The sequence below is a fragment of the Oncorhynchus masou genome, chromosome 12, assembly GCF_036934945.1.
Source record: "Oncorhynchus masou masou isolate Uvic2021 chromosome 12, UVic_Omas_1.1, whole genome shotgun sequence".
In the NCBI taxonomy this organism is placed as follows: domain Eukaryota; kingdom Metazoa; phylum Chordata; class Actinopteri; order Salmoniformes; family Salmonidae; genus Oncorhynchus; species Oncorhynchus masou.
The window spans coordinates 69,891,835-69,952,782 of NC_088223.1; the positions used below are offsets into that span (position 1 = coordinate 69,891,835).

Here is a 60,948-nt window from a genome sequence, read left to right on the forward strand (position 1 = left end):
AGCAACAGCATAAAAATGGGTAGTTGGGTGGGGACAATGCAAATGATAGTTTGTTGGTGATGTGGATACCAAGGAACTTGACGTCCTCAACCTGCATCCACTACAGCCTCATCAATGATAATTGGTGCGTGCTTGGTCCTCTTTTTCCTTTAGTCCACAATCATCTCCTTTGTCTTGATCACGTTGAGGGAGAGGTTGTTATCCTAGCACCACATTGCCAGGTCCCTGACCGCCTCCCAAAAGGCTGTCTCATCATTTTCAGTGACCAGGCCTACCACTGTTGTCGTCGGCAAACTTAATGATGGTGTTGGAGTCGTGCTTGTTGGCCATGCAGTCATGAGTGAACAGGGAGTACAGGAGGGGACTGAGCACGCACCCCTGAGGAGCCCCTGTGTTGAGGATCAGAGTGGCAGATGTGTCATGTACCCTTACCACCTGGGGGCGGCCCGTCAGAATCCAGTTGCAGAGGGAGGTGTTTAGTCCCAGGGTCCTTAGCTTAGTGTGTTGAATGCTGGGCTGTAGTCATTGAATAGCAATCTCACGTAGGTGTTCCTTTTGCTCCATTCTTGGGTATTTTATTTTATTCCATGTGTTACTATTAAACTGCATGGTTTCTCGAGTCGTAGTGGGAGGACCACACACCATGTCCTTGCGTGACTACAAGTTTACTTCGATATGATGGTTTTTACAATGCCTTCAGAAAGTATTCAGACCCCTTGACATAATACCCCATAATGACAAAGCAAAAACTTTTTTTTTAATGTTTGTTAGTTTATACAAAATTTTCAACTGAAATATCAGAAGTATTCAGCCCCTATACTCAGTGCTTTGTTTAAGCACCTTTGGTAGCGATTACAGCATCAATTCTTCTTGGGTATGACGCTACAAGCTTAACTAACAGTGTTGCTTCCGTCCCTCTCCTCGCCCCAACCTGGGCTTGAAACAGGGACCCTCTGAACACATCAACAGCTGCATTCAATGAAGAAAATGAAGAATCATTACCTATTGCTCCACAAACGCTGCGGCCCTTGCAGAGCAAGGGAAACAACTACTTCAAGGTCTCAGAGCGAGTGACGTCACCGATTGAAATGCTATTAGCGTGCACCGCTAACTAGCTAGACATTTCACACCGGTTACACTTGGCACACCTGTCTTTGGGGAGTTTCTCCCGTTCTTCTCTGCAGATCCTCTCAAACTCTTGTCAGGTTGGATGGGTAGTGTTGCTGCACAGCTATTTTCAGGTCTCTCAAGAGATGTTCGATCGGGCTCTGGCTGGGCCACTCAAGGACATTCAGAGACTCGTCCCAAAGCCACTCCTACATTGTCTTGGCTGTGTGCTTAGGGTCATTGTCGTTTTGGAAGGTGAACCTTTGCCCCAGTCTGAGGTCCTGAGCGCTCTGGAGCAGGTTTTCATCAAGGATCTCTCTGTACTTTGCTCCATTCATCTTTGCCTCGATCCTGACTAGTCTTCCAGTCCCTGCTGCTGAAACATCCCACAGCAAGATGCTGTCACCACTATGTTTCACCGTAGGGATGGTGCCAGGTTTTCTCCAGACGTGACACTTGGCATTCAGGCCAAAGAGTTCAATCTTGGTTTCATCAGACCAGAGAATCTTGTTTCTCATGGTCTGGGAGTCTTTAGGTGCCTTTTGGCAAACTCCAAGTGGGCTGTCATGTGCCTTTTACTGAGGAGTGGCTTCCGTCTGGCCACTACCATAAATGCCTGATTGGTGGTGCTGCAGAGATGGTTGTCCTTCTGGAAGGTTCTCCCATCTCCACAGAGGAACTCTAGAGCTCTGTCAGAGTGGCCATCAGGTTCTTGGTCACCTGCCTGACCAAGGCCCTTCTCCCCCGTTTGCTCAGTTTGGCTGGGCGTCCAGCTCTAGGAAGAGTATTGGTGGTTCCAAACATCTTCCATTTAAGAATGATGGAGGCCACTGTGTCTTGGGCCTTCAATGCTGCAGAAATGTTTTGGTAACCTTCCCCAGATCTGTGCCTAGACACAATCCTGTCTCTGAGTTCTACAGGCAATTCCTTCATCCTCATGGCTTGGTTTTTGCTCTGACATGCACTGTCAACGGTGGGAGCTTATATAGACAGCCGTGTGCCTTTCCAAATCATGTCCAATCAATTTAATTTATCATGTGACAGTGCATGTCAGAGCCAAGTTGTATGGAAACAAGTTCAATGAAAACAGGATGCACCTGTGCTCAATTTCAAGTAGCATAGCAAAGGGGCTGAATACTTATGTAAATAAGGTATTTCTGTTTTCACTTTGTCATTATGGGGTATTGTATGTACATTGCTGAGGATTTTTATTTATTTCATACATTTTAGAATAAGGCTGCAACATAACAAAATGTGAAAAAGTCAAGGAGTTTGAATACTTTTTGAAGGCACTATATATCAATATTTGTGCATATAGTCTGTTCCCACCGCCATTTCTCGCATAATTCATTTTACATACATAAAAAGATCTCACCATGTCGAACAAACAAATTATCGGATTGGATTTTTGTCCATCCATCCATATATAATTTTCATAGTCATAGCACGCTTTGTGTAAGCGCTATTGAAGATTGACAGGGGGTATAGAGGTGTAGGGTTAGTTGGTGGTGCATTTTTATCCTATCCCTCCTTCCTTTTCTATTTTTGTATCACAAAATGTAAAGTAATTGACCACACAGTACCGCACAGTAGGTGGCGGCATGCACAAACAAATTGTGCGAACGCCATGATACCAAAGAAGACAGTCCTGCTATCAAATATTATATATGAACACTGACGGAAGATGGCGGAAACAGAGGTTTTGTTTGAAACTGCTAGTGAGTCGAGTGAAGCTAATAGTACAGACAGTGAGAATGAGTGTGTTACAGTGGCGAAGACGAGGGGAAACAAGAGAAGTAACGCTATGTTGGAAAAGAGGAAACCACGAGACCCGTTTTCGGTCGGAGTCAGAGTTTTGGATGAATGCTACTTGGGAAATCCGCTTAACTTCTCCAGGAAAATCTGGAATGTGTTGGAAGAAAGTGTGGAGTCGGTGAGTCACAAGAAGTGGTCTTATTGAGATTTCTCGTGTGTCTGCAGAGCAGAATATGCGTGTGATAAGACTCAAAAAGATATCTGAGTGTAATGTTTACTGCATGGATTTCTGTAGCAAGGCACCTATCTAGGGGGGTATTTCTGGGGTGGTGCAAGAAATAAAGGCAGAGGATATAACTGAAGTCTGATGGAGTGGTTGGTGCACGTTGATTCACCTGTATGGTGGATGGAGAACGGAAGTTAACTTCATCCATGCTACTGTTCTTTGGTGAAGAGTATCTTCCTTGTCATAAAGTTAGGATTCATGAGATACCCTGTAAGAGCGTTTGTGCACAAGTCCCTGTCATAAATGTAAAATATTTGGTAATGTTTCAAGTGTGTGCAGAAGGATAGAATATCGTATGCCAGATGAAGGGAAATGCTGCAACTGTTGAGGTGAACATCTCCAGGAATTCTTGGAGTGCCCTGTTAAGGTGAAGGAGAATGAGGTGGCAAGGGTAAGGAGTGTTCAGCGTGCCTCCTATTTGGAGGCGTTGAAAAAATCGGAAGGAACGAGTAGTAAGGGTAAAAGCAATGGTAGTAGAGCCACCAAAACCAGTGAATGTGTCCCATCAACTGAGAGAGTGAAATGCTACATGTTAAAAAGGTGGACTCTGTATTATTTATTGCAATGGTCATAAACTGTACAGCACAAGCGGAGAAAAAGTGTAAGAAAATTGGAATCGTGAATGCCGCTAAATGTTTTTTAGGTCTGTGATTTCACAGCCGAGGCAGTGCAAGAAATCCTGTCGGTGAATGTAGCCCCATCACAGGATATATTTTAGAGTGGACTGTGATTGAACAAGTATGATTTAATTTTAAAAAACATACAAAAATAGTTGACGTGTTTTGTTTTGTATGATGTCGTTTCCCGATGTTTTTTTAGTTCCTATTCAATACCCCGTCCCGCTGGTGGCGGTAGTGTACCATAAACATTGGATGCCAATCGCGTTAACCCTATCAAAGAAGACCCATACAGCGATAAACATGGCTGATACAAAGGGAGCAGATGAAACTACTCCAGGAGTTTTGCAGGAAATGTTCACGTCTCCGTTGAATTTGAGTCTACTTGGCCTCTGCATATTTCTTTTGTACAAAATCTTCCGCGGAGACACGCCTGCAGATATGGGCGAGGTTGAGGAACCTCTGCCTAAATTCAAGAAAAGAGATTTCACGTTAGCGGAGCTACAACCGTACGATGGCCTGCAAAATCCAAGAATTCTTATGTCTGTCAATTCGAAGGTGTTCGATGTTACCAGAGGAAAGACATTCTACGGGCCAGGTAAAATAAGTTGCAGGCTATTTGTGCTCATGTGGCGCAACACCAGCTATTTCTACTCAAATGAATGGTTGGTGCAACCGTAGCTAACTGTCTTGCTGGTCGGTCAGTTTTATTCTTAGACTTGTTACTTTGTCTATTGAATTATGTGTATTTTTATGTGTATCTCGAAATTGTTGCATTGGAACTACGACATTCTAAAACGCCACATCCCCTTCTTTATGAATCACCCGCAATCGAATTTCACAACACGCTAAGTAGCGTGTTCATCCGAGTTGGCACAATGGCATGTAACGTTAACCTCTCACCAAGTTGATTGATCCTGCACTGTCACACAACCCCCGAAGAACACCCTTCCTTAAAATGTATAGAAATAGCATATCTGCTCAGTCTGTATTGAGGTGTGTGCTTGTTGCCTTCATGCTATTTCAAAATAAAGGTTGACACAGGTGAATGCCTTGCACAAAGGTTGAATGTTCAATTTAGCAAGACCATATGGTTGCACAAAAAAAATGTATTGTTGAGGAATATTGTAAAGCAGTACTAGCGCTCATTTAAAGGATTCAGTCTGTACCTTCTGTCAGTCTCAACATTAGAATAGAGGACTTGTTAGGGGGGCTTATCTTTGAAGCCATCAGACTACAGTAAGCTGCTGTATGTATGTTGGAGAGCATGTGGAATTTCATTAGCAGATAAATAAAATTGCTATTTTCTGTCTTCACAATCACATTTTAGTTTATAAAATATTTGGCTGAATTTCAAATCAATCTGTGTGATGTTTTCCAGAGGGTCCTTATGGAGTGTTTGCTGGCAAAGATGCCTCCAGGGGCCTGGCCACCTTCTGTCTGGAGAAAGAGGCCCTGAAAGAGACCTACGACGACCTCTCTGACCTCAACGCCATGCAACAGGAAAGCCTCAATGAATGGGAGACCCAGTTCACTCGTGAGTTGATGCAGGAGTTGGTGGTAGTTGCTACAAAACACCCACCCACTATCCACTCAACAGTGCAAGTTGTTGATGCACCAAACAGCTTTGATTACCTGTAGAACTATTGGTGTTTAAAATGTATGTCTATGTGCTTCAGGGAATAACTTGTCATGTGGTGGTCCAGTCTTTTTGTGCTTAAGTCAACTACTCTGTTCCTCTTGTATGACTTGGCAACGACAGAAGAGTTGGCTACATCGCATACAAAAATATGGTACCATGCCAGGGGATAACATAATGCTACTTTGCATCAAAATTCATCTGTTAGATACACTTTCATCTACATTACATTGAATACTGCTTTAAATTTAAACCCACACATGGGAGTCTTTTATTTAAAAAAAATTTGGACAAGGCTGTTCTCCACCCAGTGATTATCATGTTCTTGAGATGGTCTCTGTTGTCTGAAGGTCCCTGAGGGACTCAGTCATTTTCATCTTTCCTTTCACAGAAAAGTATGACTACGTTGGGAAACTTCTGAAACCTGGAGAAGAACCCACAGAGTACACGGATGACGAGGAGGTCAAGGACAAAAAAATGGACTAGAACTCACGAGTGCACAAGGGAAAATACAGATGCCTTAATTTTTCAGGATAATGTTATGCATATTGCCTTGTGTGGCAGCCATTGAGCGAAATGCTTTCTCCTGTATGGTTTTTGTATTATGTCATTGTCATGGACCACCTCTTATGCTAATTTCATATGCCATTGACCTTCATTAACCTAAAATACACTTGATTTTGGTAAAGGTTAGAATAATTATTGAATAAGGTACTGTCTTTGAAGTTATACAGGTAGTATTAGTTGTAATGTAGAGGCTGTTGGAGGCTCTATTACTGTAGCTCAGTGTTCATTCTGGCTCTCTTCTAGATGGTAATTTTGACTAAAACATTGTCTTAGTCTCGTTTTTGTCATTTGTATAATCATTAAGTCTTGTTATTGTCAATTATAGAAACAGTGTGCCATTTTAGTCAACTAAATGCTCTTTCATTTTAGTCACATCACATTTGTATTGCCTCAACCTATAGTAAACATAAATAACTGACTTCCATGTGTACAAATCTATTTAGCCTTGTCCTACCAACGTAGTTTTCTGCATAACATATTCCCAACAGCAAAAATATGACTAATATATGTAACAGTTATCTGGGTGTGTAAATTCCAAATTGAGCCTACATGATATTGAGCATTGCATGCAAAACAGACACACACAAGCGCAGAGAGAGTGTGTAACACAATCACCAGATGATGCCGCAAAGTAATATGGGTTGGTTGCTCCTCCGTCACTCGGTCGTGTCATTTCCGTTATCGACATTCCACTGCCATATTGATGTCCAAAAGTAGAACGGGCTAATGACTATTTCACCCAGTGATATAGTCAAGTCACTCAACCTCAAGTTGGTATCGAGTCCGAATCACCAGTGGTCGAGTCCTGGTTCAAGTTTGAGTTACTGGGTCCACATTAACTCAAAGTTATTAACCCAGTCAGATATATAGTGTAGTGGCAAGATGGATTTAGTCAACTTGTTTGCTACTCATTTACCATTATTTTTGTGCCATCGAATGTTTGGTAGTGTTACCAGGGCCACTTTCATTTTCAAAACATTCTTGAATGTTACAAATAGAAATTCCATTTGAGTCAACGTTATTTCTTATTCAACATGTCAGGTATTTTTGTTCTACATAGCCTATTTTTATCTGAATGTTACTGAATGTTGACCTGCTGGACACGCCCTAGTTTGTTGGCTATAACTAGGTATTGAAGTAACATCACTGAAGGTGTAGCCTTAACAAATGGTTAAAGGTCTGGTCTGCAAGTAGCCTAGTTTAAGAACGGCCGCTTTGGTTTAATGAATGTAAAATGCCAATAAACAATAGAAAAACGTTGCGCCGGTATTAAGGGTCATATCTTTTGAACAGTAATGGCTAGAATCAAGTAGTTTTCTCTGAGGAAAAGAGATTTGGCTAGTACGTTGGCTTCAGCACCTGGCTATAAAATGCAGTGGGAGAAGTGGGAGGGTTGAGCGAGACCACAAATTCTAAAATGTTTCTATACTCAAGGGAGAGAAACATCGCTCGACAGTTTTACTATTAAACTTAATGCTGCTATTTTATTTTTGTAAACCATCTTGTGTTTGTTAACCAGGCAAAGGGTATCTTACTAGAAGGCTGGTGGGTACTTGTTAGCTATGGGGAAGCAAGAGAGTCGTCTGCATTGTTAGCTATGGGGAAGCAAGAGAGTCGTCTGCACAATCTGTATAATCAGAGGCGGAGCCAAAGGAGCACATGTCTACCCACACTCATTGCTTGTTCCCAAGCAGCTCACCAGCTGATGTAGGCTAGGCTGTGTTTGGTGGATGTGGAGCATCCTTCCCAGTGCAGTATAAAACTGCCATGAGCATCTGTGCTGCAAATATTAATTGTGCTTATCACTGAAAAGCTCTCAATCTTTCCAGAAACTCTTGTCCAATCCATGTAGTAGTCAGATTATAGTCTCACTTTAGTCAACTAAAAATGAAAAATCATATTTGTTTAGTTATAGTTTTTTTCAGTTAAAGTATTGTCAATTGCCACTGACAAATAGGTGTTTGATGAATATTTGAATCACTATTTTTGTTGATGAAATTAACAGCTGTAGCTTGATATGAATTTATTTCCTTTTTTTGTAATCTTGATGACCACAGATTTTCAATTACACAGAAGTGGATAGAACATTAACACAATTTTTTATTTTATTTTTTTGAGTATTCATTAAAGTATCCATAAAAAATGTCTGACTTGGCCACTCTGAGTGTAGCTAAACATCACATACTCTGACTGTACTGCAGCTAGTGTTTCTCATATGCGTTAGAGAAGATAATGCTTGATATACTTAGTCTAGCATTCACTTTCAACATGACTTTGTAATAACACAATTGGTTGGATATTTTCACATACTACTAGTGTATGGCTTGCACTGGATGAAGTAGGTTTTTGGATGTTCATACTGTAGTTCACATTTTTTCAAAATGTCAAGTGAACTAAGGCTGCTGCCTGTATCCATTATGTATGGCATGGCAAATACTCTCAGGAATGGGCCAGAACATGGACTCGAATACAAGTAGACACAGGAAGGGAACACTACAAAATCCATTACCAAGGAATGTCTTTATCTGTGTGATCATGAGACTGATATTTTGATATGATAAATAAATCTCCCCAAATGGATAATCAAACTGTAAGACATTTTTTCAGTTTTTTATTGTGTGTGTGAATGCTGGTCATGGGCAAGATATATTCAGTAAACAAATGACAAATATTTGAATACGATGCTAGTGAGGTATTGCTTGATGATGTGCATGATAGCCTCGAGGCCCATAGAGGCGTAGTTTTTCCTGACGTATATGATTCTGTGCATGACACTCGGCTGAAATAATAAAAGGGGTTTAGGGTACAATTCCGTTACATTATTATCACAATGTCAAAGAAGAGAACCTGATTATTACACTATTGCACTTCAAACAAGAAACACAAACTAAATTGCACAACTGCCATCTAAACTGGGACCTTTCTTGCCTTCCTTAATGCAAAGTCATCAATAACATCCTCATAAGAAATCTTCCCAGCAATTGCATGTTTAATACTGATGACGGCAATTCCACTAAGGTGTTCCTGTAACATGGTGGACCTCAGGTAGGATTTGATGAGCTTAAGCTTTGAAAAGCTCCTCTCTGCTTCAGCTATGGTCACTGGAAGAGTAAGACATTCTGAGAGCAGTCCACAAATTTGGATACATTTCTGGAGCTCTCTTTCGTGTATAAATATCAGCAGCTCAAGCAGGGTCATGGTCTTCGATGGAAAGTCAGGCAAGTTCTTCAGTTCCTGTGCAAGCTCTCTGCTGTCCAAGTCTGAGTGTTCTTTATAGTGCAGTGTAATACTAGGGGCCTCACATTGTTCTGTCAGCTCCTCATTTGAGAGACTTTGGAAGGTTGACAGCACTCCAAACTTCTCTCCCACATTTACCAATCTGGAAAATCTTTCCTGAAGGGCTGAGGTTGCTGCATCCACAACAACATTGAAAAATGTCACCTCCAGCTTCTTCAGGGCATCACTCTTAACCCTCCCACCTTGTCTTAGTCCACATCTTCAAAGTGATGTCCACGTTTTTTTTGTATTGCCCATCGCTGTATGGAGGCTGAGAACAAGGTGTACAGTTTGTGCAAGATACCAAAGTAACCTGTGGCATCGACAACACTTTTAACAGCATCAGCCACAACCAGGTTCAATGTGTGAGCCCCACATGGCACAAATAGAGCTATTGGATTCATTTCCAGGAGTCTGGCTTGGACACCTTTGTTTTTGCCTCTCATGTTGGCCTCATTCTCATAAGACTATCCTCTGCAGTCCTCAAAAGTAATTTTTAGCTCCTCTAATCTTTTGAGAATCACGGATGCCAAATGTTGGAACGTGGACTCTTCTGCCTCTAAAAAACCCATAAAATGTCCCTATACTTGGGCTCCTCCTTCAGTGACACGATTCTAATCACAACTGACAACTGTTCAGTGTGGCTGACATCTGAGGTGCAATCTAAAATGATAGAGAATAATTTTCCAACTTGATGTCACTCACCATTATTGATTTCACAGGTCATTTGACCTTGCTGCTCAACAAATCAATGAGTTCATTCTGTATTTGGTGGCCAAGGTAGCAGGTGCTGTGACTCCAGGTCCCTTTTTGGACACGGTTAAGGTTAAGGTGCTCTTTCATGACTGGATCAAATTGTGCCGTCAGTTCAACCTCTTAGAGGAAATGTCCATTTGATGGAGAGTACAGCGTTTCTATGTGTCCCCTTAGTGCCAGAATTCTAATAGCCAGAGACTGCACAATAGCAGTCAGACGTGTCAACATCTCTCTCCATCTTATCCTCTCAGCCTCCATAAGTGCCATCTCATGCTTGTCAATTGTTTCCCCTTTTTTGATTCTCATTGCCAGTTCTTTCCATGTTTTTATGCAGTTTTGGTGTTTTTGACTGCTGTCGTGTGAAGTCAAATCAAATCAAATGTATTTATATAGCCCTTCGTACATTAGCTGATATCTCAAAGTGCTGTACAGAAACCCAGCCTAAAACCCCACAGCAAGCAATGCAGGTTTAGAAGCACGGTGGCTAGGAAAAACTCCCTAGAAAGGCCAAAACCTAGAGAGGAACCAGGCTATTTATTTTTTATTTTATTTTACCTTTATTTAACCAGGCAAGTCAGTTAAGAACAAATTCTTATTTTCAATGACGGCCTAGGAACAGTGGGTTAACTGCCTGTTCAAGGGCAGAACGACAGATCTGTATCTTGTCAGCTCGGGGATTTGAACTTGCAACCTTTCGGTTACGAGTCCAACGCTCTAACCACTAGGCTACCCTGCCGCCCCAAAGGCGTGGCTAGTCCTCTTCTGGGTGGAGATTATAACAGAACATGGCCAAGATGTTCAAATGTTCATAAATGACCAGCATGGTCAAATAATAATAATCACAGTAGTTGTCGAGGGTGCAGAAAGTCAGCACCTCAGGAGTAAATGTCAGTTGGCTTTTCATAGCTGATCATTAAGAGTATCTCTACCACTCCTGCTGTCTCTATAGAGTTGAAAACAGCAGGTCTGGGACAGGTAGCACGTCCGGTGAACAGGTCAGGATTCCATAGCTGCAGGCAGAACAGTTGAAACTGGAGCAGCAGCACGGCCAGGTGGACTGGGGACAGCAAGGAGTCATCATACCAGGTAGTCCTGAGGCATGGTCCTTAAGGCTCAGGCCCGAGAGAGAGAAAGAAAGAGAGAAAGAGAGAATTAGAGACAGCATACTTAAATTCATACAGGACACCGGATAATACAGGAGAAGTACCCCAGATATAACAAACTGACCCTAGCCCCCCAACTCATAAACTACTGCAGCATAAATACTGGAGGCTGAGACAGGAGGGGTCAGGAGACACTGTGGCCCCATCCGATGATACCTCTGGACAGGGCCAAACAGGAAGGATATAACCCCAGCCACTTTGCCAAAGCACAGCCCCCACACCACTAGAGGGATATCTTCAACCACCAACTTACCATCCTGAGACAAGGCCGAGTATAGCCCACAAAGATCTCCACCACGGCACAACCCAAGGGGGGGCGCCAACCCAGACAGGAAGATCACATCAGTGACTCAACCCACTCAAGTGACGCTCCCCTCCTAGGGACGGCATGAAAGAGCACAATTAAGCCAGTGACTCAGCCCATGTAATAGGGTTAGAGGCAGAGAATCCGAATGGAAAGAGGGGAACTGGCCAGGCAGAGACAGCAAGGCCCGTTCGTTGCTCCAGAGCCTTTCCGTTCACCTTCACACTACTGGGCCAGACTACATTCATTCATATGACCCACTGAAGAGATGAGTCTTCAGTAAAGACTTAAAGGTTGAGACCGAGTTTGCGTCTCTCACATGGGTAGGCAGACCATTCCATAAAAATGGAGCTCTATAGGAGAAAGCCCTGCCTCCAGTTGTTTGCTTAGAAATTCTAGGGACAATTAGGAGGCCTGCGTCTTGTGACCGTAGCGTACGTGTAGGTATGTACGGCAGGACCAAATCAGAAAGATAGGTAGGAACAAGCCCATGTAATGCTTTGTAGGTTATCAGTAAAACCTTGAAATCAGCCCTTGCCTTGAGAGGAAGCCAGTGTAGGGAGGCTAGCACTGGAGTAATATGATAAATTTCTTTGGTTGTAGTCAGGATTCTAGCAGCCGTATTTAGCACTAACTGAAGTTTATTTAGTGCTTTATCCGGGTAGCCAGAAAGTAGAGCATTGCAGTAGTCTAACCTAGAAGTAACAAAAGCATGGATACATTTTTCTGCATCATTTTTGGACAGAAAGTTTCTATTTTTGCAATGTTACGTAGATGGAAAAAAGCTGCCTTTGAAACAGTCTTGATATGTTCGTCAAAGGAGAGATCAAGGTCCAGAGTAACGCCGAGGTCCTTCACAGTTTTATTTGAGATGACTGTACATCCATTAAGATTAATTGTCAGATTCAACAGAATATATCTTTGTTTCTTGGGACCTAGAACAAGCATCTCTGTTTTGTCCGAGTTTAAAAGTAGAACGCTTGCAACCATCCACTTCCTTATGACTGAAACACAGGCTTCGAGCGAGGGCAATTTTGGGGCTTCACCATGTTTCATTGAAATGTACAGCTGTGTGTCATCCGCATAGCAGTGAAAGTCCCTAGTGAAGTCAGCAAAGTGAAGTCAGCAAAGAGCTTGCATGTTTCCAGTCTGTCAGTCCTGAGTTTGCTAAATTAATTTTCTTCTTAGAAAATAGTTTACAGCAGAAGCAGAAGAGGCTGTTGTTTCTTTCAGAATACACCAACCAACTTCTAGTGGATTTTTTCATCACTCTCATTCCTTGGGAAAACAAAGTTAGGTGGTACCTCACTTGGTCCTCCCCAAACTAGTTGTGTCCGAATTCTGTCAGTTAGAACTGAAGGCCAGTCAGAAGTGTCTGTAGACAGTGGTTCATCCTCAGCAGCAGGATTTGGTGGGGATGCTGCTACAGGCATTTCTAAAGGAGAGCACATCGGCATTACTTTACACACTTTATTCACAGCATTTATAGTGGTGGAACATCCCACATACAAACCCAGTAATAATAAAACCATCATTGTTACCTACAATATGGAAACTTAAAACGTTGCAAAAGGGAAATTATTTATTTAGTTTATGTTATGCAGGGATGCACACATAAACACATGTCTGTGTACCCATACACACACATGTGCGTGTGAACACAAACACACCTGAAGAATCCTGCTGGGGAGAAGTGGAAGCAAATGGGTCTTCATCCTCATCCTCAGACAACATTTGTGAAAACACCTGAGTGGCTGAGGAGGTTGATGGCTCCTCATCCTGGCCAGTGCCAGAGGGTGTTCCAAAATATTTTAGAAGTGCCCCTGAATTTGCAGTTAAATACAGTATATGAGTCTGACACCCTAAATACATTTTTGCACAATTAAATATACACGTCATTATGCACAATTTATCAAACTTTCAGAATAGAAACCAAATGAACCATACAACCTCCTTGGCTAATTCTAGGCATAAGACACCCCAAAAGACTCAATATATCACAAAAGATACAAAATATCAGCATAATATAGATGTCTTTTAAGTTAGCCTACAGCATTGTAAATTCCCCTCACTGAGCTCAGGACCTAGTCAATACAATCACAGAAAACCTTTATGATGTCACCTAACCAAATCAATAATGTGCTAGTTAGGTTGTAATCGTTTTTCTGCAGGCTACACACATTATCATGATGAAACTGTTTGAAATATATTGTCGCCCTATGTGTAATATCATAGCAAGCAACATAGCAACATAGGCTAAAAAAAAGTGTTATACTAGCCTATTTTATTTTCATGCATAATATTATACTCATGAAGAGATGCCATGGCTGCATACCTTTATCTTTTGGACGTTTCTCCTCTTCTTCTTTCCCCTTTTTTCTTAACTGGGCACCTGATGGCTTAGACCTTTTCTTATCCATTTGTGTTGATTTGGCACTTGAGCATCAATACATTACCCATCCCCCAACACTGTCGACCAAGAGTCAAGACTAAACCAATTCACCTCGGTGGTGTGCAGACTGGTTTTATATTATTCTTAATGATTTCACACAAACCAGAAAAAAATGCAACAATATGTCTGTGAAACTATTTATTCACAGTATTATGAAGGAATTGTGGTTTATTTGGTAGCATTTTGTAGTGTGACGGATTTGAATAATTACATTTGTACTGTACGAAGTTAGAGGTGCGCTATTTGATAGATTCCCCCGCTCCCCCTACCTCGGGCTTCCAGTGAGGAGACCTGAGGTCAACCTGCCCCCGCCCCCCTCCCCATCTCATACTTATCGATGAGTGGGAGACCTTCCCAGACAGTAGCCTGCCTAGCTCACAAACTAGAATCAGGGCACCCCCTCTGACAAGATTAATTGACCCACAGTCCCAGATGCTGACATGAGATCATTGACGTGACATGCAAATGAGCGATAGAAAACCGATTGCACAAATGTCATCATTCCCAAAAAATTGGTGCGGGGCGCCCCGTGCTGCCCCTGGCAAGATGACGACCTGGGCGGCTGCCCATGTCACCCATACCTAAATCCGCCACTGCTAGGAATACAGATATGCATCTCTTGGTCACTGACTGATACCTTAAAAAAAGGTAGGGGCGTGGATCAGAAAACCAGTCAGCATCTGGTGTGACCACCATTTGCCTCATGCAGCGTGACACATATTATTCACATAGAGTTGATCAGGCTGTTGATTGTGACATGTTTAATGTTGTCCCACACTTTAATGGCTGTGCGAAGTTGCTGGATTTTGACGGGAACTGGAACACGCTGTTGTACATGTCGATTGGCCATGGAACATGTCGGCCATGGAAGAACTGAGACATTTTCAGGATCCAGGAGTTGTGTACACATCCGTGCAACACTATCATGCTGAAACATGAGGTAATGGCGGAGGATGAATGGCATGACAATGGGCCTCAGGATCTCATTACGTTATCTCTGTGCATTCAAATTGCCATCGATAAAATGCAATTGTGTTTGCTGTTCGTGGCTTATGCCTGCCAGTACCATAACCCCACCGCCACCAAGGGGCACTCTGTTCACAATGTTGACAACAGCAAACTGCTCGCCCACACGGTACATTTAAAACTAGGATTCATCCGTGAAGGGCACACTTCTCCAGAGTGCCAGTGGCCATCGAAGTTGAGCATTTGCGATTACGAGCCAAACTGCAGTCAGATCAAGACCCTGGAGAGGACGACGAACATGCAGATGAGCTTCCCTGAGAAGGTTTCTGATAGTTTGTGCAGAAATTCTTCCGTTGTGCAAACCCACATTTTCTTCAGCTGTCCAGGTGGGTGGTCTCAGACAATTCTGCAGGTGAAAAAGCCAAATGTTGGCTGGCGTGGTTAAACGTGGTCTGTGGTTGTGTGGCCGACTGGACATACTGCCACATTCTCTTAAACGACGTCGGAGGCAGCTTATTGTAGAGAAATTAACATTATATTTTCTGGCAACAGCTCTGTTGAACTGTTTATGCCAATTGCTCGCTCCCTCAAAACTTGAGACATCGGTGGCATTGTGTTGTGTGAAAAAACTGCACATGCCAGAGTGGCCTTTTATTGTCCCCAGCACAAGGTGAATCTGTATAATGATCATGCTGTTTAATCAGCTTCTTGATATGCCACACCTGTTAGGTGGATGGATTATCTTGTCAATGGAGAAATGCTCACTAACAGAGATGTAAACAAATTTGTGTACATTTTAGAGAAATTAGCTTATCGTGTATGGAACATTTCTGGGATCTTTTATTTCAACTCATGAAACATGGGGCCAACACCTATTATAAAAAACCTAGATTGCTGATGATGTTTATTGGCCAATGAGAGGCTTTGAAGCCACCGGTCGGCCATATTGGCACTCTTTAGAAAATCTGTCCTCCATGGAATTCTACAGAAAAAAATTACTTATTTTTTGTTGTTATAGTGGGGACAGTAACATTTGTACTCACACAATATAATTTTGAAGTACGCGTTAAGGTGTCTGTAATAGAATAAACGTGGCAAAAACAAATGTAGACGTTAGTAAATGCGTTTCTATAGCATCCAAATTATTTTTTACAATGGTGGGGGCATGCCAAGATGGAAGCACGGTGGCTGCAAAACAGCATCCCCTGGATTCAGTTTATATATAAAATATTAGTATAAACCCTTGATGACTGACAGGGGGCGCTGGCTGGCCAGTTCCCCTCTTTCCATTTGGATTCTCTGCCTCTAACCCTATTACATGGGCTGAGTCACTGGCTTAATGGTGCTCTTTCATGCCGTCCCTAGGAGGGGAGCATCACTTGAGTGGGTTGAGTCACTGATGTGATCTTCCTGTCTGGGTTGGCGCCCCCCCTTGGGTTGTGCCGTGGCGGAGATCTTTGTGGGCTATACTCGGCCTTGTCTCAGGATGGTAAGTTGGTGGTTGAAGATATCCCTCTAGCGGTGTGGGGGCTGTGCTTTGGCAAAGTGGCTGGGGTTATATCCTTCCTGTTTGGCCCTGTCCAGAGGTATCATCGGATGGGGCCACAGTGTCTCCTGACCCCTCCTGTCTCAGCCTCCAGTATTTATGCTGCAGTAGTTTATGAGATGGGGGGCTAGGGTCAGTTTGTTATATCTGGGGTACTTCTCCTGTCTTATCCGGTGTCCTGTATGAATTTAAGTTGTTAATTTTCTCAAAATCTAAAGCCAAAACCTAGATTCTACCATGGCTGCATTCCAAACACGTAAAATACACACTTTCTGCCCTCAGCCCTCAAATTAAGTGTACACTTCTGATGACGTATCATGATGTATGATGAGTTGATTCTTGCAGGGCAAAGGGTGAGGGAAGAATCAATTAATTTTAAATGGATCGCCGTTATCCGGAAATGTGTCACTCGTTCATCCCACGGTTGTGTTTACAGTCATCGTGAAAGCGCCGGTAGCTGTTGTGTGTGCTTTATATGTACTACAGTCAATTATAATTGCATTTCATATTTTGTCTAGAAGACAACACATTCACAGACATAGAATGCTAGCCATCCGACAATATCAGGTAAATTGAAAATTACAATGTATAAGTGTGATGTCATGGAAATTTGTATGTGCTAGCTAATGTCATTACATCATTACTTTTGCGTTACGTGTTTGTGCCAACATGTGCATTAGTGTAACTGCTTACTGACTGTACACTGTAACGGTACTGCACGATTGTAGGGTTTACCTCCCTCATCTTAAACGGCACTGAGCGCCACTGTACTGTACCAAAGATTTTTATAACTAAACCAAGATAGACCACAGCCCATCGTTTCAAACTCGAACAAATGAGTCATAGTGGGCAGAACAAGCAATGAGGTGGGCAGTGCCAAACACGAACTAGCAAGATCCTATTGGTGCATTGTAGCATATATTTGCATATTTCCATTATGGAACGCCTACTCTGTGAAGTACATGTGTGCAATAACTAAATTCGCCTTTCCACTCCTTCTAAACAATGCAATTTTTTTAAACTTGCAAAGGGTAAAGTTTAGAAGCGGATGCTTCACATTTATACATCCGGTGAAATATCTGTCTAATTTGTCTATCTGTGACTGTACTGTCTTCGCTGTTGCTGTACAAAAGCGGAAGTCGCGTCACAGGCTCTCTCTCTCACCTGTTGTTGGGGACTCGGCAGAGGCTAGGTCAGAAATATTAGAGAAAGGTATCTCTGGTGTGCTTGTAGCCCAAAGGCTACAATAAGAATGTGCACTGTTGGGGGACCGGAGTTGGGAACCACTGTGATAATGGGATTTATTTGATCATGTGAATGATTAGAATATTCCACCCTGAAACCATATAAATGTATGAAATTGATTAGAATCATGATGAAATTGATTAGAATCATGTGATTATTCTAACGGTGTGTGTGGTTTTAGTCAGTAGAATTATATATCCGTGTGTGTAGGTTATGTCTATTATAGTATCTTAAAAACAGACTGTCTGAGCAAGATTCCGTGCCGACCTTGGCTGGGGCCACTGAGTGTACTTCCCAGGGTCTCCCTATCTTGAGGGAAGATGGGGAGTAAGTCACAGAATCCCCTAATCTTTGTTGGCTGGGTAGCAGGACATTGTGTGCTAATGTTAGTGTGAATGTGTGTGCGTGAGAAGTCAGTATAAAATGAATTGTTTTGTACAACAGACTAGCGCTCTCGTAAATAAACTTTCTGACTATCGTAGCTGGGCCTCCGTCTGATTCATTTCAACCAGTTTCTTACAAATTCTGGGCTTCAGGCTGAGTAGTTAATTGAATTGGGTTTATGAACATTGAGAGCATAATTCTCGTGACACACTGGCCTACAGTGATGGCATTGCAACGCACCACTTGACATTGTGAATCTGAAGCAAAGAATAGCTGAACTCTCACATTGTTTACATATTGTTAAGCTAAATGTTCTCAATTTATAAAGGAGACTAATCATTAAATCAGATTTGGTAAATTGTCTTGTGCTGACATGAAATTGTTTAGTGCAAATCCAACAATTTGAAAATTTGGAAAAAGAATTAAATGTTAATTATATAAAGTAGCCCATGTAATCATCTACCAATCGGCCCGAGCATCAAGTAATATATTTGGGCCAGATAATTCTCACCGGAATCGGCCCGAACTCAATCCCTGCATCCTAGCCATAAGTAATGGCCCAGACTTGGGCCACATGACGTCGGGCGAGTCTGACTCTCAGCCGGAATGGCCCGGATCCACTGTGCTAGCTGGGCAATTATGACTTTGTGGCTGTGGTAACTAGTGGACACCGACCAAAATCAACGATGAAGAATAACTAGAAAAGGACATTTACTGAAGTAAATGGGGTGTGCTTGATAGTCTTGAAGTGGTTATGGTTGTGAAATAGTACTAGTAGTAGTGGTAGTGACGGCAGAAATAATGGTCCTGCAATGTCCTGTGTAATTGCTTGCTATTCTATGGGTGATGTAATCCGTGGTTTCTTCTTCTTCTTTTTCTTTATTAAAGTTTTAGGGCAGACTACACCTATTGGTGTATTGCCACTACCTACTGTACGGGATCTTCTTTGATATTACTGCGGTCCAAATGCTATAAGTGCATGCAGCCACCTACTGTTTTGGCTGTATATCAGTCCAAATAATTAACAAAATAAAAATAAACAAAATAAATAAAACAAAGTTTTAGTTAATTTTTTTTATGTGACATTGGATCTCCAGTCCGCCCACACTAGTCGCCGCACAATTCCATCGTAAATTGTGGAGTTGAGTTTAAATCGGCAAATAATGGTAGTAGTAGAAATATCAAGTACAAGGAAGGAACGAAAACCCGCAGACACTCGGCCCTCCGTGGAATGAGTTTGAGAAGTATATTAGGGAGTGAACGTTAATTATAATACTGGTTACATGGAGAAAATTGGACCTCTCTGAAATTAAATTGGATGGTCCTACCTTCAGCAAAATATATTTTATGTAAACCCTCCCTGAACGGTTGAAAAAAAACAAGTGACCCTCCCCTATACCCAAAATAATAATTAAAACAAAGTGGATAGCAGAGAACATGTCTACTGTTTATCCTCACTTCTTGGTCAGACCAGAACCTTAGATATGCAGTTTTAGAAACTTTTCTTCATCCTGTAACCTTTACATGGCAACGCTGGAATTTTCATAGAAGGTTGTGGGTTCGCAGACCACCGTGGACAAGAGTAGGGGTGGAAAGATCTCCTTTATAGTGAAAGCATTGCATGAATCTATCATCATATTTGCAGGTCTGAGAAAAATGGCCTTTTATAAACATTTCAAACATTGAAAGTTTTGTGGCGGTCATTTCAGTTTAGAATGTTGAAGCCTGCACTCTGCCATTGAAATGAATTGGGATACAATAAGCTTTGTAGTTCATGAAATGGTAGCAAAAAGCTGTGATGAAGCCATCTAAATTGAGTCAGTCTGAACATGTCAACGTTGGGGTGGTGTTTGTAGCTGAAATGGATTAAGAGCAGCAGTGAATCCCAATTTTGCCTTTGAAGTCTATGGAGCTTTTATGCTAATTTAAAATTATTATAGTTCAAACAGTGCAAATAGCATCAACAATCTTTTCACAAGCAATCTTTTTAAGTCAGTCTGTACATGTCAATGTTGGTTTGGTGTTTCTTGCTTAAACGCTTCAAGAGCAGTGGCTAAATGAGCTGTATAGGGCCATAAGCAAACAAGAAAATGTCATCCTGAGGCAGCACTACTAATGGCTGGGGATTTTAATGCAGGAAAACTGAAATCCGTTTGACGTCATTTCTGCCACCATGTTACCTGTGCAACTAGAGGTGAAAAAACACTAGATCACCTTTACTTCACACACAGAGACTCATACAAAATTCGCCATTGCCCTCCTATTTACAAATCTGAGCATAATTCTATCCTCCTGATTCCTGCTTACAAACAAAAACTCAAACAGGAAGTGGTGAAGCAGATGCTGAGCTACAGGACTGTTTCTCTAGCACAGACTGGAATATGTTCCAGGACTCATCCAATGGCATTGAGGTGTTTACCACATCATTCACTGGCTTCATTAATAAGTGCACTGACGACATCGTCCCCACATTGACTATATGTACATATCCCAACCAGAAGCCATGGATTACAGACAACATCCTCACTAAACTAAATGCTAGAGCTGCCGCTTTCAAGGAGAGGGACCCTCACCCAGACACTTATAAGAAAACATGCTATGCCCTCTGACGAACCATCGAAAACAGTCAAATTGTCAATACAGAACTAAGATTGAATGCGGTGACTCAGAGCATATGGTGACCAGCTGGTAAGTGTCTTCACTGATATTTTCAACCTCTTCCCGACCCAGTCTGTAATACAGTACCTACATGTTTCAAACAGACCACCATAGTTCCTGTGCCCTAGAAAGCCAGGGTAACCTGTCTAAATAGTTATCACCCCGTGCACTCACATCTGTAGTCATGAAATGCTTTGATAGGCTGGTCATGGCTCACATCAACACCATCATCCCAGAAACCCTGGACCCACTGTTCACCCAACGACTGCGTGGCCGCACACGACTCTATCGCCATCATTAGGTTTGCAGACGACACAACGTTGGTAGGCCTGATCGCGACGATGAGACATCCGATATGGAGGAGGTTAGAGAACTGGCAGTGTGGTGCCAGGACAACAACATCTCCCTCAATGTCAGCAAGACAAAGGAGCTGATTGTGGACTACAGGAAACGGAGGGCCCGAGGACATTCCCATTCACATCGACGGGGCTGTAGTGGAGTCAAGAGCTTCAAGTTCCTCGGTGTACTACAAAGGGAAACCCAGACGTGAGCTGCCCAGGGACGCAAGCTTACCAGACGAGCTAAATGCCTTTTATGTTTGCTTCGAGGCAAGCAACACTGAAGCATGCACGAGAGCACCAGCTGTTCTGGATGACTGTGTGATAACGCTCCCGGCCGCCGATGTGAGCCTTTAAACAGGTCAACATTCACAAAGCCGCGGGGCCAGACGGATTACCTGGACGTGTACTCAAAACATGCGCGGACCAACTGGAAAGTGTCTTCCCTGACATTTTCAACCTCTCCCTCCCTGACCGAGTCTGTAATACCTACATGTTTCAAGCTGACCACCATAGTCCCCTGTGCACAAGGAAGCGAAGGTAACCTCCCCAAATTATTACCGCCCCTGTAGCACTCACGTCTGTAGCTATAAAGTACTTTGAGAAACTGGCTCACATCAACAGCATCCTCCCAGATATTCTTGACCCACTCTAATTCGCATACCACCACAACAGATCCACAGATGACGCAATCTCAATCGCACTCCACACTGCCCTTTCCCACCTGGACAAAAGGAACACCTATGTGAGAATGCTGTTCATTGACTACAGCTCAGCGTTCAACACCATAGTGCTCACGAAGCTCATCACTAAGCTAAGGACCCTGGGACTAAACACATCCCTCTGCAACTGGATCTTGGACTTCCTGACGGGCCGCCCCCGGGTGGTAAGGGTAGGCAACAACACATCTGCCACACTGATCCTCAACACTGGGGCCCCTCAGGAATGTGTACTTAGTCCCCTCCTGTACTCCCTGTTCACCCCACAACTGCATGGCCAAACACGACTCCAACACCATCATTGAGTTTGCTAATGACACAACAGTGGTAGGCCTGATCACCGACAATTATGAGACAGCCTATAGGGAGGAGGTCAGAGAACTGGCAGTGTGGTACCAGGACAACAAAGGAGCTGATCGTGGACTACAGGAAAAGGCGGGATGTAGTGGAACGGGTCGAGAGTTTCAAGTTCCATCACCAACGAACTATCATGGTCCAAGCACACCAAGACAGTTGTGAAGAGGGCATGACAAAACATTTTCTCCCTCAGGAGACTGAAAAGACTGGCAGGGGTCCCAAGATCCTCAAAAAGTTCCACAGCTGCACCATCGACCGGCATTGGACCGTAAGGCGCTACAGAGGGTAGTGCGTACGGCCCAGTACATCACTGGGGCCAAGCTACCTGCCATCTAGGACCTATATAATAGGCAGTGTCAGAGGAAAGCCCATAAAATTATCAGAGACTCCAGTCACCTAAGTCATAGACTGTTTTCTCTGCTGCCACACGGGAAGCGGTACCGGAGCACCAAGTCTAGGACCAAAATGCTCCTTAACAGCTTCTACCTCCAAGCAATAAGACTGCTGAACAATTAATCAAATGGCCACTGGACTATTTACATTGACCCCAGTGGATAACTGCAAGGCAATCTCTTTGTGCGCCACTCAGGAGCCATGACCAAAATGACCAATATACACTGCTCAAAAAAAATAAAGGGAACACTTAAACAACACAATGTAACTCCAAGTCAATCACACTTCTGTGAAATCAAACTGTCCACTTAGGAAACAACACTGATTGACAATAAATGTCACATGCTGTTGTGCAAATGGAATAGACAACAGGTGGAAATTATAGGCAATTAGCAAGACACCCCCGATAAAGGAGTGGTTCTGCAGGTGGTGACCACAGACCACTTCTCAGTTCCTATGCTTCCAGGGTAATGTTTTGGTCACTTTGAATGCTGGCGGTGCTTTCACTCTAGTGGTAGCATGAGACGGAGTCTGCAACCCACACAAGTGACTCAGGTAGTGCAGCTCATCCAGGATGGCACATCAATGCGAGCTGTGGCAAGAAGGTTTGCTGTGTCTGTCAGCGTAGTGTCCAGAGCATGGAGGCGCTACCAGGAGACATCAGGAGACGTGGAGGAGGCCGTAGGAGGGCAACAACCCAGCAGCAGGACCGCTTCCTCCGCCTTTGTGCAAGGAGGAGCACTGCCAGAGCCCTGCAAAATGACCTCTCGCAGGCCACAAATGTGCATGTGTCTGCTCAAATGGAAACAGACTCCATGAGGGTGGTATGAGGGCCCGACGTACACAGGTGGGGGTTGTGCTTACAGCCCAACACTGTGCAGGACGTTTGGCATTTGCAAGAGAACACCAAGATTGGCAAATTCGCCACCGGCACCCTGTGCTCTTCACAGATGAAAGCAGGTTCACACTGAGCACATGTGACAGACGTGACAGAGTCTGGAGACGCCGTGGAGAAGGTTCTGCTGCCTGCAACATCCTCCAGCATGACCGGTTTGGCGGTGGGTCAGTTATGGTGTGGGGTGGAATTTCTTTGGGGGGCCGCACAGCCCTCCATGTGCTCACCAGAGGTAGCCTGACTGCCATTAGGTACCGAGATGAGATCCTCAGACCCCTTGTGAGACCATATGCTGGTGCGGTTGGCCTCGGGTTCCTCCTAATGCAATACAATGCTAGACCCCATGTGGCTGGAGGGTATCAGCAGTTCCTGCAAGAGGAAGGCATTGATGCTATGGACTGGCCCGCCCGTTCCCCAGACCTGAATCCATTTGAGCACATCTGGGACATCATGCCTCGCTCCATCCACCAACGCCACGTTGCACCACAGACTGTCCAGGAGTTGGCGGATGCTTTAGTCCAGGTCTGGGAGGAGATCCCTCAGGAGACCATCCGCCACCTCATCAGGAGCATGCCCAGGTGTTGTAGGGAGGTCATACAGGCACGTGGAGGCCACACACACTACTGAGCCTCATTCTGACTTGTTTTAAGGACATTACATAAAAGTTGGATCAGCCTGTAGTGTGGTTTTCCACTTTAATTTTGAGTGTGACTCCAAATCCAGACCTCCATGGGTTGATAAATTTGATTTCCATTGATAATTTTTGTGTGATTTTGTTGTCAGCACATTCAACTATGTATAGAAAAAAGTATTTAATAAGAATATTTAATTCATTCTGATCTAGGATGTGTTATTTTAGTGTTCCCTTTATTTTTTTGAGCAGTGTATATTGTCCTGCTAATAACAGGGTTAATAATATATCTGTGTGAATATCCAAGGGGCTTTATATAATTCTAAATTAATAATAACAATCGCTTTGTTTAAACAATAACAATATTTTTTAGGTTATTTTGTTTTCAAATAAAGTAAAATGAGCGAGAAAAAGGCCATTCTTGAACATGGGGTGAGACATTGTTACTAATTTGTAAGTAAAGCCAGTTTCTTATTTTGAATGATTTATTGCTGTTTTTAGAGTGAGAGAAACAAAAAACCTACAGTCATCTCATGGGTCTCCCAGTCGAGGCCAGTACAGGTATTGAATCAGCATCCGTAACAACACAGCGATTCAGTGTCTTAGAATGCTGTGCCACTCAGGCACTGTACAATGTGACCGGTCGGGAGAGACAAAGTAGCGCAGTGGGACCCAAAAACATAATCAGTGCTCTAACTCCACCTTGCGCTGTTCTGGAGCAATGAAGTAGTAACACAGGGTACAGTACTAAACCACAAATGACCTCTAAGTCCTGCAGCATAATCACAAAACATTTAGTGGAGCAACCACTGTAGTCACTTCACCCCTACCTACATATACAAAGGACCTCAACTAACCTGTACCCCCGCACACTGACTCGGTACTGCTACCCCCTGTATATAGCCTCGGGCGGAAAAACCTTGGATCACTGTTACTCTAACTTCCACTTGACGCATATAAGGCCCTGCCCCGCCCCCTTTCGGAAAAGCTGACCACGACTCCATTTTGCTGATACCTGCCTACAGACAAAAAATAAAAAAGAAGCTCCCACGCTGAGGTCTGTCCAACGCTGGTCTGACCAAGCTGACTCCACACTCCAAGACTGCTTCCATCACGTGGACTGGGACATGTTTCGTATTGCGTCAGATAACAACATTGACGAATACGCTGATTCGGTGTGCGAGTTCATTAGAACGTGCGTTGAAGATGTCGTTCCCATAGCAACGATTAAAACATTCCCTAACCAGAAATCGTGGATTGACGGCAGCATTCGCGTGAAACTGAAAGCGCGAACCACTGCTTTCAATCAGGGCAAGGTGTCTGGTAACATGACTGAATACAAACAGTGCAGCTATTCCCTCCGTAAGGCTATCAAACAAGCTAAGCGTCAGTACAGAGACAAAGTAGAATCTCAATTCAACGGCTCAGACACAAGAGGCATGTGGCAGGGTCTACAGTCAATCACGGACTACAGGAAGAAATCCAGCCCAGTCACGGACCAGGATGTCTTGCTCCCAGGCAGACTAAATAACTTTTATGCCCACTTTGAGGACAATACAGTGCCACTGACACGGCCTGCAACGGAAACATGCGGTCTCTCCTTCACTGCAGCCGAGGTGAGTAAAACATTTAAACGTGTTAACCCTCGCAAGGCTGCAAGGCCCAGACGGCATCCCCAGCCGCGCCCTCAGAGCATGCGCAGTCCAGCTGGCTGGTGTGTTTACGGACATATTCAATCAATCCCTATACCAGTCTGCTGTTCCCACATGCTTCAAGAGGGCCACCATTGTTCCTGTTTCCAAGAAAGCTAAGGTAACTGAGCTAAACGACTACCGCCCCGTAGCACTCACTTCCGTCATCATGAAGTGCTTTGAGAGACTAGTCAAGGACCATATCACCTCCACCCTACCTGACACCCTAGACCCACTCCAATTTGCTTACCGCCCAAATAGGTCCACAGACGATGCAATCTCAACCACACTGCACACTGCCCTAACCCATCTGGACAAGAGGAATACCTATGTGAGAATGCTGTTCATCGACTACAGCTCGGCATTCAACACCATAGTACCCCCAAGCTCGTCATCAAGCTCGAGACCCTGGGTCTCGACCCCGCCCTGTGCAACTGGGTACTGGACTTCCTGACGGGCCGCCCCCAGGTGGTGAGGGTAGGTAACAACATCTCCTCCCCGCTGATCCTCAACACTGGGGCCCCACAAGGGTGCATTCTGAGCCCTCTCTTGTACTCCCTGTTCACCCACGACTGCGTGGCCACGCACGCCTCCAACTCAATCATCAAGTTTGCGGACGACACAACAGTGGTAGGCTTGATTACCAACAACGACGAGACGGCCTACAGGGAGGAGGTGAGGGCCCTCGGAGTGTGGTGTCAGGAAAATAACCTCACACTCAACGTCAACAAAACTAAGGAGATGATTGTGGACTTCAGGAAACAGCAGAGGGAACACCCCCTATCCACATCGATGGAACAGTAGGGAGAGAGTTGCAAGTTTTAAGTTCCTCGGCATACACATCACAGACAAACTGAATTGGTCCACTCACACAGACAGCATCGTGAAGAAGGCGCAGCAGCGCCTCTTCAACCTCAGGAGGCTGAAGAAATTCGGCTTGTCACCAAAAGCACTTACAAACTTCTACAGATGCACAATTGAGAGCATCCTGGCGGGCTGTATCACCGCCTGGTACAGCAACTGCTCCGCCCTCAACCGTAAGGCTCTCCAGAGGGTAGTGAGATCTGCACAACGCATCACCGGGGCAAACTACCTGCCCTCCAGGACACCTACACCACCCGATGTTACAGGAAGGCCATAAAGATCATCAAGGACATCAACCACCCGAGCCACTGCCTGTTCACCCCGCTATCATCCAGAAGGCGAGGTCAGTACAGGTGCATCAAAGCTGGGACCGAGAGACTGAAAAACAGCTTCTATCTCAAGGCCATCAGACTGTTAAACATCCACCACTAACATTGAGTGGCTGCTGACAATACACTGACACTGACTCAACTCCAGCCACTACAATGCTACCTTATATAATGTTACTTACCCTACATTATTCATCTCATATGCATACGTATATACTGTACTCTATATCATCGACTGCATCCTTATGTAATACATGTATCACTAGCCACTTTAAACTATGCCACTTTGTTTACATACTCATCTCATATGTATATACTGTACTCGATACCATCTACTGTATCTTGCCTATGCTGCTCTGTACCATCACTCATTCATATATCCTTATGTACATATTCTTTATCCCCTTACACTGTGTATAAGACAGTAGTTTAGGAATTGTTAGTTAGATTACTTGTTGGTTATTACTGCATTGTCGGAACTAGAAGCACAAGCATTTCGCTACACTCGCATTAACATCTGCTAACCATGTGTATGTGACAAATAAAATTTGATTTGATTTTGATTTGATTTAGATTTGTACCAGTACAGAGGGATAGTCCAACAAGTGATATATGATTCAGTAAAATTGGATTTTTAGCATTTATAGCGATGATTATTGACTGTACTGCATGTATGGAATGTAATTAGAAGAAAATTGAGATTGTGGTGGCAGCTGCAGAGAGGTATTTGGGTGTAGGAGACTTGACTCCAGAAGAGTTACAGGGTGTGTTGAGTGGTGGTGTCCTGTCCTTTCAGGCTGATGGCCTGAGGTAGGACTAGATAGATTTAAATAGTGGAATATGGTGGTGGGTTTTACATTTACATTTACATTTAAGTCATTTAGCAGACGCTCTTATCCAGAGCGACTTACAAATTGGGTTTTAGTGATTGTAGGGTTAGATGGTAGGACATTTGTTGATTAAATATAATTTTCTTTTTTTTAAGCAAAGTACAAGTTATACTCCACTGTAGTAGGTGGCAGTAATGCAAAATGTATTGAATGTCAACCGCAGTTAAACCGCATCGAAGTAGAAGAAGAACAACACAATGACAGTGCTGATGCAGCATTCTCGTATTAGCTTTTGACCAAAGCTAACGTCCCGTCCATCAGAAGTTCCTCCCTGCGCTAAGGTCATTTCATTCGGTAACTACCCGGCATCAGCAGAGTGAGGTGAAGATCGGAACACAGCAGAGCAGGTGCAAGTAAAACATAAAAATGTCGCTGTCAAATAAACTCACCCTGGACAAGGTGGACGTAAAGGGGAAGCGCGTGATCATGAGGTGAGTTCCAATTATGTGACTTCGAAGAGCCAGTGGAAAGGAGATTATACCATCGCGAGCGACCATCTTTGCCACGGTGATTCGTAACAAGATCGCTACCGAGTTGCCTGCCAATTCGTTACGGGGCTTTCACACCAGTTGGTTAACCCCCTTAGTTCGGTTCGTTTGGGCTGGTGTGAACACTATCCGCACTCGGGAGCCCAGGTAGCACCAACATCTGGCCTGATTCCGGCATGCCAAATCTAAAACTACTGACCTGGGTCTGGCAGACAGATCCGGCCCGTGTCCGAAATGAATGACGGTAGAGACTAGGCGAGAGTCATTCGGCCCAGATCTGGCAGCCTGAACTGAGCCCAAAGCTGCAATTTTAGGCCGGGGGTTAGTAATACTGCAGATATCAACCGAACTATAAACATAAAAAAATACATGTTCTAGTTATAAAACGTGTATACATGAAATGTACTTTATGTGGGTGTCATCCTTCAACAGGCACTACTACGTATGTAAAATAGCATGGATGACGTGACTGTGTTAGCCATAGGGTGTGTTCGTAAATTTAAATCTGGAGTGCCAGAGTGTGCTCTGGGCGTTCGTAAACGCAGAGCGTCGTCAAGATTGCCCGTTTGTAAATTCAGAGCGTTTCGTTCTCGGCGCGTTTAGAGCGCAGACAGGACGCCCTGGTGGAGAAGTAGTCTTGATCCGAGATTTCTGACCCAACAGCAGTCATGCTTGCTAGCTACTTCCAGACACAAATGAGAGAACAGCTCACTCTGACCATTTTACTCGCCCTAGCAGAGCTGGTGAGGCTGTTTTTATGTTATCCAGAGCGTTGGTGACTGCAACTGTGCTTCTGGCAACAGCAAAAAATTAATACACATTTTTGCCAACTTTTACTGACACGGATAATTATCAACGAGTCAGTTATTCTGCGCTCTGGCACACTCAGACGGGAGTGCTCTGAAATCGGAGTAGATAGTTGCAGAGGGAAGTGTTCATTCCCAGGGTCCTAAACCTGGCGGGACAATGTTTTGTTTTAACGCTGAGCTGTAGTCAATGAACAGCATTCTCAGATATGTATTCCTCTTATCTAAGTCGGTCAGGGCAGGGGAGTCTAAGATTGCGTCATATGTTGGTGCGATGTTTTTGTGTGGTGATTTTCTGATCATTTGTTTGTGCATGGCCATGAGGCCGAACACAATTGCATAGTTTGTAAACTGCATGAAGCCCAAACAGATAACTGACTAAAACATAATCATTTCAAATCTTGCTACCAAGGGTTGGAACCATTTCGGGGAACAGAACCGAAAACTGCAAGAGTACGAAATTATTTGAGGAACAGAAGTGGAAACGAACATGATCTATACTGTTCCGGAACAGAACCGTTATTTTAAAAGCATGGGAACAGAATAATGATATTTTACTTTCCAGACAAAAAAAATTCTCCAGTCCCACAAAAAATTGCAACAAAGTGAGTTTGCAAAGCCCTCTGTCACTCAGAAAGGTATTGCCCTAGCACACACAGCTGATTCAAATAATCAAAGCTCGATGAGGAGTTGTTTAAAAAAAAATCAGCTGTGTAGTGCTAGGGCAAAAACCAAAACGTACACGGGGCCCAGTACTGAGTTTGGAAAACATTGCCTACTGACAACATTACAATCATGATTCAGAAATTAGGGAGAGGTGTTAAAAAAATAAATGGATTTACTTTTTCAGTACTGGTTAAGGATACTATAGTTATCACATTTCCCATTGGATGTATTAACTACAAAAAGGTATGTTTTTAATTCTAATGCTGCTCTGCTCACACACACACACACACACACACACACACACGCTTGTTAGCTAGCTAGATAATGTTTGCTCTGGTCCAACGTTAACCAACTTTGAAGTTCAATGACATTTAAAGTTTCTCCATAGAGACCGCTCTGCTGTATGTATAATTCTGTGGGCCTAATTCAGATAATGCATGTAATAATCCTAGTTAAGGATACTATAGTTGGATTTATTAAACCCCCTCGTCTATTGATGCACCAGTGCGCCAATCTAAGTAACATAACACAGTCCCCATCATAATTCCTTAGTTTAAGATAGAGATGTTTTTTTTTTAATGGGCTGTGTCTCAATCCACCACATCCGCCTATGTCGCCCTTCTGCATCTGCGGTGGAAAGTGGCAGGGCTACAGCGCTGTTTGACAGACTAGGCCCAGATGTACAAAACATTTCTTACTCACAAACTTAGGAAGCTTCTTTAAAAAAAAAAATACAGAAAAACTTCATAAGATTCTTCGTAAGTGCAATTCCTCAACAATATCTTCAGATTTCATGATTTTCATTTATATTTATTACAAAAAAAATCTATTTACAATTAAATATCATAAAATGGTTTTCACTAGGCAAACGATTTTTAGCTAGCTATCTAGCAGGCAATGGAAATCATGTTAGCATATTCCATACTGAGATTACTGTTCTAAAATGTGTTATTTAGTTTCAAATGATATACTTAAACTTTCAGATGTTTGAGTGAATTAAACATTTTCACTTGCTTTCATTAGCTTATTGTCTCAATGCCCTGAGTTTAAGACAAGTGTTTAGCTTTCTTTGAATTAAGAACATTTCAAAGAACAAATCCAAGAGCTTTATTTTCAGGATTTGAATTTCTTAACTTTTGGCTTAAGGAGAAACATAAGAAATAACGCAAGAACATTTCCAATAAACTTTTTGAGGAATAGCAACTTCGCTTAACTTTCTTCATCAGTCTGTAGTTAAGGAAACAATTGCAGGTATGAGGAAATGACAGTTGTAAATCATTCAGCACGTTATGTCAAGATTGCAGATTTTAGAGTAACCGCAAATGTCGGTACATAGAAGTGTCTTATATTGTCTGAAAGCTTAAATTCTTGTTATAACTGCACGGTCCAATTTACAGTAGCTATTACTGTGAAAAAATGCCATGCTAGTGTAAGAGAGCTCCTAACAAAAGTTTCCACCGCGATAGGTTTGATAAATCCACCTCTGAAGGGGAAATGTGTACTTGTATTCTGGAATCTTGCTCTGATTTATCGTCCAAAGGGTCCCAGAGATAACCTGAAGTGTTTGTTAGATAAAATTATTTTTCATATCCTAAAAAAGTCCATATAGCATGCACAATCGATTTTTGTATTTCCACTTGTTCAATTTGCAAAGAAAGGAATCTGTGAAAATCTCACCCTAAACCTTGTTATAACGAGTCAAATCACATTTGTATCTATTCCTCAGGTAGCCTAGTGGTTAGAGCGTTGGACTATAGGACACCAAATTTTGTCAGAGAGCGACGCCTTTATGGGACGCCGATGACGAGGGGCGGCCATCACTTGAACTACTGTATCTTTGTCAAATAAGCACCAATCAGGGTCAAACAAAGCTAGCTAGATAGCCAATGAGCTGGGCTTTATGGGAGTATCCCGAAACCATGTATATGTCGTAAAATGTAGCTTCTAACCTTGTACGACAGCATGCCTTTTCATTTTGGACAAAAATTCTAAGGATATTCAGAGTTATGAAGTTATGAAAACTGGTTGTTTTGGAAATGTTGAACTTATAATATGGCTACTAATGCTTGGAAAGCTAAATCAAAGTCCAAGTATATAGATTTGACGATATTCTTGCAGAAAAATCGAATATCTCCTTCACGATTTGCCCAAATGTACATGGGGACTTCACACTAAAAGTCTTGAGGATCAGTCATACTCCAAGTTATCCATCTGAAGCTTTGCACAATCACTGCAGCCATCTTGTGGACACTATCAGAATTACAACCATAGTGATGGCTATAACAAACCTTTCTCTTGCATTTCAAAGATGGTGGTAAAAAAAACTTTTTTTTTCCTTTGTATTTTCTTCTACCATATCTATGGTCTTATATTCTCCAACATTATGGAGGTAGTTTTGTGCGAAGAAAAATAAGGTGTTAAATGTGTATTAAAAAAAAATATACTAATCTATACAGTACCAGTCAAAGGTTTGGACACACCTACTCATTCCAGGGGTTTTCCTGTATTTTTATGATTTTCTACATTTGAGAAAAAATAGTGAAGACCTCAACTCTGAAATAATACATATGGAATCATGTTGTAATCAAAATATATTATATCCACCCTTTGCCTTGATGACAGCTTTGCACACTCTTGGCATTCTCTCAACCAGCTTCATGAGGTAGTCACCTGGAATACATTTCAATTAACAGGTGTGTCTTGTTAAAAGTGCATTTGTGGAATTTCCTACCTTAATGCGTTTGAGCCAATCAGTTATGTTGTGACAAGGTAGGGGTGGTATACAGAAGATAGCCCTATTAGAACAGCTCAAATAAGCAAAGAGAAATGACAGTCCATCATTACTTTAAGACATGAAGGTCTGTCAATCCGGAACATTTCAAAAACTTTGAAAGTTTCTTCAAGTGTAGTCTCAAAAACCATCAAGCGCTATGATGAAACTGCCTCTCATGAGGACTGCCACAGGAAAGGAAGACCCAGAGTTACCTCTGCTGCAGAGGATAAGTTAGTTACCTGCCTCAAATTGCAACCCAAATAAATGCTTCACAGAATTCAAGTAACAGACACATCTCAACATCAACTGTTCAGAGGAGACTGTGTGAATCAGGCCTTCATGGTCGAATTTCTGCAAAGAAACCACACCAATAAGAATAAAAGACTTGCTTGGGCCAAGAAACACGAGCAATGGACATTAGACCGGTGGATATCTGTCCTTTTCATCCGAGTCCATATTTGAGATTGGTTCCAACCGCCATGTTTTTGTGAGACACAGAGTAGGTGAACAGATGATCTCTGCATGTGTGGTTCCCCCCGTGGAGCGTGGTGGTGTGAGGGTGCTTTGCTGGTGACACTGTGATTTATTTAGAATTCAAGGCACACTTAACCAGCATGGCTACCACAGCACTCTGCAGCGATAAGCCATCCCATCTGGTTTAAGCTTTGGCCCACTATAATTTGTTTTTCAACAGAACAATGGCCCAAAACACACCTCCAGCCTGTCTAAGAGCTATTTGACCAAGAAGGAGAGTGATGGAGTGCTGCATCAGATGACCTGGCCTCCACAATCACCGACCTCAACCCAATTGAGATGGTTTGGGATGACTTGGACCGCAGAGTGAAGGAAAAGCAGCAAACAAGTGCTCAGCATATGTGGGAACTCCTTCAAGACTGTTGGAAAAGCGTTCCTAATGAAGCTGGTTGAGAGAATGCCAAGAGTGTGCAAAGCTCTCATCAAGGCAATGGGTGGCTACTTTGAAGAATCTCATATAAAATATATTTTGATTTAACGCTTTTGGTTACTACATGATTCCGTATGCGTTATTTCAGAGTTTTGAGGTCTTCACTATTATTCTACAATGTAGAAAATAGTAAAAATAAAGAAACCCTTGATTGAGTAGGTGTATGTATAAGAAAGCGCTGGAAATAATATCATCTACATATAGTACAAACACTTCAAAAACATATTTCTTATGATTTTGACTGACTTTTTAAAATAAATCCTACTGGAAACCCCTACAGTATACACAATAAAATAACGTTTGACTCTTTGAGCTGTCATTGTGAGTCTTCAGACAGTCATACATTTGATAGGCCTATGCACAATTTACTACATAGGCATCTCTGTCAGACATGAAGTCTGTTAACAATTTAAGGAGTCTTGAGGGAAAATGTATATCTTCTCCTTTCCTAGAGCCTAGGCTATTTTCCTATCCAGTCCCAATCCCGCTGAAACCAAAAGACCTGACTCCTGTCTCGCATGAAAATTCCAAAATGTATTTTGTAATCCATAGGTTGCATAATGTTTTTTATTTAACTAGGTAAGTCAGTTAAGAACAAATTGTTATTTACAATGATGGCCTACCAAAAGGCTAAAGGCTTCCTGTGGGGACTTGATGGGATATAAAAATTAAAAATAGGACAAAACACACATCACAACAAAAGACAACACTACATAAAGAGATTCCTAAGATGACAACATAGCATGATAGCAACACATGACAACACAGCATGGCAGCTGCACAGCATGGTAGCAGCAGAAAACATGGTACAAACTAGCGGTCGACCGATTAATCGGAATGGCTGATTAATTAGGGCCGATTTCCAAGTTTTCATAACAATGGGAAATCGGTATTTTTGGGCGCCGATTTGCCGATTTATTATTTTTTATACCTTTTATTTAACTAGTCAAGTCAGTTAAGAACACTCCACAAGGAGACTGCCTGTTTGTGCCCAGGCTCTGTCGTAACCGGCCTCGCCTGGGAGGTCCGTGGGGCGACGCACAATTGGCCTAGCGTCTTCCGGGTTAGGGAGGGCTTGGTCGGTAGGGATGTCCATGTCTCATCGCGCACCAGCGACACCAGTGACTGTGGCGGGACGGGTGCAGTGTGCACTAACCAAGGTTGCCAGGTACACAGTGTTTCCTCCGGCACGTTGGTGCGTCTGGGTTCCGGGTTGGATGTGCGCTGTGTTAAGAAGCAGTGCGGCTGGTTGGGTTGTGTATCGGAGGACGCATGACTTTCAACCTTCGTCTCTCCCGAGCCCGTACGGGAGTTGTAGCGATGAGACAAGATAGTAGCTACTACAACAATTGGGTACCACGAAATTGGGGAGAAAAAGGGGTAAAAATTAAACAAAAAAAAACAAAAACATTTGTGGGTTCGATTACAGGCTCAAAATGGCCAGAAACAAAGACCTTTCTTTAGAATCTCATCAGTCTATTTTTGTCTGAGAAATGAAAGCTATTCCATGTGAGAAATTGCCAAGAAACTGAAGATCTCGTACAACGCTGTGTACTACTGCCTTCACAGAACAGAGCGAACTGGCTCTAACCAGAATAGAAAGAGTGGGAGGCCCCGGTGCACAACTGAGCAAGAGGACAAGTACATTGGTGTCCAGTTTGAGAAACAGATGCCTCACAAGTCCTCAACTGGTAGCTTCATTAAATAGTACCCGCAAAACACCAGTCTCAACATCAGTGAAGAGGTGACTCCGGGATGCTGGCCTTCTAGGCAGAGTTGCAAAGAAAAAGCCATATCTCAGACTGGCCAATAGAAATAAAGGGAATGAAGGGAAGCCGAAGTAATTCCGCTACCCAAGAGTGGTAAAGCGGCCTTTACTGGTTCTAACAGCAGACCTATAAGCTTGCTGCCAGCTTTTAGCAAACTGTTGGAAAAATGGTGTTTGACCAAATACAATGCAATTTCTCTGTAAATAAACAGACTTTCAGCATGTTTCTAGAGAACGGCACTCGACGTGTACTGCACTGACACAAATGACTGATTGGTTGAAGGAAATTAATAATAGGAAGACTCTCAGTTCCATTAGATTACACATAATACTGCCTAGATTTTATTGAGAGCTAGACCAGCTCTACCTAGCTAGGTAGCTAACAAGCTTGTGTGCAGAAAGGCACCAGAATTAAAATAAAAACATGTCTTACCTTTTTGTAGTTAACTAACGTTGAATAATTAATCCATTGTTCTCTAATAAAAAATATTTGGAGGGAGGGACAGGTAGCCTACACCATACTGGCAAAGATTTTCAGCTGGCAGGCATGCAGACACTGGAATGCGTTTCTGAGTGACGGCGAGGGCTCTGCATAGGCGCTTTGTTGCATTTTTTTGTGGGACAGGGGGAAAAAAATACCCTGAACATAAAGTAACATTATTAACTGGTTCCGATGCTTTTAAAACGGTTCTGTTCCGAAACAGTATAGATCACTTTCTTTCTCGGTTCTGGTTCTGTTCTTCAACGTCGTTATTTTTCTGTTCTCTGCTCAAAACACAATTCACTATTACTGTGTCCAAAATGGATGTTTGACATTTCTCTTTTGCAGGGTTGATTTCAATGTGCCCATGAAGGACCATAAAATCACAAACAACCAGAGGTAATAATGAGCTTGTTTTAATTTGATCATCTATTAGTAATACACCTTATTAGACCAAATGCTGCTATGTCCTTCTATAGGAGCCCTATTCCAGCCTTTGCTCATACTTTGTACCTGTGTGTTCCAGGATCAAGGCTGCTGTCCCCACCATCAAGCACTGTCTGGATCATGGGGCCAAGGCCGTGGTGCTGATGAGCCACTTGGGTCGTCCTGATGGGAACCCCATGCCTGACAAATTCTCCCTGGAGCCCGTGGCCGCCGAGCTCAAGAGCCTGCTGGGCAAGTGAGACCTCCTGGCTCCTTCCATGGCCCTCCATAGCTGCCTATTACCATGCGCCGAGTGAAATATTACTCGTCCCAATTCATTTATCATATTTGTCATTTTGGAAATATTTGGATTCTTTGTACTTAGTCAGTGTTTCATTATGGAGCCCAATAAATTACTCAAATGTGCACGTGTTTGCTTTGCACTCATTCTCAGGGACGTACACTTCCTGAAGGACTGTGTGGGTCCGGATGTAGAGCAGGCCTGCGCCGACCCCGCAGAGGGTTCCGTCATTCTCCTGGAGAACCTGAGATTCCACGTCGCTGAAGAGGGCAAGGGCAAGGACACCTCCGGAAACAAGGTGGGTGCATATCACCGGCTGCAGCCGCAGTAGCCATTCCCAGAGGCCTTTTCTATTTACAGAAATGGAGGACTCCTGCCCTGCAGAGGCCCGAGCTGCAGCTGCGTCACCATCCTTTGGTGTTAGCGTCAGCAGGGCCGCTAAGAGCAGAGAAGAAAATAGAACCAAGCTTACAGTGGCATGAGTCACCAGTCAGACATCTGACTGAAAAAAACAATCATTTTTCAGATTGAGAACAGGGTAGAGAAAATGGTGTCTTATCTCGTCTGTTTGAGACGTACTGTGAGTACATCCATACTAGGGTGATTCCTTATGAAGCTAGGAACATAAAAAGACCATGATTTGGGGAATTTTTCACAACATGTAATCCTTTGTAGGGAGGATTGTTGACACTGAGTGTACAAAACATTAAGAACACCTGCTCTTTCTATTACAGACTGACCAGGTGAATCCAGGTGAAAGCTATGATCCTTCATCGATGTCACTTGTTAAATCCACTTCAATCAGTGTAGATGAAGGGGAGAAGACCAGTTAAAGGATTTCTAAGCCTGTAGACAACTGAGACATGGGTTGTGTATGTGTGCCATTGAGAGGAAAAATGGGCAAGACAAAAGATTTAAGTGGCTTTAAACAGGGTATGACAGTAGGTGCCAGGTGCACCGGTTTGTGTCAAGAACTGCAACGCTGCTGGGTTTTTCACACTCAACAGTTTCCCATGTGTATCAAGAATGGTCCACCACCCAACGGACATCCAGCCAACTTGACACAACTGTGGGAAGCATTGGAGTCAACATGGGCCAGCAGCCCTGTGGAATACTTGACACCTTGTAGAGTCCATGCCCTGATGAATTGAGGCTGTTCAGAGGGCAAAAGGGGGTGCAACTCAATATTAGAAAGGTGTTCTTAGTGTTTGGTATACTCTGTGTATATTTGACGTTTTGTATCTTAACACATAATTGAAAAATAATTAATTGAAGTTTTTGTATTTGTGAGATTTTGGCCTTACCCAGGCCCCCTTTAAGACTCCATAATATTTAATCTGTAGGTTCTGCAAAGCAAACATTGGTGTCATATGAAGCGTACCGCTTGCACTGTAATATGAGTAGTATTTTGATTTCAATAACACATTTCTTATATTAAATGAGGATTATTGAAATATACACATTTGTTTTGCCAAATTTCTTTTTTTTTCTTTTTCTTGAACAGAATCTACTCTACGGGCAAATCAAAGTTCCAGAGTAGGATTTCTGCTACTTTTAGTTATGATCCAATTTGTAAGCATTACCAACACAGTGAATGTGAAAATAGATTCAAAATGGTTGCCTTTGCAGGATGTGCAATGATACAAGTAAAAGGAGGGCTGTGATGGGTTAAATTGATTGTCTACTATGCCAATTTCTCTGTATGAAATGGGCCATAACTTTAAAACTAGCAGAGATCCCGCTCTGGAACTTCGATATGCCCGTAGAATATATTATGTTCAACGATATATTGAAAAATTGGCAATCCTTCCTCCAAAGGACCCTTGTATGGTTAAATGTTGTGAAAATCCCCCAAATCATGCTCTTTTTTAAAAAATTCTAGTTTAGAGAGGAATCACCCGCTTATATAGTGCATTATTTTCATTTTATTTAACAGACAGCAGCTCTTAAGAAGGTTGCACCTCTGAGAGTATTATGTCAATGCATAGGTTTATAGGATAAGTTTTGTAGTGTCTATGCTTGTGCCTGAATCAAAGGCCAGGAGGCTACTTCTACCACCTCCATCTCCTCTCATACAGCCGCGGTGCTGCCCTGACCTGCTGACATTTTGAGTGAAGGGTAGTGGATTGTCCCGGGCCAAGCATGTTGCTTTTCTTGCCATGTGAGCCCTGGCTGGTATGCAGCCCTTAGAGGGGGCAGCTGTCAACCTTTCACAAGGTCCCCCGTTGGCTGGGTGGTGGCAGGCGATGGAGTAGGTAAGCCTAGATCTTACCCCTAACCACTGATTTGGGTTCTGATATTTTTTTATTCACCTTTATGGTTAAGGTTAGGATTGTGGGTAGCATAATCTGATCCCAGGTCTGTGGTTAAGGGCGAAATCTATGATGACCTGGTTGAACTGTTCTTGTGCCAACTCCTGGCATTTTGATGTGACTCCCCAGATCAGCCTGGACCTTTCTGTGAAAGTTATAAACTTGGCCTGCTAAAGTGCAGTAGGAACTGGATCAAAAGTACATACAGTATATTTGCGTGCAGTACCCTGATCATGCAGTCATCTCCACTGGCATTACTGTGGTATGTTCACCATCTTATAGATACACTGTATAGAATCGAAGCACCGCTGCAATGCATTATTTTATGTTGGTTACTTTCGCCCGCGTGTGTGCGATTTACCTGGGGGACAATGCATGTGCTGGTGGCTTCGTTGCTCCGTGGGGAACTCATAAAGGCTCTCATATATTGGCTCATTTAAGCCCTAAAATAAATGTGTTCATATGGGCAGAATATTGTATAAAATAAATTAAAATGCTCTGCATTTGTTGCATGCCTTTTAGAATAAATAAAACTGGGTTGGGTGAATAACTTGAAAAATGTCATCCATAAGCCTACTAATACATTCATTAATTAATGAATAAAAAAACTTTCACATAATAAATTACAAGGTTGAAATAACATTTTCTTTCAATTTGATCTATGGAGTCTAATTCTAAATATAATATAAACTAGGCCTAGCCTACTCAAACATCATTGGCTTTAGCAAGGGCTGTGCAGATTCATTCATTCAGCACAAGGAGTTTTTTAGGATTCAGTTTAGGCTAATTATTAGAAATACTGCACTGCTGTTTGTCGGCAGCACACAATCTTTCAATCAATTGGAGTATTAGGCTGTAGTGATAATGGCCTATGTAAAGTCTGTATCAATAGGCTAACAGTTGCATTTTTTGATATGGAAAAGGAGAGGGAAATATTACTGACCTGCACTGCACACAGGAAAGTGTACAGATGACTGAGCTGATTGTCCAGTAGGCTAGGTGTGAATGTTCTGAAAGATCAATCATCTGAATACGAAACCCACAACCCCTAATGGTGGACCATCAGTGGGACAAAATTTTGCTGAGTCTATTAGATTGTGTTCATAATGATATGTTAGGCTACGCTGTTAAACCCCTTTTTCATGGGCACACAAATCCAAAGGATGTATGCAATTGCAATATCAATCTTTTAAGTTTCAGTTGGGTCAACCATAGGCTAACGACCTTATGTGTTTACACAGTCCACAACCTATTTGTTTCTGCCTAGTTGGAATGGTGTTCATTAACTTTTATTACTCCTTGTCCGTGTCACACAATCCCTTCTTATGAACTCATATTGTCAATCACTTATAAAACAAAGTATAAGTTTACCTAGTTACAATTCTATTTAAAATGGGGATATTGTTTATTCATTTATCCAAAATAAATTCAACAACAAGCACTGCCAGAGCCCTGCAAAATGACCTCCAGCAGGCCACAAATGTGCATGTGTCTGCTCAAACGGTCAGAAACAGACTCCATGAGGGTGGTATGAGGGCCTGCCGTCCACAGGTGGGGGTTGTGCTTACAGCCCAACACCGTGCAGGACGTTTTTCATTTGCCAGAGAACACCAAGATTGGCAAATTCGCCACTGGCGCCCTGTGCTCTTCACATATGAAAGCAGGTTCACACTGAGCACATGTGACAATCTGGAGACGCCGTGGAGAACGTTCTGCTGCCTGCAACATCCTCCAGCATGACCGGTTTGGCGGTGGGTCAGTCCTGGTGTGGGGTGGAATTTCTTTGGGGGGCCGCACAGCCCTCCATGTGCTGGCCAGAGGTAGCCTGATTGCCATTAGGTACAGAGATGAGATCCTCAGACCCCTTGTGAGACCATATGCTGGTGCGGTTGGCCCTGGGTTCCTCCTAATGCAAGACAATGCTAGACCTCATGTGGCTGGAGTGTGTCAGCAGTTCCTGCAAGAGGAAGGCATTGATGCTATGGACTGGCCCGCCCGTTCCCAAGACCTGAATCCAATTGAGCACATCTGGGACATCATTTCTCGCTCCATCCACCAACGCCACGTTGCAGGAATTGGCGGATGCTTTAGTCCAGGTCTGGGAGGAGATCCCTCAGGAGACCATCTGCCACCTCATCAGGAGCATGCCCAGGCGTTGTAGGGAGGTCATACAGGCACGTGGAGGGCACACACACTACTGAGCCTCATTTTGACTTGTTTTAAGGACATTACATCAAAGTTGGATCAGCCTGTAGTGTGGTTTTCCACTTTAATTTTGATCCAAATCCAGACCTCCATGGGTTGATAAATTTGATTTCCATTATAGCTTTTGTGTGATTTTGTTGTCAGCACATTCAACTATGTAAAGAAAAAAGTATTAATAAGAATATTTCATTCATTCAGATCTAGGATGTGTTATTTTAGTGTTCCCTCTATTTTTCTGAGCAGTGTACATTCGGTAGCCTATGCTACAAAATATAATATTCTGCTATAGGAACATGTTTATTTTAGGCCATAAAGCCTAAAGACCACCTACATGATTTCATGAAAAGCAGCAAATACACATTGTTTCACATTCTTTAATAAAAGATTCAGAAACAGGAAATAGGCTACAGCGACCTTCAGTTTTCTCGCCAAATTGTCTTACATGAATCTCAATGTATCGCAACGATGTTGAGTGTGCGGGGGGTCTGTATGCAGGGTATCCATGATTTTGTGGAAAGTGATTAGTCTCTCCTGGCCCATAGACTACTTTCAGGGTGAGGGGCCCTCCAAAATTACGTTTTAAAATATAGAACTTCCCTTTTATGTTCAGTAATGATCGAAGTGTGGAGGCCTGTGTCTTCTCAACGTTTGGACCATTTGTGTAAATCACCTTACCTTTGTATCGTGCCTTTTGTGTTGAGCCTCTGAATTGTCTTGCATCACTACTCATATGTGCCACACCTAGTGTTCTGCCACACTGGTGGAGTTAATGCAGGCACAGCTTTACCTTGGTGACCTCTAGAGCAGGGTTTCCCAAATTCTGCCCTGTCCCCCTGCCAAGAGGTGTAGTGCATGAAAGAATTCAGAGCGCACATTTGTACACAATGGCTGTCCCCTGGGCAAGAAGGGGCTGGGTTTGAGCAACAAGTCCAAGTTTCTGTCAGCAAACCAGATAATAGGGAAAATGTGCTAACTGCTGAAGCTGAGAAGAGGAAGAAGGCTAAAGAAAGCCTGCTGAAACAAAGAGCAACGGCGATCCGCCAAGCTGGAGAAGTATTGGAAGGGTACTTTGTAGGAGCTGCAAACTTTGAAACGGGTAAATAGAAGAAAATGTGCTCCACACGATGAAGCTGAAGACTTGAAGAGGAGGCTGAAAATGTTTAAAGATCTCCTGTGCAAAACTGAAGAGGAGAAAAAGAGTCTTCGAGAAGAGGTCGATGACCTCAATGAAGAATGCACAGTCCAAGGAAAGTGCATTGAGAACTTGAAACGGGAGAGGAGTGAGCTACAGGCCAAAGTGGAAGAACTGGTGCAGGTACCCGAGAGTCAAGATAAAGAAACCGAGACTGGTGCGTCTTATACTGTTCCTCAAGCTGCCAAACCAGCACATTAATAGATGGTCACGGCCAGACGGACGCCCCACCAGATTTGATCTCTGTGAGTAGCCAGACTGACAGGCTTGATGAATCGCATAAAGAATGATGCGTCTCAAAACTGCCCATCCCATGCTGATGTTAACCATGATTCATGTGAGTGTGACCCCAGTGCAATGCTGAAGGCCCAGTGCACTCAAGAAGAAGAAGAATGGTGGTGGGATGCTGAGCGGGAGATGGATTATGAGTGCCAAACGCTGAACTACCAGGGTCCCACTAACTCGGTGAGTGAATTCATTTTATATGGTAATGTTTCTTATGGGAAACATTCAGAACCAGAGATGGCAAATGAAGAGACATGAATGACTAACCACCATGGAAGCGAGTCTCACCTCCCACACCACAAGGTTGCAGCTGCCAGCCAGGAGGAATCATGGTACCAAAGTCGCCACAACAAAGATGGGCGCTCGGAAAGATTGGCCCAAGTTGGGCCATTTCTGTAAACCACCGGTTCATTTGATAAATATACCTAGTGATCTGCCACATGTATTATAGACCATTAATATACGTGATTAACTTTGCCATCAGAACAGCCTCAATTCGTAGGGGCATGGTATTGTTGTGACGTTGCTACCATTAATGTGATGATGGCTATTCATGGTATAATTACATACCACGTCCAATTATTACGCATTTAAATGAATCATATAACAATTTAAGTAGTAATCTGGGGCACCACGGGAAAAGTTTAACGAGTTACCATTTTCCGAATTAATTGTCAGAATATCTCAATATACTATCCGTCATCCATCAATAATTTTCTCCAGTTTCAGTCTCATTCTGAGCGCCGTAATATCCTATAAATCTGCACAAACCCTAGTCACCATGATGAATCGGTGATACACAAATTGGCTCAATTATTTATTTACTAATTAAATAAATTACACAGAATTACATACACACACAATAGAGTATACATTGATTACTAACACAATGCAATTAAAAGTCCCTAGTTGACGAAAGTCACATTTCATCTTCTCACAAATAGTTTATTTAATCATATGAGTTATACAACATTTAGATGTAAACCTGACCCCTTGAATGCATACACTTTCAGAGAGAGTTATTTAGTTATACCGTCCTTAACAATATCACAAAGCAATAACTGATTTGAAAGGATTCTTGTCCCACCAACCATTTCCCACATTATTTACGTTAGAAATATTGTTTCAATGTACAACCTTTTTATATTACAGTACTGCATAGTCTCTCTCTGTTGTAACAACAGGATTTTTAACTTCCATTTCTACAGAGTGGGAGAGAGTACCTGCAAGATATTTATGACCATCATAAAACTGGCCAACTCCCCCAGGAGAGGGGGGGTTTTGAAACCTTTGGTTAGCCTGCACCTTTGATCTCCATCCAGGAGGCCAAGTCATGACAGTATTCTACAAAGTGTCAAGTGTTCCACAGGGATGCTGGCCCATGTTGACTCCAATGGTTCCCACAAGTTGGCTGGATGTCCTTTGGGTGGTGGACCGTAGTTGATACACACACGGGAAACTGAGAGTGTGAAACCAAGCAGTGTTGCTTTTCTTGACACACTCAAATCGGTGCGTTGAATGGCACACTTACACCATCCATGTCTAGGTTTGTCTCAAGGCATAAATATCCTTCTTTTCAACGGTCTCCTCCCCTTCATCTACACTGATTGAAGGCAATTTAACAGGTGACATCAATAAGGGACTGTAGCTTTCACCTGGAATTACCTTTGTCAGTCTGTTATGGAAAGAGCAGTTTTGTACACTGTGTAGATATGGGTCATATTGTTGAATTTCAAAAAATGAACTATACCTTCACACAAAGAACGACTAGGCATTGATACCATCTATATGAATAAATGAGGCCTCTCTGTATACCGCACAATGGGTCGTACAGCTCTCTATTCTAGATGTAATAGAGCCTGTTGGTTGTAACCTGAGCCCTCTGCCATCTGTAACAATGTGTTCTATTCTTTCTCCTTTCTCTGCTAGACCAAAGCAACCCAGGAGCAGATTGATTCCTTCAGAGCCTCTCTGTCTAAACTGGGAGATGTCTACGTCAATGATGCCTTTGGCACAGCACACAGAGCCCACAGGTAGATTCAATGGACACTACTGTGGAGTGATGATTATTGTCCTTCAAGATAAATATTTTTCTGTCATCACTCATTTCCACTCTGTGTCTCCTACTTTCCTTAATCTTATTCTCTTCTTTCTACCTCTATTACTATTTTTTTCTGTCTCCTTGCTTCTCCTTCTCACACTGCTTTTCCTCTCCCTTTTGCCCCTTCCCCGCATACCTGACTCTCCCTCCCCCAGCTCCATGGTTGGAGTGAACCTGTCCCAGAAGGCTGCAGGTTTCCTGATGAAGAAGGAGCTGGACTACTTTGCCATGGCTCTGGAGAAACCAGCCAGACCATTTCTGGCCATTCTCGGAGGGTAAGTAACTGGTCCACGGCTCTGGTTATGGATGGGGCTGGGAGAGCTCATCGGTGATCAATTAGGAATAAAGTACCCAGAGGCCTGCATCTGCTTCTCTGGTATCACTTCTCTGAGCACTGGCTCTTCAACTAGCAGCACAAAAAACACCCACGTTTTATATCAATTTTATTTGTGGAGTGTTCTTTGTTACAACTATGAAACAGAAAGAGAATGTATTACAACACGGTGACAGCTTTTTATAATGATACCCCAACCACCAAGACGCATGGTCAGCATGATGCACGGTCAAATGGAAACATCAGTAGCATAAAATCACTATAAGCTCCAAGTGTGCTTGATAAATACTGAAAATCAGCACAAAAGCAATAATGGCATTATAATGAATGTATCGATATGACAGCAGTCAGCCTATTATTTATACGTTGGAAACCATGACGAATTGACAAATGTCTGTTTCTTTGTCATCAAAATGGAGGTAACGCATGATCTCTCTGAAGCGATCCCGTGACATTGTTTCTCTAAAGAAAAGTATCCCATAGATGTCTGACCAGAAGCTCTCCATATAGATGCTCTTTACACCGAATGCTCCACGGACACACAGGATTGAAATGAATGCTTCCAGCTCATCAACAGTCTGATCCCAGGTAGTGTCTCCTTGCTCCATGTGTGCCTTAGCCACAGTACAGTCCCTGAATGCTGTAGCATGCCCATGTCACATAATCAACGACAGCTGGTGAGTGCATTGCTGATGTTGTTTTTTGCTTGAGATGTAGGACCTGCGCTCTTAGTGATGAGATTTTGTGCTGATAATCGACCTATAGCGTTGTCACCGGCTTGTTCTATGTAAACGGTGCTGTCCCTTCCTCGCTCCTGTCTCACTGTTTCATTTGGTAGTGGCACGGGCACATGCTTAGTGTTCACCGTTCTGCCTTTTTTGCACTTAGGCTTCTGTGTTATTCAGTCTGAGGCTCAGAATCTGAAGAATAATCATCAGCAATGTCAAGATTAATTTCTTCCCCGAGTCGTGTTCATTCAGATCTTGTAGCAGCCCTAACGCAGTATGTGCATCCATTCGTCTTGGTCTTCTTGACATTTTAAATGATGCACTCTCTCACTGTGTACTCCAAGTAGGCCAGAATAGACTGATAAAACTACTTGGATTTGAAGGACTGATAAAGGGTACACAGCATTTTGAGATAATAATTAGAATATACCAACACAATTGGTGATTACATCATTATGCATCACCCGCTTTCCTTCACTCACCCATTCTCCCCCTTTCTCCCCATCATGCTTTACTTCATTTATTTAATCTGTTATCGGTGTGAAATTAGTTTAGGTTCAGTTTTGAGACAATGATCAGGGTGATGTATCAACTGGGCACGGCACATTCCACGATCAGGAGAAGGAGCGGAGCAGGTCCTACTGTCAAAGGGACAACGGGGAAAACAATTTTTAAAAAGGACGTGCCCTCATAAAACTGTTTAACTAATATTAAAAAGTTGATGTATTGCTTGCCTGAGGAAAAGTACCTCATGATAAGCTGTAGACCACACTACCAAAAGTTCTCATCTATATTATTCTTAGCCATCTATTTATCACCACAAACCAATGCTGGCACGAAGACCGCACTCAACAAGCTGTATAAGACCATAAGCAAACAAGAAAATTGTCATCCAGAAGCAGCGCTCCGAGTGGCCTGGGATTTTAATGTCGGCAAACTTAAATCTGTTTTACCGAATTTCTAACAGCATGTCATATGCAACCAGAGGGAAAAAAACTCTAGACCACCTTTATTCCACACACAAAGACGTATACAAAGCTCGCCCTCCATTTGGGAAATCGGACCATAATTCTATCGTCCCGATTCCTGCTTACAAGCAAAAACTAAAGCAGGAAGTACCAGTGACTCGCTCAATACAGAAGTGGTCAGATGACGCGGATGCTACGCTACAGGACTGTTTTGCTAGCACAGACTGGAATATGTTCCGGGATTCAACCAATGGGACTGAGGAGTATACCACATCAGTCACCGGCTTCATCAATAAGTCCATCGACATTGTTCTCTCCACAGTGACCGTATGTACATATCCCAACCAGAAGCCATAGATTACAGGCAACATCCACACCGGGCTAAAGGCTAGAGCTGTCGCTTTCAAAGAGCAGGACACTAATCCAGAAGCTTATAAGTCCCACTACGCCCTCAGACGAACCATCAAACAAGCAAAGCGTCAATACAGGACGAAGATTGAATCCTACTGCACCGGCTCTGACGCTCGTCGGATGTGGCAGGACTGATCGGGAAAAGACAGGCCGAATAGGCCCCCATTAACATTGGCGGGGCTGTAGTGGAGCGGGTCGAAAGGTTGAAGTTAATTGGTGTCCACATCACCAACGTACTATCATGGTCAAACACACCAAGACAGTCGTGAAGAGGGCACCACAACACCTTTTCCCCCTCAGGAGACTGAAAAGATTTGGCATGATCGTCAAAAAGTTCTACAGCTGCACCATCGAGAGCATTCTGACCGGTTGCATCAGCGCCTGGTACGGCAACTGCTCTGCATCTGACCGTAAGGTCCTACAGAGGGTAGTGCGTACAGCCCAGTACATCACTGGGGCCAAGCTTCCTGCCATCCAGGTCTTATATGCTAGGCGGTGTCAGAGGGGAGGCCCAATAGACTCCAGTCACCCAAGTCAGATTCTTTTCTCTGCTGCTACTCGCTTTTTATTATCTATGCATAGTCACTCTACCCCTACCTCCATGTACAAATTACCTCAACTAACCTGTACCCCCACACGTTGGCTCGGTACCGTTAGCTCCTGTATATAGCCTTGTTAATATTTACTAAATATATATACAGTGGGGCAAAAAAGTATTTAGTCAGCTACCAATTGTGCAAGTTCTCCCAATTAAAAAGATGAGACGCCTGTAATTTTCATCATAGGTACACTTCAACTATGAGAGACAAAATGAGAGAGGAAAAAATCAAGAAAATCACATTGTAGGATTTTTAATTAATTTAACTGCAAATTATGGTGGGAAATAAGTATTTGGTCACCTACAAACAAGCAAGATTTCTGGCTCTCACAGACCTGTAACTTCTTCTTTAACCTTTTGCGTGTAGGTGGCAGTATTTTTGTTTTTGGCTAAACATACCCATTTGAAACTGCCTATTTCTCAGCCCCAGTAACTAGAATATACATATAATTGTCAGATTAGGATAGAAAACACTAAAGTTTCCAAAACTGTAAAAATATTGTCTGTGAGTATAACAGAACTGATATTGCAGGCGAAAGCCTGAGGAAAATCCAATCAGGAAGTGCCTCTTATTTTGAAACATCTCTGTTCCTATGCAAGCCTATCCTCCATTTAAAGGGATATCAACCAGATTCCTTTTTCTATGGCTTCCCTAAGGTGTCAGTCTTTAGACATAGTTTCAGGCTTTTATTTTGAAAAATGAGCGTGAAGGATCGTAAGTGGATAGGTGGGGCCTCTGAGTGAGTTTTTGCGCAACTGAGCAAAGCCGCCATTGTTCCTCCCGCTGTTATTGGAAAACCTACACACTCGGTTGATATATTATCAAATATATATTTTAAAAAGGATTGAGGATTGATTATAAAAAAAGTTTGACATGTTTCTGTGGACATTATGGATATTATTTGGAATATACATCTGCGTTGTCGTGACTGCTCTTTCCTGTGGATTTCTGAACATAACGCGACAAACAAACGGAGGTATTTTGGGTATAAAAATAATCTTTATGGAACAAAAGGAACATTTTGTTGTGTAACTTGGAGTCTCGTGAGTGAAAACGTCCGAAGATCAAAGGAAAACAATTTATTTTATTACTTTTCTGATTTTCGTGACCAAGCTTCCTGATGTTAAGTGTACATGATGTTTTGCTATGCTATTGATAAACTTACACAAACGCTTGGATTGCTTTCGCTGTAAAGCATCATTTCAAAATCTGAGACAACAGATAGATTAACAAAAGGCTAAGCTGTGTTTTAGAATAATGTACTTGTGATTTCATGAATATGAATATTTTTTTGTAATATTATTTGACTGTTGCGCTATGCTATTCAGCGGTTGCTGACAAAAATGATCCCGCTAACGGGATGGGTAGCGCCAAGAAGTTAAGAGGCTTCTCTGTCCTCCACTCGTTACCTGTATTAATGGCACCTGTTTGAACTTGTTATCAGTATAAAAGACACCTGTCCACAACCTCAAACAGTCACACTCCAAACTCCACTATGGCCAAGACCAAAGAGCTGTCAAAGGACACCAGAAACAAAATTGTAGACCTGCACCAGGCTGGGAAGACTGAATCTGCAATAGGCAAGCAGCTTGGTTTGAAGAAATCAACTGTGGGATCAATTATTAGGAAATGGAAGACATACAAGACCACTGATAATCTCCCTTGATCTGGGGCTCCACGCAAGATCTCACCCAGTGGGGTCAAAATGATCACAAGAACGGTGAGCAAAAATCCCAGAACCACACGGAGCTGGGACCAAAATAACAAAGCCACACACTACGCCGCCAGGGACTCAAATCCTGCAGTGCCAGACGTGTCCCCCTGCTTAAGCCAGTACATGTCCAGGCCCGTCTGAAGTTTGCTAGAGAGCATTTGGATGATCCAGAAGAAGATTGGGAGAATGTCATATGGTCAGATGAAACCAAAATATAACCTTTTGGTAAAAACTCAAATCGTCGTGTTTGGAGGACAAAGAATGCTGAGTTGCATCCAAAGAACACCATACCTACTGTGAAGCATGGGGGTGGAAACATCATGCTTTGGGGCTGTTTTTCTGCAAAGGGACCAGGACGACTTATCCGTGTAAAGGAAACAATGAATGGGGCCATGTATCGTGAGATTTTGAGTGAAAACCTCCTTCCATCAGCAAGGGCATTGAAGATGAAACGTGGCTGGGTCTTTCAGCATGACAATGATCCCAAACACACTGCCCGGGCAACAAAGGAGTGGCTTCGTAAGAAGCATTTCAAGGTCCTGGAGTGGCCTAGCCAGTCTCCAGATCCTGGAGTGGCCTAGCCAGTCTCCAGATCCTGGAGTGGCCGAGCCAGTCTCCAGATCTCAACCCCATAGAAAATCTTTGGAGGGAGTTGAAAGTCCGTGTTGCCCAGCAACAGCCCCAAAACATCACTGCTCTAGAGGATATCTGCATGGAGGAATGGGCCAAAATACCAGCAACAGTGTGTGAAAACCTTGTGAAGACTTACAGAAAAGGTTTGACCTCTGTCATGGCCAACAAAGGGTATATAAAAGTATTTAGAAACTTATGTTATTGACCAAATACTTATTTTCCACCATAATTTGCAAATAAATTAGTTAAAAACCCTACAATGTGATTTTCTGGATTTTTTTTTTCTTCTCATTTTGTCTGTCATAGTTGAAGTGTACCTATGAAAATTACAGGCCTCATCTTTTTAAGTGGGAGAACTTGCACCCTTGGTGGCTGACTAAATACTTTTTTGCCCAACTGTATATAAAAAGTTATTTCTTAACTCTATTTCTTGAACTGTATTGTTGGTTAAGGACTTGTAACTAAGCATTTCACAGTAAGTTCTGTTGTATTCGGCGCATCAAATTTGATTTAAACTCCAATTCTGTTTGTGATATTAAGATTCTAACAATGGCAGTGTGTTCTATAGACTTATTTAGGAAAGGTCAAGGACAGAGGGGGTCAGGAATTAAAAAATGGCAGAGTTATTAAAACAATTACCTTCATGAGCAGTCAAAATGACTGCTTTAGCTAGAGTTTCTAGTGTTAAAGGAGAATTCCACTCAAAAACTATCTTTTGGTATTTGTTTCATTAGTCCATTGTTGATATAGTCCCAAAATGTTTTGAATGTTAACAATCAAGATTTCCAGATGTAGATCTTTTGAAATAAAGCCAGTATTTGGAATCATAGGATGCTAAATGCATCCTACCTTCTGTATTTTGAAAGATGAATGTCTTAAACTTGATTGCTGACATTAAAAATATTTTGCATATGTCAACAATGGACTAGTTTATGTTAAGTTTGTTTGTAATACTTCAATCTGTGTGACAGTACTCTACTTATGCATTCTAGTCTTCCCTTATCACTGGCCACTTTACAGCCTTGCACAGTGGGAAAGTTGAGCCACACACACAGCTAGCTACAGTTGGAAACATGTCGAAATTGGCCAGTGTCGGAGTCCATTTCAGCCAGGCATTGTGCAACCGCTATATCCAATGCAGTTCTCTCACTGCTGCAGTTCAACTTTTTGGTCCTCTGCCTCTGACAAAGTACATTTGATGTGAATTGGCTAATAAATAATCCACACGACAATGCAGGAAAGGCGGTAGGATTTAGTTCTAAATTCATTAAACAACAAACAAATAATGTAACACCAAAAAAAATGACTATCTTCCTCAACTAGAAACCTTTCCGTAACTGAGTTTTACCATGTGTGTTTATAACTACGCTTACACTGCATTATGACTATGGGGCGTCGGGTAGCCTTGTGGTTAGAGCGTCGGACTCGTAACCGAAAGGATGCAAGATCGTATCCCCGAGCTGACAAGGTAAAAATCTGTCGTTCTGCCCCTGAACAAGGCAGTTAACCCACTGTTCCTAGACCGTCATTGAAAATAAGAATTTGTTCTTAACTGACTTGCCTAGTTAAACTTTTTTTTATTTTACCTTTATTTAACAGTGTGTTTTATAATGGATTATAGATATGGGATTCAAATAAATGAGCTTCATATCATTGTTTTACTATGTTTACCAGTATTTTCATAGTTTCTTTCTGTTGTGTGCAGAGCCAAGGTCAAGGACAAGATTCAACTGATCAACAACATGTTGGACCAGGTCAATGAGATGATCATCGGTGGTGGCATGGCCTTCACCTTCCTCAATGTCCTCAACAACATGGAGGTGAGGACAGGGGGGGGGGCTGAGGGAGGTGATACTTTGTTTAAGGGAGACACTGGAGGGGAGAAGAGTGGAAGAAATAGAGAGGAGGATTCTGCCCCTTTTTTGGCCAATTGTGTTTCTATCATAATTTTAACCTCTTTAATTGAATGTAACTCGGAACTCACTCGTGCCTCAGCACAATCTAGTTAAATCTGGGGTCACAATAGCTTTCAGAAATATGCATTTAAAAAATGCAGACCATCAAAAAATCAGATTTGTTAACCATTTCACCGACTTTTTATATTGAAAGTTTTTTTCTTCAACAGAGTAATAAGGGGCATGCAACTATAGTTTTTCACAAAATACGTTAGTACAACACATTCTGCAGAATACTGTTTTCATTAGAAGTGCAACGCTATTTGGCTTACAATGAAAAAGCAAAGTATTATTTTTCAAAAATGATGTATGGCCATCAAATTTGTAATGTTTATCATAGAAAGAATTTTGCCAGCTACATTTCCTAATGTTTTGTTTGAAGTTAATCTTGCATTTTAACTTGTAACCAGAGGGAAAGTACTGGAGAAAAGTAGCCTACACATCAGTCAGAGCGCTGTCTGGTGATCCAATGACTTGAGAAAATGTATTGCAACTGAAGCAGGAAGTTACTCCTTCTACATGTATGATCTGGAGTGAACCCTGACTGAAGCTGAGCACAATTTCAACAAGAAACATTTTAGATCTGCGTTTTAAAATGCAGCAAGAGAAGAAGAAAAAAACGTTTTGACTTTCCTTTTCTGTGTGGAAAAATACAGAATCCTTTTAACGCGACCCCTAGTTAAATATGTTAAATGATTGACTGTGGTGTATATCATGGTGGTTGTAGTTAAAATGTAAAAATGAGTGATCCTCTCTTCCTTGGCAGATCGGCACCTCCCTGTATGATGAGGAGGGCGCCAAGATCGTCAAAGAGCTGATGGCCAAGGCTGAGAAGAACAATGTCAAGATCAACCTACCCGTTGACTTCATCACCGCCGAGAAGTTTGACGAGCATGCCCAGACTGGCAACGCCACTGTGGCTGCTGGCATCCCCGCAGGCTGGATGGTGAGGAGAGGAGGAGAGCAACCTGAGTCATGTTCATAAGGGCATGCAATGGAAAACATTTTGAAACAGAAAACTAAAACGAGCTTTGGACAAGTCCAGGGAAGTCCCTCCAAGTTTCAGTCCGTTTTCTTCAGTTTGGTACCCAATGAACACAACCCTGATTGGGTTTTGTCTTCTTGAGGGATGGTCATGGGAATTTTCCTTAGTTATTATGCTAGCTAGCAATTTGATATACTGTATCACTTTTATAGTGAAATAAATATAGGATGGTTTATGTAGATATTGTAGATCAATACGTAAAACTGGGGTTGAGCTCTGTGTCCCTCGCTCCCTCTGTTCTCCCCAGGGTCTGGACTGTGGACCCGAGAGCAACAAGCTCTTCGCAGAGGCTGTAGGCAGAGCCAAGCAGATTGTGTGGAACGGCCCCGTGGGTGTGTTTGAGTTTGAGAACTTTGCCAAAGGAACCAAGAGCCTGATGGACAAAGTGGTGGAGGTCACCAACTCAGGCTGCGTCACAATCATCGGTAAGACCCTCTACCACTGTTTGCACAATTACCATGAAGCACGTCTTTCACCAGGCACCCGAGACAATGTTTGCAAATAAATACATGTATACATACGTTTTTCTTCATCCACTCTTTATCATTCTCACCATTAGATGGCGCCAAATACCAACGCCCTTTCTTCCTCACATCTATAGTAGTGAATGATCACTATCACAGTGAAGGTTCTGTATGACCTTAATTTTAACCCCATGTTGTCTTGTTGATGCCCAGGTGGAGGTGACACAGCTACCTGCTGCGCCAAATGGGGCACAGAGGATAAGGTCAGCCATGTCAGCACAGGAGGCGGAGCCAGTCTGGAGCTTCTGGAGGGTGAGTGACGTCACCACGGTCTCATCTGGACTTTTGACCTATGTCCAGTTCAAAATCAACCCTCTAACCGCTGCCCCATGACACTATGTAGTTTCTTCCCTATTGCTTACACACATTAAGTTGTTTCAGATCTGCAAGGTGGCATGATGTAGTGTCTGTAAGTAGATGCAACAGCAGACTTGCAACAAATGACTGCATTTCTGTATGGTAGTTCCCTTTCAATCAGTTAACTTCGGTACAACATACTATAGGAAGTTGCACTTTTGCCTCTTCGGTTGAAGGATCTACAATCACGCTTGACAAGGCAAATTAAATCCGCGCCTCACTGGAAGCCTCGCTTTCCACAGGTGATAAGCGTGAGGCTCAGATTCATTTCTTCAATTATTCCGCTCTTCACCTCAGTATGAAAAGAAACTATTCGCACTACTAAAGCAAACGATTGGAATCTGGATTTCGTTGACGAATGGACAACAGCCTGGTCCAACCCACATTCAGCTAAGCTGTTACTACATGGGTGTGCCCCCTTCATGGACCTGGAGGGGGCAGGGCTGATGCACACTCCTCCAGTGGATGGCAAGCTAGCTGGCTACCACTGTTTGCTAACAAGGATGTGGATAATGCGAATCCTACACTCCTGAACAAGCACTGTCACTTTTTCGGCTGCTCAGCTGGGTGAAGTTTTATTGTCCAGAGAGGCTGGTTAGGGTGCACATGTAGTTTTGGGCAGTTCCTCCGCCTACTGGGTATAATGGCTTCTATCATAGTGGTCATTCCCCTGGGATTATTATTGGTGTAGCCGTTCTACGCTGGGTGCTAGCAACGCAATTGGATGCATCTCGCCACCTAAACCAGTCGATTTGGGTGTCCCTGACATGCCTTCGGGCACTAGCCCAGTGGAAAGAACCCTATCTAATGGGCCAGGTGTTATCCAGCAAGATGGCCATGACTCCCCCCCCCCAAGGGTGAGGGTTACTCAATTTGGGGAGTATGGACAGTGTCAGAGAGCCCGACATATCAATTACATGGAACTTCTGACCGTGTCCTTAGCGCTCAGGCACCTCCCGTTTGTCGGCAAGCATATGCTGGTTTGATCCAACCACATGGCGATGGTGGTATACAGTACATCAACAGGCAGGGAGGGGGGGGGACTCAGTCCATCCCCTCCTCATCTTGGCCCGCTCCCTGTAGTTGTGGAGCAGTGTGCATTTGCTCTCACTTCAGGTGATGCATGTTCCCATTTGCCTCAACTCGGGTGCGGATATGCTATCCTGGGGGGGCCCTCTTCATCAAAATGGGGGCTACACCAGTGGCGTCTGACCCTCCTTTACACATTTCTGCCAGTGGTTCTGATTCAGCCCTTGTGCAGAGAGTGATCCAGGAGGGCTTCATTCACTCATTATTTTGGCTGCCCGTTGGCCCAGGCAGCCTTGTTTCACGAAGATCATTGTCCCAGGCGCATGGGCAGGTTTGACACGTGAGACCAGAGATTTGGTTCATATAGGTCTGGCCCCAGAAAGGAACAATCTGATGTCTAGAGGCTTACCTCAATGTTATTGCTACCATTCCTTCTGCAAGTGCGCCCTCCACAAGAGTGCTATATGCATACAAGTGGAAAGCGTTTGAGCTCTGGTGCCGAAAGAAAGGGCTTGTTCTTTTTCAGTGGTCTGTGAGGGACATCCTTATGTTCCTACAGGAGCTTTTTCGAGCAGGGGTGGGGCCTTCTCCACGTTTAGAAGTGTACATGGCCGCAATATCAACATGTCATGTGGGAATTGGCAGAGCCTCGGCTAAACATGTTGGGGACCTCCACACATTATCTGTACACCCTTCCTGTACTCAGTTTGCCCCAGGTGACTAAGGTGACCTTTGCCCCAAAAGTCAGGTCCTTAGCATGTACATTGAACGGACACGGGATATCCGGTTATGTAATCCAGCTCACAGCAGGGTGCTCTCTAAGCAGCATCTCTCCCACTGGACTGTGGAGGCCATCTCCTACGCGTCCCCTCAGCCAGGCAGCTGACTGCGGCTTGACCATTGACTATAGGAGGGTTGACCATAGGAGATATTTGTGCTGCAGCAAGTTGGGTATCACCACACACTTGTGAGGTATTATCGCTACGATGTCTCTGCTCTCAGTGTAGCCCACAGTGTGCTTAATGCTGGGACAGGGGAAAGTCACTAGGCAGTGCTCCGACTGCGCAATACCCAGACTGCCGCATCTGACAGGGTCAGGTCTTGGTGGTCTGCCATTAGCAGTTTCATTTAGTATCCATTGGGGCTGGCTTTGGGTGTGATTATATTTCCCTATATTATGTTCTTCTGAAGTTGACTGCCTAAAAGGGAATGTAATGTTATGACTATAACTACTGTTCCTTGAAGGAGGGAAATGAAGTACAACACCTGTTTGGCCCTGTGCTGCCTGTTCCTGGGCTGGGTAAAGACCTGTATTAAATTTGAATGAATTAATCTGAACCTCACGCTTATCACCTGTGGAAGGCGGGGCTTCCAGCGCAGCACCGATTTTCATTGGCCTTGTCAGGTATGATTGTAGATACTTCAACCGAAGTCGCAAGAGTGCGACTCCCCATAGCGTGTGGTACCTCATTTCCCTCTTTCAGGGAACAGTAGTGCGGTGACCATATTGTATGTCCTTCCTCTCTGCCCACAGGTAAAGTGTTGCCCGGTGTAGATGCCCTCAGCAGCGCCTAAGCCCCATCACCTAGGAGAGGTGGGAGTGAAGACAAACACACCCGCCAGAGTTTGGACACCCACCCAGCCCCCAAGGCAAAGTGCTCCCTAAGTTTCCCACCCTGCGCTTGTCTAGCACCACCCCTGCTCTCTAGTCTACTACTGTACAGACTGCTGACACAAACTGCAATATCTCTCTCGCTGCTACACATGCCCAACATCTGCCATTTAGCAGTTTCCACACTGAGGAAGTGGAGGTGTTCTCAGCAGAAACCACCCTCACTCCCTCATATGCACTTATGTTCCTTCGAGCTGTGAGACCAGTCAACTGCAGCTACAACTGTTGTCATCATACAGAAATGTTGGAATTTGTCATCTGTATCGCCTGTGTAAAAGAGTGCTTGCTTGTGTTTGTTTGTATTACTCTTGTATAGCCCGCCAGCTCAGGGAGTTTTACAACTCTTCAAGCGTAAAAATGTGCTGTAACTCTTATCTAGACCTTTATATTTGTTTTCACACAAATGTCTGTGTCATTTGCCCCCATTGTCTCAACCATGTTTCTCCCCCCTGTTATGTCATCCATCCTATGATCCTGTGGCTTGTAAGATGGTTGTTACCCAGTGATGGTTTCAGGGGTCGAGCTACTGCAAATCATGTGACCTGAACAGACCCTCACAGAATAAAACAGTTGGTGTAAAATAAAAAAGTGACTATTTATTTGTACTTCAGTGTCATTCATTTTTAATTTCGTAAACTAAAATAGTGACTCAAATATTTGTCAAACCTATTTTTCAGTGGCAATTGACGAGACGATATCTGACTAAATAATAGAACTAGAAAGAAATTAGAAGTAAAGTAAAGACTACTAAAACAAGGTGAATATTTCTGACTAAAATATGACTACGAAGAGGACTGTACAAAAGATTATGATTTGAGAGATTTTCAGTGATGAGCACACTTAATACAGTTCAGCAGAGGGGAGGATGCGGCACACAGCCTGCATCAGCTGGTGAGCTGTAGGGGAGCAAGCAATGAGCATGGGCAGACAGGCTCCGCCTCCTCTTATAAACATTGTGCAAGCGGTTCTTGCTTCCCCATAGCTAACCAGTCACCACCAGCCTTCTAGTTAGCTACCCCTTGCCTGGTTAATAAACACAAGCGGCTTTACGAAATTGAAAAACAATAGCAGCATTGAGTTTATAGTGAAAAAGTTGTCTAGCTAATGTGTCCCTGAACAAAGGGGGGTCAAAATTAAAAGTAACAGTCAATGCAGCTGGTGGCCACACCAGATACTAAGTACTGCAGTGCATCTCCGCTTCATGGACGGCACCAGATTTGCCAGTTCTTGCTGTGAGATATTACCGTACTCTTCCACCAAGGCACCTGCAAGTTCCCAGACATTTCTGGGGGGAATGGCCCTTGCCCTCACCCTCTGATCCAACAGGTCCCAGACGTGCTCAATGGGATTGAGATCTGGGTTCTTTGCTGGCCATGGCAGTACACTGACATTCCTGTCTTGTAGGAAATTGCACACAGAACGAGCAGAATGGCTGGAGGGTCATGTCTGGATGAGCCTGCAGGAAGGGTACCACATGAGGGAGGAGAATGTCTTCCTTGTAATGCACAGCGTTGAGATTGCCTGCAATGACAACAAGCTCAGTCCGATGATGCTGTGACACACTGCCCCAGACCATGATAGATCCTCCACCTCCAAATCGATCCCGCTTCAGAGTACAGACCTCGGTGTAACGCTCATTCCTTCGATGATAAATGTGAATCCGACCATCACCTCTGGTGAGACAAAACCGTGACACGTCAGTGAAGAGCACTTTTTGCCAGAGATGGTGGGTTTGTGCCCATAGGCGACATTGTTGCGGATGATGTCTGGTGAAGACCTGCTTTACAACAGGCCTACACGCCCTTAGTCCAGCCTCTCTCAGCCTATTGCGGACAGTCTGAGCACTGATGGAGGGATTGCGCGTTCCTGGTGTAACTCGGGCAGTTGTTGCCATCCTGTTCCTGTCACACAGGTGTGATGTTCAGATGTACCGATCCTGTGCAGGTGTTGTTACACGTGGTCTGCTACTGTGAGGACGATCAGCTGTCCGCCCTGTCTCCCCATAGCGCTGTCTTCGGCATCTCACAGTACAGACATTGCAATGTATTGCCCTGGCCACATCTGCAGTCCTCAAGCCTGCTTGCAGCATGCCTAAGGCACGTTTACGCAGATGAGCAGGGACCCTGGTGTTGGTATAATTTCATAATTCCAATATGTTTTCTTTAATTGAATTCACTTAGTCTATGATAATTTGTAAGATTCTTATTTGCATAAAAGACAGACCAGTCTTATCAAAAATAGATATTAGTATTTATTCTCGGAGCGCGCTCCCATGTAACCACGAACAACCGTTTATATGCAAAATATGACATCATAGAATATTTTATAACCTTTCTCCCAACAGTTCAAAAGTTAATTCGAGATAAACCTTCTGAAGTTTTCATCCATCACCATTCAGCAGACAGTTCCAGCTAATGGAAAACCTAAGAAAACACACACTGCCTTATCTGAACATTCCAGAGCTAAGTTGAGTCAGTTCAACCACAGGTTAATGACCCTTTCTGCTTACTTAAAACCTGGCTGGAATGGTATTGATTTAATTTATTTACCACTGTTTCAGGCTCCACAATCCCTCACTTATGAATTCATATTGTTAATCAGATATAATAAAACAGAGTATAAGTTTAATTAGTTACAGTTCTATTTGAAATGGGGATATTGTTTAGTCATTATTTATAAAATTCCTAACACCTGGGCATCTTTCTTTGGGTGTTTTCAGAGTCAGTAGAAAGGCCTCTTAGTGCCCTACGTTTTCATAACTGTGACCTTAAATGCCTACTGTCTGTAAGCTGTTAGTGTCTTAATGACAGTTCCACAGGTGCATGTTCATTAATTGTTTATGGTTCATTGAACAAGAATAGGAAACCGTGTTGAAACCCTTTACAATGAAGATCTGTGAAGTTATTTGGATTTTTACGAATTATCTTTGAAAGACAGGGTCCTGAAAAAGGGACATTTCTTTTTTTGCTGAGTTTATAATGTGAGCTGTTCAGTATGTGTTGAGAGTCCTTTCTATCGCGCTGTTTTTTAAAGATGGAACATTTGCTGCTTTTCTTAACAACATTGATGCCCTGAATTTAGTGCTATCAACAGATCAGATGGAAAAAGTGATGGGCTTCATGCTGCACAAGCCACGGTCAGTGTGAACCGGTCTGTGTGAACTGGAGTGACTTGACACAATGCTGGCCAGAAACAAAACAGAGTTAAATGGTTCTAGTCTGCCATGTATGCGGGTAAGAGTCTAGCTACATTTCCAATAAGTTTCTAATTTTGTCAGTCGTTTTATTGCAAGTAAAAGCGTACTGTTAGCTAGCAAACGTTAGCTTGCTGGCTTGATAACTAATGTTATGTGTATGATCTGTGTAGTAATATTATTAGAATCAGAAATCCATTTGCATTGCTATGTATAGCCTAATACAGGTATTCCCAAACTGGGGGTACACCAAATAAAAATGTTTTTTTAATTTCTTCACATTTTCAAACAGTCCATTTATATTTTCCAACGGGGCTAGACATTTGGATGAGATTTTTTTTCTTGCCTGAGTAGCCTCATTTCACAGCCCAAAATAAAATGAAACCATCTAGTTTTCAGCGAAATAACAACACAATGTCAAATACAGGTAGCCTAGTCAAATAATTTAAAATCCAATCACATTAACCGTTACTCTTTTGTGGGAATTCCACTAACTTCCGTATGTAGCCAAACGTAGCTGCTGCTCATTCCGTTTGCTCGAAAATTGATAAATGTTTTTTTTTTAAAGTAAGGCCCTTGTCCATAGAGACACATACCAGCTCTACTGGTAGTACTGCTACTACCAGCTCTACTGGTAGTACTGCTACTACCAGCTCTACTGGTAGTACTGCTACTACCAGCAGTACTACACCTGCACCTGTCGACAACACAAGTTGTTCTGCTTTCACGAGCACATCCAATGCTGGCATGAGTAATTCTACATTTGTTGTTAGCCCAGCTAGCATGGACACTGACGGTTGTGAATCTGATGCAGCTGAAGAGCTACTGCCCCCTTACCCGGGAAAGCACCGACCAACAGACTGGGACGTTGGCCCATCGAAGAGGCGCAAATATGATGAGAACTACATTGATTTGGGGTTCACTTATATTAGGAGTAGTGCCTTTTCTCAGCCACAGTGGGTTATATGTGCAAAAGTACTATCTCACAACTCGATGAAACCTTCACTCTTGCGCAGACATTTAGAAACAAAATGTGCCCATTTGAAAAAGAAGCCAAGCAAGTTTTTTGATCGAGAATGAAGACTACTGTCGAGTAGTAAGGCATGTATAAAAGCAACATATACCATTAATAAGAAGGGGATAGAAGAGTCTCATATTTTTATTTAACCAGGTAGGCTAGTTGAGAACAA

The 60,948-nt window shown here is 43.1% G+C and overlaps 2 protein-coding genes across 2 annotated transcripts; both read left to right on the forward strand.

Annotated features, from left to right (window-relative positions):
* Positions 1 to 4,028: 4,028 nt before the first annotated feature.
* Positions 4,029 to 6,573, forward strand: LOC135550739 (membrane-associated progesterone receptor component 1-like). Its single transcript, XM_064981815.1, has 3 exons — positions 4,029 to 4,363; positions 5,147 to 5,302; positions 5,796 to 6,573. Exons 1-3 carry the CDS (start codon positions 4,069 to 4,071, stop codon positions 5,888 to 5,890), a joined length of 546 nt encoding a protein of 181 aa, XP_064837887.1. The 5' UTR covers positions 4,029 to 4,068; the 3' UTR covers positions 5,891 to 6,573.
* A 21,437-nt stretch (positions 6,574 to 28,010) lies between these two features.
* LOC135550741 (phosphoglycerate kinase) lies at positions 28,011 to 57,170 on the forward strand. The gene is made up of 11 exons (XM_064981816.1): positions 28,011 to 28,259; positions 36,123 to 36,173; positions 36,301 to 36,456; positions 36,655 to 36,799; positions 44,425 to 44,528; positions 44,752 to 44,871; positions 51,689 to 51,803; positions 52,705 to 52,884; positions 53,231 to 53,408; positions 53,661 to 53,759; positions 56,428 to 57,170. Exons 1-11 carry the CDS (start codon positions 28,195 to 28,197, stop codon positions 56,466 to 56,468), a joined length of 1,254 nt encoding a protein of 417 aa, XP_064837888.1. The 5' UTR covers positions 28,011 to 28,194; the 3' UTR covers positions 56,469 to 57,170.
* Positions 57,171 to 60,948: the final 3,778 nt, after the last annotated feature.

Coding starts and splice junctions, on each gene's coding strand:
- LOC135550739 (XM_064981815.1), top strand. CDS start 4,069: ATGGCTGATACAAAGGGAGCAGATGAAACTACTCCAGGAGTTTTGCAG. Junction 4,364..5,146: donor AAAGACATTCTACGGGCCAG/GTAAAATAAGTT, acceptor GATGTTTTCCAG/AGGGTCCTTATGGAGTGTTT. Junction 5,303..5,795: donor ATGGGAGACCCAGTTCACTC/GTGAGTTGATGC, acceptor TTCCTTTCACAG/AAAAGTATGACTACGTTGGG.
- LOC135550741 (XM_064981816.1), top strand. CDS start 28,195: ATGTCGCTGTCAAATAAACTCACCCTGGACAAGGTGGACGTAAAGGGG. Junction 44,529..44,751: donor ACAGCACACAGAGCCCACAG/GTAGATTCAATG, acceptor TCCCTCCCCCAG/CTCCATGGTTGGAGTGAACC. Junction 44,872..51,688: donor TTTCTGGCCATTCTCGGAGG/GTAAGTAACTGG, acceptor TGTTGTGTGCAG/AGCCAAGGTCAAGGACAAGA.